General features: G+C 36.5%; 3 protein-coding genes and 1 pseudogene across 5 annotated transcripts in view; 3 read left to right on the forward strand and 1 right to left on the reverse strand.

The window, feature by feature from the left end:
- Positions 1-6,119: 6,119 nt before the first annotated feature.
- LOC137387187 (uncharacterized) lies at positions 6,120-6,709 on the forward strand (annotated as a pseudogene).
- Positions 6,710-12,570: 5,861 nt separating this feature from the next.
- Positions 12,571-31,595, forward strand: LOC137387189 (pleckstrin homology domain-containing family G member 7-like). The gene is made up of 13 exons (XM_068073515.1): positions 12,571-12,645; positions 14,205-14,444; positions 21,105-21,175; positions 21,959-22,163; positions 22,818-22,922; positions 23,296-23,436; positions 24,147-24,242; positions 24,915-25,136; positions 27,146-27,320; positions 27,981-28,099; positions 28,733-28,927; positions 29,820-30,023; positions 30,531-31,595. The coding sequence occupies exons 1-13, from the start codon at positions 12,571-12,573 to the stop codon at positions 31,101-31,103; spliced, it is 2,421 nt and encodes an 806-aa protein (XP_067929616.1). The 3' UTR covers positions 31,104-31,595.
- Positions 31,596-37,680: 6,085 nt separating this feature from the next.
- LOC137387190 (octapeptide-repeat protein T2-like) lies at positions 37,681-38,034 on the reverse strand. The gene has a single exon (XM_068073516.1). It carries the CDS (start codon positions 38,032-38,034, stop codon positions 37,681-37,683), a length of 354 nt encoding a protein of 117 aa, XP_067929617.1.
- Positions 38,035-53,870: 15,836 nt separating this feature from the next.
- Positions 53,871-72,089, forward strand: part of LOC137386813 (5-aminolevulinate synthase, erythroid-specific, mitochondrial-like) — a 26,122-nt gene continuing 7,903 nt past the window's right edge. The window contains exons 1-8 of one of the 3 annotated variants that reach the window (XM_068072966.1): positions 53,871-53,958; positions 64,640-64,807; positions 65,485-65,634; positions 66,736-66,908; positions 69,694-69,800; positions 69,939-70,123; positions 70,429-70,608; positions 72,053-72,089. The exon at positions 72,053-72,089 is cut by the window's right edge and continues 128 nt beyond it. In XM_068072966.1, the coding sequence (XP_067929067.1) occupies positions 64,648-64,807; positions 65,485-65,634; positions 66,736-66,908; positions 69,694-69,800; positions 69,939-70,123; positions 70,429-70,608; positions 72,053-72,089 (992 nt within the window). In that variant the 5' untranslated portion in view covers positions 53,871-53,958; positions 64,640-64,647. Of the gene's footprint in view, positions 53,959-54,125; positions 54,144-61,854; positions 61,929-64,639; positions 64,808-65,484; positions 65,635-66,735; positions 66,909-69,693; positions 69,801-69,938; positions 70,124-70,428; positions 70,609-72,052 lie in introns of those variants that run through there. The other 2 variants (XM_068072967.1, XM_068072965.1) reach the window with 2 other exon arrangements.

Consider the following 72,089-nt stretch of genomic DNA (forward strand, 5'->3'; position numbering starts at 1 on the left):
TAGGGCTAAAAGAATCAACATAGCCTGAGTGTTTTATTTAGTCTATAGGTGCCAAATGCTTCCAAAAATTTTGAGAAAGCTCAGGGTACAACCCTCACCCTTGGTCCTTTCTGAAAAAAATATTTTGCAACATAATCTGACCTTGACTACAGTCCGCACCATAGGCATACTCATGGCATATGCATGTTCCGTCGCTGCAGTACTTCGTAAATAGAGGGTGACAGTCAGATGTATGAGTCGAAGGAGCGCAGTCTATTCCCATTGTTTCCTGTGAATTGTAAATAAAATGGAAAAAAGTACAAAGAAAAACTATATAGACTTAGATAAAATTCAGTGTTTCATATGTTATCTAAACCTGAATGTCTATGTATGGTGACATAGTTACTACTAGCATATTTTTACACTTTTTGTAGCCATCAAGAGTAAGACTTGCCCTGCCTGTCTGCCTATACTCTAGTTCATAGCTTATTTTGGTTCATGGTAGGCAAGACACTACCTTCATACTAATAATAAAATATTTTACCTGCAGACTATATCAATACTCTATACATAATGTGTAGCATATTACTCTACCTGTACGCTGTAGTGTGCACTCGTGCTGTCAGATTGCAGAACAGGATATGCAAAATCCGATGATACCAAGCATGAGTTTATTTCACAGATATTTGTATTACTGTAGTAGTTGAAAGACTGGCAAGCCCAGCGTGCTGAGGAACAATGCTGAAACACATTAGAATGTCTACACACACATTTGGATTTATCTGCTCTTGTAAGTAATGGGTTTAGGTTACTGCTGGGTGTTACAACGCAATATATTTTGCTTTTGGAAGGCAAACAAATGAAAATGTAATAAAACAGTATATTTAAGTTTCTGGGAAGGCTAAAGACAAACCAGTTAGACTGACAAGTGATTGATGAACAAATGTATCGGTAACTGTCTGAGGTTTATCACCTGCGAGCAAAGTCCTGGTGTTGGCACATTTGCAAATACTTCCACATCAGTACATCCTTGGAGTTTCTTCCCCTGCTGGATATGGAACTTCTTTTGATAGCCCTCTATGAGGTGAAGCCCAATCACCAGCACCACTAAATATAGAACAGTTTGAAGCAGAAGAGTCGATCACATTCCATGTCAATCGTAAGTTGTATAAATTTAGACAACCACAAAATGTTTGGCTATAGAATTATTGACTGGTCTGTAATTGAACAGGAAGTTACAGCTGTACTGATCTGCCTCATAGCACCTACTTTAGATCTATATATATAAATATCAATGTTTGTCTGTCATTCATCTGTCCAGTTGTAGCGATAAAGTAAAATTTGAAAAAATCAATGAAAAAATCAACGTCATACTGAATTTGAACTTGCGATAATCAAATCACAATTCTACTAACAAGCGTACATAATCACAAGGCTAAACCATTCCTATCACACCCATCGCTCTTACCATAAACATGTACTGTATATCCTTTTCGCAATTGCGCACACTAAATTATTCATTAATACAGTGTGCCCACGGGTTGCGACGCCCTGTTGTAAGATTTTTTCGCCCTACTCTATGGAACACAGTGCTTTATTGTCCTCGCCATCCTAGTGTGAATTTTTCCCCTTCACAGTTTACGCCATATCAAAAATATTTTCTCTCGAAATTAAAACTTGGCAGTCGCTGCGGGTGCAGCCTACTGATTACGACGAAATAAAGAAGATGACGATATGCTAATCGCTGAAATTCTTTCCACAACGCTTAAAAGAGATATTCGATATATCTCAGTTCAGCGTTATTCATTATAAGTTATAGCAAAAACAAATTCAAAATCCGATAAGTGATAAAATTTTAGCCAATGTTAAAGCCAAAGTTGAAGTTTAGTATAATAAATACTAAAAATTAGCTTCAAGTATGTGTTTAGTAAACTAAATTCAGTTAAGTTAAAGTCAAAGTTCATGTTATGCATGTACGTCTGTCTGTACGTCTGTTTCGAAGGTGAGAACTCCCCATAGTCCGTACTGCTTGTAGTACATTGTAATGCTACATTTTCTTGTAGTTCATAACCACTAGGTACCCCAAAGTTACTGTAGGTAACTATATTTACTAAGGTTAACATTTTGTTTTGTTACAATTTTTAATATGCACAGTACGTAAATCAAATTTTAATGGTTTTTACCCAGGGGTGTCTGCATTAGATAATTTCTATAGGTTTTTATACCACTCTATACAATATTTTTGTTTCACGATGCCAACACTGAAATAAATTAAAATCATATAATTGTACACAAAATAATTTTTCATTGTAATTGAAACAAAACAGACTTTATTTAGCCATTACTTGCCAATTATTTCACATTTACATTTAGATACCTTTACAGGTGTTTTACTTTGTTTTCTTAATTTATTTGAACTATACAATACACTGTTCTCATGATATGAAATTTGAAAGTTGGAATGATAACTGTTGTTATATGTTACATGAAAATAAATATTCTCTGCAAAGATTTTTTATTACCCTGACAACACGGGAAGTTCAGCTAGATGATGTATAAAGCAAGAACTGTTTTACAAAGAATATTATTTCTTATGCGCATGACTTAACCACACTTACATGTAATTCTGTCTCAGAAACAATCTTTGTTAATATGTAGCAAATTGCAAGATAACATCACAAAACTCATTTCTACTTCAGAACCTAGTACTACCTAGCTGAATCGAATGCTGCCTAGCTGAACCTACTGCTGCCTCACTGAACCTACTGCTGCCTCACTGAACCCACTGCTGCCTCACTGAACCTACTGCTGCCTAGATGAACCTACTGCTGCCTCACTGAACCTACTGCTGTCTCACTGAACCTACTGCTGCCTAGCTGAACCTACTGCTGCCTAGTTGAACCTACTGCTGTCTAGCTGAACCTACTGCTGCCTCACTGAACCTACTGCTGCCTCACTGAACCTACTGCTACCTAGCTGAACCTACTGCTGCCTAGCTGAACCTACTGCTGCCTCACTGAACCTACTGCTGCCTCACTGAACCCACTGCTGCCTAACTGAACCTACTGCTGCCTAGATGAACCTACTGCTGTCTAGCTGAACCTACTGCTGTCCCACTGAATCTACTGCTGTCTCACTGAACCTACTGCTGCTTAGCTGAACCTACTGCTGCCTAGATGAACCTACTGCTGTCTCACTGAACCTACTGCTGTCTAGCTAAACCTACTGCTGTCTCACTGAACCTACTGCCGTCTTACTGAGCCTACTGCTGCCTAGCTGAACCTACTGCTGCCTAGTTGAACCTACTGCTGCCTAGCTGAACCTACTGCTGCCTCACTGAACCAACTGTTGCCTAGCTGAACCTAATGCTGCCTAGTTGAACCTATGTTGTCTTTGCCTCATCATCCCAGTTGCACAAAAACTTTCATGTGATTAACAACTTTCAAACACCAGTTCTAACATCTTTCTAACAATGTTTTCTATATCTTCACACTTTCTAACATTTGATGAAGCATTAGTAATGTACTACTTGTGTGTAGGAACCTTTTTGTTTCAAAGGCGGTCCCTAACACTCATAATAAACCCTACTGGAACAAAGAGGCTGTTCCAGTAGTTCCTCTGAGTTGTCAGCTCATAGAAGCAAGAGAACAGTTCAAATATTGATCTTCATACAAAAATGGAGATAGTCTGAATCAAGTCAAAACACAATTCAAAGAAAGGCTACCTGTAGCCAAACAAAGATATATAGAGTTAAAATCGAAGAAACTCGATGACCGCAAAAAAGCCTTCTAGAAAACTTCAAATCTGTATTCTACAAAAAAGGAGATAACCTAATAGGATAACTCTTCAACACCAATGAGGATATTATTGAAGATGATAGTGTCATGTATGGTTGTGGGGAAATTATGTTATGCATAACTAATCCAAATCCACACATAGCATCAGTGTTGAATTTGCTTGTCATATTATTCTATTTTGACTATGTTTAGTTTGTGCACTTTTACTTAGCATGTGGGTGCTATTTTAATTGTTAATGGTTCAGGTATAGTGAAGGTGTTAAGCTATTGTAAGTAATGCTGGTATTTACCAGTACAAGTTTCTTCTTTATTCTATAAGTCAAACACTTAAAATACACAACTAACAAAATTCTAAAACAATAATGTTAATGACAAAACAATTAGAAGAGCTAATAAAAATTACATCCTTACTCGAACGGTCGTCTGTGTTTGCTTGGCTCGGTCCATGCGGCTGCGAGTTTTGATAGTCAAACTAGAGTTTTGAGAGGTCATGGGTAGAGAGTGTCGGCAGTTGAGTTAGTGGCGTAGAGGAGGCTCAGCTGGTGGAGGAGAAGGAGGCTCCATTGGTAGAGAAGAGAAAGAGACTCATCAGCAGGCAGATGGGAAAAGCGTTCAAGGATGCCCTCGGGAAGAGAGAGAGAGAGAGAGAGAAAGAGAGAGAGAGAGAGAGCTAGAGCTCAGGCTAGAGCCATAGATAGAGAGGGAGATGGAGGGAGAATGCTGAGTCATTGGAGCTGTTCTCTTTTATAGATGTCTGGCATGTGGGATGGTTAACCTGTGGGTGTAGGTTGAGTGTTAAGGTTCGATGCTTTCTGTCAGGCGTGTGAAAATATCTTGTTTGCGTAAGTCTTCAGCTGGTGCACGTGATGTTGACATGTAGGGTGGAGCTCGTGACTTACTCCTGGTGTCTAGGTCATGTTTGACAGGAGTGGCAGATCTGTAGGTGACTCATTTGACTTGTCTCTAATGTTTCTCTGGTGGCTTTTTGATGATGGTGGTGGTTGGTAGGTTTAATTGCTTTGACTTCCCTTTGGCATATTCTCCATCTGGTGTTGACGCAATTTCTATGATTGATTTTTTCCAAATTTGAAGTTTCTAATTTGCTTTTGACATTTTCTAATTATTGAATCTTTTAATGTCTTTGGGCGTCTTGCTGCTTGTACGAATTATATGCTTATCCTGCGGTCTGGCTACATTCCCTGTTGGTATCTTGTTTTTGCAGTATTTCCATACAACAATAGAAGCAAAGCAGAATACATGTTCCACGAAATATTTGGGCATCAAATAACTCTCGTCATCCAACGTACTAACAACGACCCAAAAGTTTACATTTGGACAACAACTAGCTCCAACAGCCTAACTGACCTATTTCAATGCAAGAGTTAACTCAAGCAATTACCCAACTGAAAATTTTACAAAATAGTTGTGACTCTGGCTGCTTTTATTCAAAAATGCTGATAAGAAAAGTATCTTCTTCCTGATTGCTTCGCACTGCTTATTCAACAATATTCTTACAACCCCACAACAGTCATGGAGTTTTTCAAATCTAGTTATTTTTCTGAAAAAACCTGGGAAGACAGACTACAGAAAAGCCAGCTCATACAGACCCATCGCAATAAACTCTCGCAACTCATCAGATCAATAGTTGAAACATGGTCAGTGATATCAATCTCGCCATATGGATTTATGCAGAGAAGAAGTACATTGATGTATTTACTCAACCTTCTGTCCAAACCCACTCACTACTCTGAAAACTAATTATGTACTGCTGCACTGTTCTTAGACCTTCAAAAAAACCTTTGATACAGTCAATAACCAACACATGTTATATCTTCTTCAGGAATTAGAACTGAAAGGACCTCCATGTCATTGACTCAATTCTCACCAAGGGAGAAATCAGCCTCAAGATCAACAACCACATCCAGCCAACCTCAAAGTGCCAGACGGGCCTCCCGCAAAGCAGTGTACTATCTCCACTTCTTTTTATCATTTATATGAGAGACATGCTGTCAGACATAAATGACACAGGATTACAGGTGATTGCACTGTTTTGATGACTGGAAGAAACTCGAAAGAACTTCAGACAAAACTTGAGAAAAGTCACCAGCGAATGCAAACTTGGATGGATCAGTATAAGCTACTCATCAACTACCAGAAAACAGAAATTGTGGTATTCAAACGAAATATCACACCCCCAGTTATAATCACTAACTCTATTATAAATTTTTAACTTCTCAAAGGTCCTTAGTATAGCTATTGATGATCAACTAACCTTTGAAAAGCAGTACAGCATAAGCACTAAATGTTTCACTCAACGTACCAATTTGCTGAAGCTTTTCATTTATGCAGAGCTTAACCCAGAAACTTAAAAAAAATACACAAGTGATCACGTTTAAAGCATTCTATGGTGCCTCTTTATGGGATGTCAAGTCAAGGAATTCCCTCCACCCATATATCAAACTGCTCCTAGGAGCTCAATACAACCCTTCCAGTGAATCTCTACACTTACTGGTGAACATCCCACCTGTTAACCTTATATACACCAAAGAGAGGTCAGAGGTCGGTATGCAACTGGTCAGAGGATTGGTTAAAACTCAGCATGTCTATGCCATCAGACGCACCTAGAAATACACTTACCATAAAGTTCATGTCAGACATCATGAAAATGGTCCATTGGACAACTAAAATATCTGATCCACAACCACTAGATCTTACAAGACAAAAGATTAACAATTGTATTCAGGATAAATGGATACACCGGAGGAATGCCCAGCTGCCGAATGAGATGCGGCCATATGGCCGACTCCCTGATCTAGAACTGGAGTACTTGTTCCACCATCCACTACCGCTAAACAGCAGAAGAAAGCAAGGGGGAGCATTATGTGACCTCTTCGCAGGTCATATTAGGCTCTTTTTTTCACAATACAGAATAAATCATTCACACAGCCTGCTGTGTACCTGTCTACTGGAAGAGGAAACAGCAACTCGCTACATGCACTTGTGGGCAGACTATAAAGCCGATAGAGCCAGTACAAACCCCTCTACAGACTTCATTTCTAAGCCTCACTAGAAGACTGATGCTCTAGTATCCCAGATCAGATCATATCAGATGACAGCCAAAGTCAGGCTATAGCAAGACTACTAGGGTTACTGGGGCAAGTTACTGGGTATAACTGGCAAAGCTATAGCCTGTAGTTTTTCCAACTGGTGCTTGAGGTTTGGTATTGCGTTTTTTATGAATAGAGACCAGCGCAGCAGACACCAATTGTTAATGACATTGACATACTGCACTTAAAAAAATCTTATATAATTGCAATTTAATACTCAATCTTTATTCTCAAATGCTATACTTTATTCTACATACATGTATAATATTCTATAATATTATACAATATTATACAATAATGTGCATTTTATTATATATAAACTTTACAAAAAACGCAATTACATTGCAGATTGCATTTTTATACATTAATGAACATTAATCTTTCATCTTTGCCTGCAAAAATACCCCTTATCTTTTCGTATATTATTATAAATATAGAGTTTATCATCAACCACCTGCGAGCTACCTCTGCAACTCTCTTCTGGCCAATTTCACGCTATGAGTATATTTTAAGCTTTTATTTTATATAAATACTGAGCGTGAAGGTGATATGAAGACTTGTTGTGAAGATAGAAACAAACTTACCTGCTGATACAATCAGCATGTTTGTACATTGTAGCATCTTCCAGCTCCCACAAAAAGTACTCAGGACAGTCAGAGCTTCTGATGCAGAAGTGAAAATAATTACATGAAATAGTGCACTGTTGATATAATCTGTTAATCAATTACTTGCGTATGGATTAACTTGAACACACATTCGGTAAATAAACAGCCCAGATGCAAACAATGTTCTGCGCTTCAACGTAATATTCATTCACTGACAGGAAATATGGTTTCAAATACTTTAATTACTTTGTGTAGCTCGATACAGCAATGTGTTGGTGCAGCCACGAAACATCAGAAGAAATATTGATCAAATGTTGGCAGATGAAAGAGATAACATGTCGGACATATCACTTCTAAGCGCTGACATCTAATTTTAATCATTTAACTTATGTCAGCCATTATCAATCCATTTTAACTTTTGAAAAGGTTTCTAAAGCCTTAAAACTATTGCTTAAAGTTCATAAACCTGAATCCAGACTATCTGTACATGTACACAAGCCTATCTGTACATGAGCTTGTCTGTACATGAGCTTATCTGTACATAAGTCTATCTGTACATAAGTCTATCTGTACATAAGCCTATCTGTGCATAAGCCTATCTGTACATAAGACCATCTGTACATGTACACAAGCCTATCTGTACATGAGCTTAGCTGTAAATAAGTCTATCTGTAAATAAGCCTTCACATATTTCCAGTTGAATCACCAGTACATTACAATTTGTACACCTGTATTCAAACTGTCACAACTTCAATGTTAACAAAGAATTGATTTATCTTTTTTGTTTATGTTACTTACTTTGTTATTTACAGTGTATTAATTTTGCTAGACTATGAAATGCTCCTATTAGAATAAATTAGTCATACTAGATTTGCTTCATATTTATTTTGATAAAGTAGCTCACAGTTTTACACTCTCTTTTTCAGTTTCATACTTTTTACATCAATTTTTTATATTTTTACATGTTTGTTCATATTTTTATATCTTTATATACTTTATACTTTTATGGCAGTTTTAATAGCTTCATGCTAAATTGCAGTGTAATCTGGCTACCCTAAACATATGTCCCTAATTTAAAAGACTGGTAGAAATCGCTATAACTCCCTCACTTTCTAGACTCAAGTTTAACAGAATGCACGGAGTACAAACACACTGTTTGACAGTAAGTTGGCTTTCTGTTGGATGCAAAATTGATGTAAAGTTTGACCACAGCACCTTATGACTATCTTCATGTAGTCTTTTGTGTTGTGGACAGTTCAACCCCAGTACCTATAAGTTAACTGCTTCACAAACCTTCAGGAGTTTTGGGCCAACTGGATATCTTGGCAGAAGATCTTCTATGATGAGAATGTCAGATTGTCAGGTCATAGCTTCTAATGGTTATCTAGCAATGGTGGAGCTGGAAGCCTGGCCATAGTGTCTATTGTTTATTTCTTTAGAGTCATGACGTGCTTTGGGTTATTGCAACAGAAGCTTCTTTCAATATTTGGAATATTAGTGTGTTGCCACAAAAGGAGTTGTCTTCTCACCAATAAAATGTCTACAAGACTACCCTGTAAACTATTGGTCTAATTGCTTGATATTTAAGAAAAAAAAAGGCTGTTGTGGTTTGGCCAAAAAGAATGTCATATATCTATAGAGTCAGAGAAAGAATGAGAGCTGTAAAACTCTAGAGAAGACAACCTCTAAGTAATTTGTTTAGGCAGGTTTGACTTAGTCAGTTTGAATGTTTAAAATATGCTCAAACCTGATCAACTGATCATATTTGATTAAACCTGCTTAAACCAAACACTTGGAAGTTGTCTTTTCTAGAATTTTACAGCTTTCATTCTTCCTTTAACTCTAACTATTGATATGACATTCTTCTCTGCCAATTCTTTTCTTTTTTTGCTCTTTTTGAATATCAAGTGTTTAGACCAGACATGTCCAAAGTCTGGCCCGTGGGCCAAATGTGGCCGGGGTCAATTTTCATTCAGCCCGCAGCCTCTGTCATAAAATCAATAACGTCTGGCCCGCCTATAGAATTAACCCTTTGAACCTTAACGGCTGATTTTCCGGCATTGTGTAGTGTGTGTCAAAATCTCTACCGCTGAAATTCTGGCACTCACGTGGCTTTGTTTACAAAAGCAGTTTCTAAGTAACAGCGTAAACCAATCAAATTAATTCTTGCATTCGTTTGACCTAGTGTCGTATAGGAATACTGGGTCTCTATACAACACTGGTTTGACCCAGTGTCGTATAGGGATACTGGGTCTCTATACGACACTGGTTTGACCAGAAATGTCTCATCCATTTGTAGCAGTTTCCAATTATCTTTACATCTTTCGATTGAATAACAAATTTTATCGGAATGGTATCACGAAAAAATTGATACGACTCGTTTTTTGGTAGGTCATAAATGATTGCGATGCAAATAAAGATGTTTATGATACTTGTATATGATATATGTATAATTATGGTATATAATAATATAATAATGATATATGTATAATTTTTCAATATATTTTCAGTCTTTAAATGATGATGAACAAGCGATCAATGGATATGATGCTACTGTAAATGTGTTTACAAGTTTCTTTTAAATCGTATGAACTTTTATAGTTTTGGCCCGAAAAATGGTGATGCACCTTTTTACTAATGATGTTTTTCCAAATAACATTGTATCACTAGAAATTCACCCCCCCCCCTCCGTCATACAGCCCACAAGCAAAGTGATAATGGAAAAAAAAGGTACTGCCGAAATGCAATATTAGCAGTCAAATGGCACTGCGGAGCAATAGGATAACTGCAATAGTAGCTGTAATGTGCTGGGTGTGGGTGTTATTATGTACAACAAACAGCAATAATGAAAGGAAAAGATTATATGTTTATATCTCTCCCCTGCAATAGGAGAATTGCAGTATTAGAAGTAAAATGGCAAGCTGCTGTGTAATATACGGTTTGAAAGTTGGTTGTGCTGAATGCAGATTGGTTTTGACAGCGATCTGTAACCAAAGTGAAAAATTGGGTCATGATCACAGAAACCATGGTCAAGTCGGGCGTGTGAGATTTAAAGTTATCTACACTAGCAGAAGGAGAAAATTCTCAGTTATTTTACAAAAAGAATTTGACTCCAGCTTAATTACAGCAGATTTTATGGCCAATAAACTGAATGCATGTTTACCATTAGTGCAAAAACATAGTTCTGAGAAAACTGGTGTTGTTAAAGTTTGAGAAACGAAAACCAATGCACAATTTTGTTTACATTTCAAAACGTCATAGCAACCAATATCAAGAAGTTGTGATGTTTATCTAGATTTTTGTGTTTATATGCAAAACATTATGCTGAATTTAAAAATCTAAACAGATTTTAGTTGGTTGTCATAGAAATGGATGTATATCTATAAGAAATTGTAGGCCTATAACTTAATTTTGCAGATATTAAAAACGGCTTGGCAGTTCCGCGATATTGGGCACAGCCGCAGTATCATCAACAAAATCTTTAAAAAAATAATAACAGTAACATATTGCACACCATCGGTCACTATATACTTTGATCTTGTAAATTCGAATGATTATTCTTATAACTAAATCTTATAATAATCTTATAAAATTGAATAATTATTCTTATAATTAAATATTGTAATAATCTTATAAGAATCGTTAAAAAATATCATCGCCATTTTCTTTACTTTCACTGCTTTGGACATCAGTTGGAATACCAAAGTGCTCATTATAAGTGTCCAAAATGTCAGAGTTATCTTTAAAATCGGCAAAAAAGAAACGATTACTTTTCAGTACTTTTACATTTATTACAGAAACCTTCGGCAATTGGACAATGCCATAGACTGGTGAATGTGCACGTTTCTCTCGTGAAATGCAACAGCTTTATGGTTCTACCATCTGTCGCACGACTTTATGGGCGTTTTGTTGGCCGGTCTTAATTTTGATTAAAAAAGGCTTGTCAGGTTTTAATGGTGATTTTAGGCTAAATTAACCTTTCTATTTATGTATAATCCAATCAGATGGGTAAGTTTTAAGATATTGTCTACACTTTTCAAAGACTTAGTAACACATTTAAATAGGTTTATATGTGTTTTGTATCATTACTATACTTAAACGACTCCAAAGAAAAATGGTTAAATTTTTTGGATGGGATTTCGGTACAAGGGTTTGGGTACAGCCGTTGATGAATAGTTTTCGGGAGTTGTGTGCGCATATGCATTTATCATAAAGCTCCTAAACACTTGCTGCGCTCGTGCTTGGTCGTGGAATGAGCATGTTTAGTTATTATTTAACAAAGGTTTGAAAACTTCAGATTGTGGGGCAGATTGCTTAGGGTTACTGACACCATTGACAAAAACGACCAGGGTTCAAAGGGTTGATAAATTGGGCAAAAGCGCTGTTACCTGCGTGTTAAACATTTAAAAATCCAATCAACATTTATAGTTACTGTCATATTTTAAACGAGCCCTGCACTTATTGATATGCCTATTACTTGTTCATTTTTCTGTAATTGTGTTTAAAAATTCTATAAATATTAAACTGTCATGGTGAGATATTTTCTATGTTTCAAATGTAATTTGTACCCAAGAGTATAATTACTTCTGTTCAACTTTTACAAAAAAGTTAGTGTTAAAAAGTGAAGTTAAGTAATTATTAAATTTCAACTATAATGTCAATGCAGTCTTGTTATGAATGTTTCTCACGAACCAAAACACACGCTTAAGATTGCTGAAATTAACATGAAAAAGCACAGATTATGCAACACAGATTGGCTCGGTAAAATTTATTTAAATTAATTGCTGCTATATATGTAAAAAATGTCTGCCAATGTTGCCCCCTAAATTTTTAACACACCAAATCTGGCCCTTTGCAAAAGGTTTGGACACCCCTGGTTTAGACCAATAGTTTACAGGGTAGTCTTGTAGACATTTTATTGGTGGCAAGACAACTCCCTTTGTGGCAATACACAACTATTCCAAATATTGAAAGAAGCTTCTGCTGCAATGACCCAAAGCACGCCATGATTCTAGAGAAATAAACAATAGACACTATGGCCAGGCTTCCAGTACCACCATTGCTAGATAACCATTAGAAGATATGGCCTGGCTTTCTGAAATTCTCATCATAGAAGATCTTTTGCCAGAATATCCAGTTGGCTCAAAACTCCTGAAGGTTTGTTAAGCAGTTAACTTTTAGGTACTGGGGTTGAACTGTCCACAACACAAAGACTACATGAAGGTAGTCATCATTTGCTGTGGCCAGAATTTACATCAATCTTGCATGAGAGAATGGAAACAGTTTGTAAACAGTTGTATCTAAACATCACAAACCAGATCTACTAAATCTCTCTCACACCATCATAACCTCAAACCTAACTTGAATGCTGTTGACTTCGCTGTCAAAGGAAAATGGATTACTATGGAGCGTACAATAATGACGCAATAGATGAGCGACATGACCTCTATTAGCTAATAAAGTTACGTAATGTTTATTGCGAGCCGCTGTTAGGACATGAACAGAATCTGTAGCTAATGTTAAAGTAATCAAATGAAGTGCATTAATTCGCTGGATCCCATAAAGCCATTAGGGCAATCGTGCAATCTAAAAGCTAATTATGACAGCCAATCATGTTGCTATTTGAGTTATGACAGCCAATTGCATTGCCGCTTGAATCAACTCTAAAATGCTAGTACTTTGTAAAACATTGAAGATATGACTTGACTGTAACTAATGACTTAGCCTGTGATCTTTTCAAATCATCTCGTAAATGTAAATACATGCATATGTCCAAACAGAATGTGAAAGACCTAAGAAGCTAAACAGAATGAAACTTGCTAATACCTAATAAGGACTTTTAAAAACTTGAAATCAGATGGCAAAATATTTAAAAACAGGTCTCTAAGATATTAAGCTTCAAACCTCCAAACCAAATAAAAAATTGGTAAAATCTGTTCCATAACCCTTGTGCTGATGATTCCAAAAGCTAAATTTAAATGTAGCATTGATAGTGCTGCGCCACCTGAGTACAGGCAACAGTGAAACCAGTAAACAGATAGCGAGGGCACTTTAATAATGCACATATTACTAATAATAGAAGGAAACACGGATATTTTTGCATTGATGCTGTCTCTGTTGCAGCCTGAGGGAAGCTTAGTGTCACCAAATGCATCATTGATCGTATATGTATCTCTCCTTAGCATTATAATGCACTGTATAGAAACATTCCACTGCTGAAGGCCTTCAAGCTGATGCCGAGGTCAAGATCTCTAGCTCATGTTAAAGTCAGTTGCAATATTAAAACATGATAAAATGAGTAAGGGTTTCCTGCTAACATGGGGTTTAGACGGGTTCAATTAAAATTATGGCAAAGGATGTTGGGGATTTTGGTGCCATGTTAAGGCAAACAACTTTCAGCTACACTACATGTAGTTCAAAAGCTTAAATTAAATACTCATTGCACCAGTGGCTTGAATGTTATGATACCATCTTGCCTTATTGTGCTTCTCAGCTGCCACCTATACATGAAAATTTAGTTACAATGCAAAAGGGATTGGTGAACAGCTGCCAGGCGCTTCAATCGGTGAATACAACTCAATCTATCTTTTGCTTATAATTGAATGCATGAATAAAGTGATTGAGAGTGATAGACCAATCACGGTTAATCGAGCCTTTCAATTATCCACGGATCCATCTATTTATCTCTAAGCTGGCAAATGAGTTTCTTATATTAGTTGGCCATTCAGTGTGCCCACAAACCTTCAGGCGGAATGACTGCGAAACAGCTCTCCATCAGAAAGAGGCTGAAGAGACTTTTTTCCATGAGTGATGACTCACTGACAGCAGCGATGAGGATTACTCAGTCAACCAAACGTGAGAGTCAATCTGTTCCAATGCTTGATTCTGAGCTGGAAGTCCAAGCGTATCCGATTGGCCCAAGCATGACTCAAAGTCTTACAGAAACGCATCTGATGGTAAGGATATATCTGTAGCATGACTCAAAGACTTACAGAAACACATCTGACGGTAAGGATATATCTGTAGCATGACTCAAAGTCTTACAGAAACGCATCTGACGGTAAGGATATATCTGTAGCCTGACTTATGGGAGGCGCAAATGCTAATCCTTTTTACTACAGATTTCTTATCATGACTGACAGCTCCATTTTCAATTAGAAAAACGCACTTATATCATTGGCAGCTCTCAATGCGCAGAACTTAGCATTCGAGCTTAAGTGCAGTATCTACCTGGCTGACGTTTTTGGTATAATGAACTGAGGCTTTATTTAGAGAGCATAACTCAACAGCCACTTATGAGAGATAGTCATTTTTGTTCGTGATAACTCAACACAGAGTACATGCATGCCATCTCATAGAATGTAGGCCTGTTAAGATGTTTTTGACCCACTTGTATTACATCCCACCTTATTTCTGTTTCTTCCAATCTTTTTGTCTCAAGCTAACATTATAATTATATGCTTAATGTAGGTTGTCATCCGCTCTTAACTTGTTGCTATGGTGATGTTAGCAAGCACAGTTCTAGTTTAAATACATGCTTTACATTCATATTTAGGAATTCTACTCTCTATTTTGGTTCCATCATTTAACATTCTAGTAAATGTTAGAAGAACTTCAGCAGCTTTGCTTGATGGAAAGATACCATGGCTCAACATGTAGTGTACATGTAAGAGATGTTATACTGCCATATGTACATGTAAGAGATGTTATACCATCATATGTACATGTAGGATATGTTATACCATCATATGTACACGTAAGAGATGATATACCACCATATGTACATGTAAGAGATGATATACCATCATATGTACACGTAAGAGATGATATACCATCATATGTACATGTAAAAGATGTTATACCATCATATATACATGTAAGAGATGCTATACCATCATATGTACACGTAAGAGATGATATACCATCATATGTACATGTCAAAGATGTTATACCATCATATATACATGTAAGAGATGCTATACCATCATATGTACACGTAAGAGATGATATACCATCATATGTACATGTCAAAGATGTTATACCATCATATATACATGTAAGAGATGCTATACCACCATATGTACACGTAAAAGATGTTATACCATCATATGTACATGTAAGAGATGATATACTATCATATGTACACGTAAGAGATGATATACCATCATATGTACATGTCAAAGATGTTATACCATCATATATACATGTAAGAGATGCTATACCATCATATGTACACGTAAGATATGCTACACCATCATATGTACATGTAAGAGATGCTATACCACCATATGCACACGTAAGAGATGTTATACCATCATATGTACATGTAAGAGATGCTGTACCACCATATGTACATGAAAGAGATGCTATACCATCATATGTACATGTAAGATATGTTATACCATCATATGTACATGTAAGAGATGTTATGCCGTCATATGTACATGTAGGGTATGCTGACCCACTATTTCTACAGACAAGTGTAAAAAATACGTCAACAAAAGTTGTTCAACTCCAAAGTTTATTTCACTTATTTTTGCTATAAAACCAAATTGTTATGATTCATATATCAATAACACATGAACATGGTCTTTTTTAAATGACAAGATATTTTTAGACATGCAGAAAAGATTGTTGCTCATCGGAGGAGGAGCCTGACAATCCAGAGAGCTGTGAGAGTGCCCTATATACAAGAAGAGCCAATAGGAGGGCCTGTATAATTGTAAGTAAAATGTTAGATCCTAAAGCTGTTTTTTGATAGCTGTTGGCAAGTCAGCTGCCAGAGTGTACTAGACACGCTGTCAATACTCCAAAGGTACTGAGAAGCCTACAGTGTCAGCAATACTCCAAAGATGGCGGTAAAAAGCAATGATAGGAGAGCTACCCTCTGCCCTGTGCCTGATGGCATCCAGTATGGTTGATCAATATTACACTAAAGTTGGCTGACTTCTAAGCTACTGTAGCCACAACATATTATTGCTTATATCGATTGAAAGCGCGTACAATAACCTTAAATTTCTTAGCAATGCCTATCTGAAAAATTAGGTAAAATTACAACTTAGCCTTAGTTTATTAAAATCAAATTTGTTTTTTGATGAATATTAGGCTTTAAAAAGGCCTTTAAAAAAGCTTTAAACAGCAGAAAAAAATGACATAGTAAAAATTCATCGTCTAGAGGATTAAATATTTCAGCCAGCCAGATGATCAGCTGCATACTGTTACAACGAAACTGCACTTTTGTTGTTGACCTGTGTTACTGCACATTCTCAAACCTACTAAACAATCGTAAAAAGTTTTACAAGGAATTACTCAGAATTAAAATAAAATTATCTGCCCAAATTATATTCACAAAGTGTGTAGACAGCTTCGTTGTCACAGCACTTGTAAAGAAAACTGGAAAAGTGAATCTTGCGATGGGCATGAGCATCGAATACCTTTCTTCCACCCTTTACACTTTCCTCAGCTCTGAACACATCAGTTCCTACATGTCTAAAACAGAAAAATTGAATCACTGAATATTAGTTGATCAGCTGAATTGTATCGTAGCATTTGTTTAGAACTTATCTCATGATGGTCAAATACAGCTAACTAGTTATAAGTTTTGCTGAATCGTGAAGTGATTTAATATATATAAAATAGCAAGACAACCTGGCTCGCATCTTTCGGGACAGAGCAGACGTACAGACATACAGAATTGGGTATTTAACTGTATTTAACAACACGGTCAACTATCGAAAGAAAAGCACTGAGATATAAAATTAAACCTATCGTCGAAATATTATAACTACCGTATACGTTTCTTGAAATAACATGATATTGTTTATGTAGCAGTACAATTCGATTTAACTTGTTCTAAACCTTACTTCACCTGCCAAAAGCTGGCAAAAACCAAATAATAACATGGGACTTCAAAGACAATCCTATGATATAAATAATAATATATATGACTAGCAACTTGTTTGTTTGATGTGCTCAGTGGTTTTATTGTGGGGCGTAGTTATGAACTGTGTGGCTAGGTATACTGGTGAGTCTGTTAGAGAGCTTTGGACTTCAAAGGTTCTGAAATACCTAAAGTTCATCGAGTCCAAGGGCCTCGGAGATCATTGGTCATAATTCTCCTTACGCGGCATCATCACTCTAACACAAAATCTTTGTAGGCCTTCGAGCTTCTCCACATCCAGACATCGATTAAGGATGAGCTTGCACAAAATTTTAATAGATTTCATCACGGTTAAAACTTGATCACGGTTAAAACTTGATCACGGTTAAAGCTTGATCACGGTTAAAACTTGATCCCGGTTAAAACTTGATCACGGTTAAAACTTGATCACGGTTAAAACTTGATCACGGTTAAAACTTGATCACGGTTAAAACTTGATCACAGTTAAAACTTGATCCCGGTTAAAACTTGATCACGGTTAAAACTTGATCACGGTTAAAACTTGATCACGGTTAAAACTTGATCACGGTTAAAACTTGATCACGGTTAAAACTTAATCACGGTTAAAACTTGATCACGGTTAAAACTTGATCACGGTTAAAACTTGATCACGGTTAAAACTTGATCACGGTTAAAACTTGATCACGGTTAAAACGCTCAGATCAAGCGAAAGTGCAATTATGACATCTATAATAGTTGCAAGAAGACCAGCAAAAAAGAGGCGCGTAACGCTGAAATCTGAACGCAGTAGCTAATATCAACTATAGCAATGATAGCAACTAGTGACTTCATTTCACACATATTTCTTATTTAAGCGTTTTAACTGCAATCAAGTTTGGTCGATTTTATTCTCGAAACATCCTGGCAGTCAGATCTGCTCAAACATCAAAAACAACTGCAAATAATAAAAAAATACCGTTACTTTTTGATGAATTCTATCAAAACTCTGTGTAAGTTCAGAGTAAGTTCCTTTTTAAGACATGAATAGTCGTAGTCTTGAATATTATATGGACAACATGATCGGAAAGTAGAACTGTTTTACTAAACTGAACACCAAGGAGTTTCGCGTAATGACTTTCTTCTATCGGTATATGTACATCGGTTATCATGGTCGGTTCGTGGTTTATTAATCTTCTGAGTGAAAGTGATAGTCACTGGCTTTCAAACACTTTTGGAAACGCGCTGACTTGGAAACGCGCTGACTTGGATACACGCTGACTTGCACATTTATCATTCCTACATGATTAAGTTTAGACACCGCTACAGGTGCATTGTATCATCTCTACTTGAGATGGCCAAATATTTAACTAATTATTTCCCTAAAGTGAAACATAAAATTAAAACATTTCAAACCGACTCAAACATTTTAAGTTTGTATTTTTGAAGTACACATATGATTCAGTTATAAAAGTGGCAAGCAACTCAACAGCATTGCGTAGAACTTGATATCAGTCTCTAAACTGCATCTTGCATCTATGTGTGGCTCTATGGTGGCTCTACATATATTCTCCATTCATGCGGAGACAACTGATTGAGCTGAAATCAAACTAAACTCTAATAATTTTAAAAGCACGCTAAGAAGCTAAAGTGGCTACATAAGTACCTACCATCCATAATGTCTGTTGCACACTTACAAGTACTTGTGCAGTCACTTTACAAATTTTAAGTATTTCTTTACAAAGGATGGCAACTTATAGATGGGCTTATAGTCTCATGATTGGCCGCAGTTCAGAAAGTGTTGACTGGCAGACTGACAGGCATTTTGATAAACGTTTTGCCATGTGTCAGTGTGCAAGTATAAACACTTCTGCCATTTTCTGTGAGCTAAACACTAAAATAATGGTGTTTGATAAGTATAATCATAAGCCAATCAGGTTGTGCAAGAGACTCTCCTATTAGTAAAGGCTTTGCTATTACGTATACACATCTCTGTATATTAGTATATGTATATACGACTCCGTATATTGGTATATTCTAGCTAGACATATCTCCTTATAACTCTGCTCTTTAGGGTCAGAGGTTAAAGGTCATCAAGTGCTGACCGCACTCACGCTGTCCCCTAGGTTCATAGAATGACAGCAATCATAGTTTGCTACCTTCAGGATTGCAATTCTTGCCTCTTATAAACCTTAGAGTTGTGGCATTCAATTGTGTTTACGTCGAATAGAAGGATTCAATTCGCTGAATGGCTAACTGGTCTTAAGAAAGAGAGCATATCAATAGTATCAGTGACCAGCCATACTTCTGGGCCAGCACCTTTATCCATCCTACTCTTGTTCAGGCTTGTAGGGTAGTACTATGTATTGTATAAGTTATATATAGACTAGTACTAAAGTTATATATTGACTAGTACTAAAGTTATATATAGACTAGTACTGAAGTTATATTGAGGCTGATACTGAAGTTACAGGTTTTAGCATTGTTATACTTATTGGCTTTTGAAACTACTCTAGCAACAACCTGGAAATTTGATTGGTCGATAACCAGCATGCATTGCTATATATTGTTTTTTTGCAAGTGATTGCGTTTTAAATATCTAAATGCTATAATAAAGTTTTCGTATCTTTAGTTTTTAAACTAGTATTAATACACCCACTGATTGATGTAGACTTGGAACTATCTGCTTCAGTGACGTCTTACTCAGCTGATGGAATAGCCGAAATTTTTACGAGTATATTTCTGACACGAAGTTATTAGAAGGCACATTGAAAATCTGTTGACAGTTTTTTAGAATTATACAAAAGATTTGACCTCTCAAATTTGTACTCAAAACCTCTTTTCATCTGGATAGTGTGTTCGCGCTGCCGCAGAAGAAGCACTAGTTTGAGGCGTTCTAATTATCTAATTATCAGCAAATTAAGTAAACGCAGCGGCAGAAATAATAAACAGTCTGAGACAGCTCGAGGCCGACTGATGCCATCTATGTTCCTCCGAGCAATCACGAGTCAGCATATCAATAGGCAGCATTCTTTTTTGTGTAAATATTCTCGTAATGGCTCACCTGTATTTAGTTTTCTAATAAACCTCAACAAATTGCAGTTGTATAATCAGGGAGGCACCGAAGGTTATTCCTCAAATGAAGACCTTGTGGGTGCCTCAGTGCAGCTCTCCAACCTACTCCTCTTATGTAACATATACATGTACATGTACATACGTACAGTACTACTGATTATTGCTCAAGGAATGTGATGGTTGAAACTCTGTTTCCTATTGGAGAACTTTCATATTTTACATTTACATGTGTGTCATGGCTGCCGGTCAAGTTACAGAGAACTTACAAAAAGTAGTAGGCTATAAAAGTTTTTGATTTGATTACAAATAAATTTTTTCAAACTTCTATCGACCTGTGTTATAATATAATAATATGTAATTCTTTTACCTCCTGCAATGCATTGCTTTTTGTTCATCGTAATTAGTAAAGCTGCTTTCTGCACCTAACTGGTCTAGGTGAAGTCAAAATACTATCTGTATATTGCTGGTCTACCTGACGCATCAAGACTATCTGTACATTGCTGATCTACCTGATACATAAAGACGATCTGTACATTGCTAATCTACCTGATGCATAAAGATTATCTGTACATTACTGATCTACCTGATGTTTGGATACTGTCTATACCTAACTGGTCTACCTGATGTTTGGATACTGTGTATACCTAACTGGTCTGTGTTGCAGGAACTTGGAGCCATGCAGGATCAGAGTCAGCTTCATCTAAACATAGCTACCCTTAAAGCAGGAGATGAGAGGTAGCTAGTTTATTTTTACTCAAGATGAGCATTTGTTAGGGTCAAGGACAAACTTTGAACACAAAAAACAGTCTATAAAGAGTCTATTTAAGGTTTAACAGGAAGATTTCTTTGCATTGCACACTAACTATTTCAAGTGTACAAGCGCTGACGGTGTCTGTAAATTCATTTGTTTCCAAATGAGCAGGTAAAATAGCGTAGCAAGGAGAGATATTCATGGATGAATACAGTATTCAGAAATATAAAACAGAGCATTTGAGAATATACATAGAATGGATAGAAAACTAGGAAATGAAGAATACAGGGAATGAATACATAACATGTTTATGGATGAAAGGGGGTAAACAACAGGTTTTGATTTAAAAAGGGAGAAAATACCGAGTGCTGCCCGCTGCTGCCAGCCGCTGTTGTGCAGTAAAAGAATAGATAAAAGATGAGCAGTGTGGAGGTCGGAAATAAGCAATAAAGTTAAGATAAACGCTAGTAGATATATGAGAGTAATAAAACAGTAAGTGATTAGAGGATGAGACCATATATAGGTCACATATATAGGTCACATATATAGGTCTCGTCTAGAAGGAACAAAAGGAGTTTACCATACTCAGTTATGTTGAAGATCGTTTCTGTAAAAACAGAACAATCGAGACTTGATATTTATTTATGCCACCCACTACCAACTTTCAGTATGCTGGTTGCAGACTGAGGAGTCTCATCTCTCTCCCCTTTGAACTAGGAAACAATAAAGAGATAAAGCTTTATAGACAAACATTTTTAATATTTTAGAGCAAAGGTAAAATATGATAAAGGAAAGGCTGCTGAAAAACATTCGCCACGAGGAAGGGCTGAAACTTATGGTCATGTTGAAGCCAGTCATAGGTCTAAACCGATTCTAGCTCGATATCCAAGTGAGGCTAGCATATACAGTTATGGAGCGCATCGAACTGGTGCCGATAAGTCTAAATCTTTGTCTCGGTCTATTATCAAACGAGTGAGTATTTTTTTCTTATACTAACATGTTATTAATCCTTTTGTTTCTATGATGTTCTAGTTTCAACCTCTTTTGCATGGCTAAAAGATACTTCATCACTTTATTTGAGAATGGATTTATGCAGTTCAACCTAAATTAGTTTCAATGGTTTGCCAACTTACTTTGTATATATTATAGCAAATAGAAGTATTGGCAATGTATTGATAACTTATTGACAGTGTATCAACAATTTATTGGTAATATATTGATAGTGTATTGATATTGTATTGATAATGTACTGATAATGCATTGATAATTTATTGACAATGTATTGATAATGTATTGATAATGTATTGATAATTTATTGATAGTGTATTGATAATATACTGACAATGTATTGATAGTTTATTGATATTGTATTGATAATGTATTGATAATGCATTGATAGTGTATTGATAATGTATTGATAGTGAGTTGATAGTGAATTGATAGCATATTGATAATGTATTAATAGTGTATTGAAATTGTATTGATAATGTATTGATAATGCATTGATAATGTATGGATAGTGTATTGATAATGTATCGGTATTGTATTGGCAATGTTTGTATCAATTGTAATCAATTGTATTGATATGTTTGCGAGTAGAATTGCTAACTTATGCTTAATATTTAGCTTCCTTCAAAGAAAAAGAGCAGAAATAGAGGTTCGCTAGAAGAGTTCCTCCAATATGAGTTAAAAGCAACATATTTCCATGATGCCACCATACAGTTCTACAAGGTATGGGCTAAGTATTAAATCTTACCAAACACCCTATTTTACTACTGGTAAGTGTCTTCTGGTCAAACTAATCACAATAGCCTTTAAATCAATGGGGACATGTTTAGACTCTCAGAACATGTCTGCTCATATCTTTGTTGTTTTATTAACTGACTGCGCTTGTGGGTCTGAGACGCCAAAGAATTCAATAACGTCTCCACTTCAACTCAAAAGAGTTTTAGCTAAAAATCAAGAATAATTCATGTTTTATTTTGAAAAATGAAATGAATAAAATTGAGCTCCAATAACAGATCAAACATAAAAATTTACCCAAAGTATGCCTTTGAATTCTCCAAATCTACTTCATGTCCCTCATGTTTTATACAACTGACAGTGCTGCGACTGGAGAGACCTCCTTCAGCCAGAAGAGACTGAGAGCCTGAGTGAGACTGAGACGAAGAGACTCAACGCCATCTGGGAGCTCTTCCATAACGAATGTGTGTTTCTGGTAGAGCAGCTTCTCACTCTAAAACATGTAAGAATGCTGCCTTCACTTCCTTGCCAGAGCTCTTCGCTGACTTATAGCTAGCATACAACACTGACAACAATTTTATCCATCTTATCTTTAAACCCTTTGAAACATCTATGGCAAGATATCTCAGGCTATATTTAAAGCTTTATTCCAACAATCATGAACAATTTATACGAATGAAAGTATTGCAACTTGAACGTAATAGACAATGTCAGGAACGGGACAAACAAGAAGTGAGACTATTGACATCATGTTCGGCAGCATTTGGTCGGTTTTAATCTTGAAGCATCCTGGCAGTCAGATTACTTGAAACAACAAATAAAATCTCAAATGATGGAAAAATACCTTTACTTTCTGAGAAGTGACCCTTTATTTTGCCTTGTGCCAGTATGAAGGCCCAACCTTGTCAACAAGGGCTGTGTACTACCCCCACACAAATAGCATAGAACAGTCATCAACACGACTAACATTGAGCAAGGTCTACTGTTCCTGACTTACTGCAGTTTAGGTAATTTTGCGCCGGCGCATCGCGCATGGTGCAGCGCAACTCCCTGCTGACATTCAACAAACTTGAAGCCCTGTTTAGCAAACTAGTTTTTTAAAGATGCTATAAAAGAAATAACGAAAAAAAACTTTGTTGTTTACTGAACTGTAGAAAAAGTTAATCATGAAGTCATGCTGCCATTGTTGCCACTGGTCTAATTGTCTTCTAGGTTTTCCTGGAGCCCCTGAAAAGATGTCAAGTTGAAGGTTTTCTGATGTCTGTTGAGCCTTTTGTACTCTTTGGAAACCTGGATGAGTTGTGCAATGTGAGTCTATAGATGTTTGTCTCTCAAGAAATATTGGTCTGCCAATCATTATATGAGAGTTCTCATGTATAAATAATTTACATTCCTGATATTTCATTACATTTTAATTTGTTTTAATATAATGTCAGAGTTAATATAGTGTAACATATCTAATATAATAAAATCATAAGATTATATAATATATGTCATAATAAAATATAACCTAATATATTATACTGTTTAATTTGATGTTATTTAATAATTTATGTGTTGATAATATATTGTGTAATATTAATATATTCTATTATAATATATTACATTACACTATATATATTGTATTGTAATAAGATAGCAGATATAGAGAAAAATCTCGACTCAAGTTTTTTGTTTCCTCTGCCATGCATAGATGAAGTCGCATAAAAAAATATTTATCTATTCCGTGTCTGCTAGTATGGAAAAATATGTCAATATTCCAGTGTATTTGGGACCCTAGTGCTATAGTAAAACACTAATCAAGACTGTTTGAAATAATATAATGATATTGTGAGAGGTACAATATTATTTTACATGTATATGCAGCAATGTTTGTGACAAGGTCTTTGTAAAGCCACTGGTTTGCTTAAAGCTAACAAGGTAGTTAGGTAGGTAGGCTAGTCATTAGAAGAAACTGTAGCTAGACTCTTCTGCTATCAGGTCAGTTATGGTTTCTACCAAGACTTCGTTAGCTCTCTCAACCTCTCGGGTCATCAATACAAATTTGGATCCACAGAGTCACTAGTTGACTGCCTAGAGAATATGACCTTGAACTGTCAACACGGAGACATCTTTCATTCCTACCTCCTCAACTACAAGTCAGCTCTTAAGTATCTCTCTGCTCTCCGTGATGAAGTCGAAGAGTTTGGAACCTTTGAGAATGTAAGTAGCTAATGCCAAGGATTCCGAAGCAGGCCGACCTTCATGCCTCCTATTGTCTAACATAGATGACAGACTTGATAGACTAATCAATTCAATGGATTTAATGGGTTTTATTTTCTTACATTAAATATTAATTTTTCAAATTTTTATTTTAAAACTTCACTTGTCAAATTTTAATTTTAAAATGTAAAATGAAAAATGTGAAATTTTAATATTAAAATTTTAATTCTAAATTTTAATTTAAGTTGATGGATTTTAGGCTGTTGAAATATGTGGTTCCTTATGGACTCAGTTTATAATCTATAGCCTTCTCTTAAATTAATACTGTAGCAAAAACACTAATTTATAGGTAATGGTATCAACGGCTAAGGCCAAGACTTTCTCATCCGCGAATAGCTATTTAGTTGTATGTTCACTTTGAGCAGAGGACACAACTCCAGGCTGTGAACTTTTGCGATTTGGCATACAGAAATTTACCACCTGACTAGAGCTACAGTATTTGCTATTGTGAACAAATTGCTCTGTTGCCGTGGTGACAGCAGATGGTGACAGCAGATAGCTGGTAACCCTACAGCTTAAAGTAAAGCTACCGATGAAGCCACAGTGATCATTGTTTAGCCAGGCCGCATGACTACATAGTTTAAAATGGCCTTGGTTAGTGCTGCTAATAAACCAGATGGAAGGCTGATCAACTTCTGCTTATTGACAAGCTCAGCAGGTGCTAGTCGGGCAACAAACCTAACTCGCTGTAAGGTGGTTAGGTCTGTATATCCTGCATATTCCTGCATATCTCCCTTTCTTAAAAAGAGGGAGATATGCATGAAAGTCTGAATTCTATTGTATTGAGTACTCAGAATGCTCTGCTGGTTGATGAGTTAACAGATTACTTTATGTTATATTGAGACAAAAAATGTTATTCATAATTACCCATCAAAAATATATAAAAATGTATAGAAAATAGGGAGGGCGAGTGTTAACAGTTCATGGAATTTTGCTGCGCAGTAAAGGAACAGACCTTAACGCATACAAAGCGTCCAGGCTCCCTCATTACATAGAAATCATGAAGGCAAAGAGATTATCTATTATAACATATTGGAGGTTCATTGGTAAAAAGGACTGTTTGTTTGCACCTGCTGCTTACCTTTGAAATCTTTACTATAATAAGAGCTGTGTCTATCCATCTGCCCAAAAGCGAGGGTTGAAGGTCGGGGCGAACGGCTGCATTTAATGCAACTCAAACTCAATCACTTTAAGCTTGACACTCTGACACTCTGACACTCTGACACTCTGACACTCTGACACTCTGACACTCTGACACTCTGACACCTGCACCAATCAACCACTTTCCAGTATTTCAAAATAAAGGGGCACATAATTATTCTCTGTGCAATGATCTCTTACCTGATGGTCTTTCACAGCACACTATATTGTTAGGGTACTAGTGTCTCACAGCACACTATACTGCTAGGGTACTAGTGTCTCACAGCACACTATACTGTTAGGGTACTAGTGTCTCACAGCACACTATACTGTTAGGGTACTAGTGTCTCACAGCACACTATACTGCTAGGGTATTAATGTCTCACAGTACACTATACTGTTAGGGTACTAGTGTCTCACAGCACACTATACTGTTAGGGTACTAATGTCTCACAGCACACTATACTGTTAGGGTACTAGTGTCTCACAGCACGCTGTACTGCTAGGGTACTAGTGTCTCACAGCACACTATACTGTTAGGGTACTAGTGTCTCACAGCACACTATACTGCTAGGGTACTAGTGTCTCACAGCACACTATACTGCTAGGGTACTAGTGTCTCACAGCACACTGTACTGCTAGGGTACTAGGAGAGTTAAAATTAAAAGGGAGTTTTTTAATGGCGAGCATTCTTGACATTAATAATCAATAAAATCTGAAACTTTTTATTTCTATTTTGTACACTGAACTGCAGTTGATACTAACAATTAGTGTCCTTAACAATTCATGAGAGTAGTTTTGTCGGGCAGTTTTGTGAAATGGATCAGAGGTGCAATCGGAGGAAGCTGACAGACCTGCTGGTGTGCCCTATGCACCACTGGACAAGGTTGCCTCTTCTCCTCACCCGCATCAGAGACTATACGACTGACCAGGATGACAGGGAGAGCTTAGACTACTGCCTAGAGAATGTCAAGTCATCTTTGAGTACGTACACAATGGCTGTCTATGCTCTTAGGTGACTGATCAGTAGTTTACTATAGCCTGTGGTGCAAGCTGAACTGATGTCGCTGCTTACATCTCATACCTTCTACTAGGTTACTAGTAGTATGAAGAGTTTGTACAAACTAGAAACATTAATGGAGTGAGGCAGAGTGTATATGTTGAGTGAGATAGACAGCATTGGTTGAGTAAGGCTGGCAGGACTGGTTGAGGGTGTCTAGCAACTTAGTTTGGTCTAATAACTGATCCTTTTGGTTAACTTAAAAAAGAATATTAACAAACATTATCAGCGTTAGGAGTTGTCTGTCTACTGGAAGAATATACTTCTAATAATCTTGTGGTTCATATCTCCAGGTCAGCAAAGCTGTGGCTTCAGCCGAGCTCTGCCTGCTTGTTATGTTTACAGCATTTTATTACATCAGCTTCTTCATTAACCTGCTGAAAATTTATAGTCCTAAGTTAATGATAGACAATTCCTAGCCATAATTCTCAAACGTTTTAATGAGAAGGTAGGAATGTTAAACATTCTCCGGTTGAAGTTTTTAAAACAAGCTCCCAATTAAGACTCGTGTTCCAAATAGATAGAAAACTCAAGTGAGTCTCATTTCGGTACTGTCGAGATAAATTGTCCAACAACTGCTGCAGGATCGCTCGATGACAAAATGGAGTGGCAGAAAACATTTGAGAGAGTGAAAGAGATTGACAAGCAGCTGTTATGGCCGTCCCTGGTTGACATCAGCCCAGCTAAGCTTTGTCTTCCTGAGGTTTGATCTTCTTTAAATGCTCATAGTTGATGTTTCTCTTTTATAAGTCTTTAAAGTTAGAGGCGTATTACTAATCTTGCACCCTATTTTACGGCTCTGTATAGAGTGTGTTTGAGAGCGGCATAGAGAATGAGCAGCTATAAATTCAGTGATTTAGTCCTCATGTTCAAGATGAGACAGCTGCTAAGTCTGAACAAAATTAAATTAAAATAATCTAAACCTAGTCATCAGACTTACCATGAGATTTATTGTTCCATATATTGTATCTGTGGACTGCAACCAGGAACCACTAGTTGAAAAAAACTTGTTGCTTCTTTGAAAACTTGTGGCAGTTTCTCTTCAGTATGCAGAGGAGTCTGGCAGCACCTCTAAAACATAAAGTTATTCACAAAATCAGGAGCAGTACTGCAATTGGGAAACTAATAGGGAAAGAACTACACGTCGTAGTGTCGGACATATTGCTTTTCACTGACTGTCACCAGTTGCTAGAAATGTAGCTGCAAGATAAAAAATGACCATATGATCTATTTTGGTTTTGCGTGATGCTATCTTACCTATTAATATTTTAGAGGAATTTCCTATCTGCCTTTGATTGAATTCTTGTTTGCCAACATTTGATGCTGTTTTTTGTAGTCTTTAAAGGGCTTGGTGAAAAGCATGACTTATAGAAATCGCACGGTTCTTGCTGATCATGTAAGAGAGATAGTGCATGAAGGGCAACTTTTGCTTACTGAAGAAGAGAGGACAACTTCTCTACGAGCCTTTTTATTCAGTGACATGCTTCTTCTAACAAAGCTGAAACGGGAACTTGCTAAAAATAGGATAAATGTAAGAGTTCAAACTAAGTTTTTTCTTTACCTTTTTAGCTTCGGGGAAATTAAATGCTGCCAAAACATTGTCACTATCGCTATAACCGCTTTGCGGTTAAATGAACAATAGAAGCTACTATAGTGACTTCTCCTGATAAAAGAATTAAGAGTTTACATGAACTAGGCTAAAGATACCTCTACTATTGTATTACAGTATACACATTGGTATATACAGTATTACCAAACAATAATATTCATAGTACACTCTGGCATATGCTAATACCCTGAAGACACAGCATTTGCAACTTCAGTACACATAGAACTGAACCAACTAGAGCTAATTATTTCAGATTTGTTTAGCTGCATGACCAGCAATAAACAAACATAGTAATATGACAACTTATGCATTCAATAATTCATATATGAGCGTGTAAGTCACATATAGTTGAACAGTTTGCCTATGACAAAGGAGAGTGAATTAAAAAGCCTGAGGCTGTGTGTTTAATACTGCTAAAGCTGCACTAACTAATTTTAAACAAAACTAACATCAGAGAATACTTATTTTTAAATTTTCTTCTAGTGACAATAACTTCAGTTCCTATAAACATCTATTTACAAGTTTCAAAATAGTTTTCATGTATTTTCTTGCGTAAATTGTTTTCAAAGAGACTAAAGATGGAGCATGTATGTCTGTTTTACATAGAGATGTAGGGCTAGGTTCAGATGGCAAAAGACTAGCAGATCAGTCAAAGACTACTTATACAAAATGTATATAGCTGCTAAGAGCATTTATCTCTTATAGCAATGGCAAGTGTTTGAGTGTTTTGGTAGAACATTCTGAGTTCTAAATAATTTACATAACGCTAGTCTCAGTTCTAGACATTACAAATGTCTGTGTAAATATGCTACAGAGGTTGACGTCTCCTGAGCAAAAAACGGACTATTATAAGGTTATAGGACAGCCAATGCCTGTCGAGGAACTAACCGCTCATAGCTTCAGTGATGATGAGTCTGCCTCTCTTGGTCTAAAACACGCCTTCCTTCTGCTCCAAACAAACAAATTTCACCAGATGATATCAGCACGAGTTCTACAGTCCAACACATCACTAGGCAAGGTAAGAGTGTTTCATTAGACAAAGTAATCACTACCTAATAGAGTCTCTTATTAGACAAGGTAATCACTACCTTCTCGGTATGATGGACAATGTTATACAGTTACCGGCGTATCATAGGTCACTAAATAATCGTCAAACTTTACTTAAGTTAATCTAATATTAGCTAAAAACAAAATATGCAAATATATATAGTTGTAGAGGTGTTGTTATCAACTCTAATTCAAGTCTATCTAGCACAGCTGTCGGTCACTCACAGCGTGTCATATTACAATGCAACCATCAGGAAGCTTGCATTGTCAGATTTGAATACATACAGAGTATGAGAGGCAACTCTAAATGCAGTTTCTGTATAGATAAAAATATGACGTAAAGGTTCCTGGTTTATTTTCTTTTCAATCAATGCGCTAGATCTCCTTTATGACTTATGCTTTGGTATGACCTAGTTAGCTTTGGTATGACCTAATTAGTTTATTATGGTAGCAAAACCTTGTCAGCTGTATATTTCAGCAAGGGTGGATAAAGAACATAAAGGAAGCCAGTCAGAAGGTACGAGACGCAGAAAGCAATTCGCTGCCAAAACGACAAGAATCATTCAAAGAACTTTTTAATTTCACCGATTCTAATAACATTCTCAAAAACTGTAAAATTCTTGAAGTAGCTGACTCTCTACGTGTGACAGCCTCTACACCTGCCTTCAGTGAGATGACTAGCTCTCAGACTTCAACATTGCCAGATATCTGTGAAAAAACAGAGCCAGGTGTTTCACTTGCAGTTTTTGAAGAAACAGATTGTCTAAATAACAATGCAGGTCCATGCAAGGAAGAGTTTCCAGTCCGTCAGCATTCTACAAGCTCAGCGATAAACAAACACCGTGTTAGCAATGTCGGTGTAGATGAAACCACGGATGAGCTCAAGCACACTGATTTGACATCCAATGACCACACTGTTTTTTTTCCTCCTGAATGTAACACTCCTAGTGTTGAATCTCATAACTTTCTTAGTGTTACTCCTCACCAATTTTTACCTGATGATCAAAAGGCAACTACTGTAACCAGCACTGAAGTGGTATTTGAGTTGTGACACACATCTTGGGGGAATATATCCCCCAAGATTATGTAGATATATCTACATAAATATATCCTAGTATATTGATTGATATCATGATACTCATTAGGAATAATGCAATGTATTGTTAGAGCTGGTATTCAGGTATTGCTGGAAAACTATAAAAGTGAGAAATGGGGTAGATGTTGATTTAGAAATACTACCTTGACAGTTTTAGCATCATAACGTATAACCAGTTTTCTATGACACCATATCCTAAGTGTATAATAACTAACTATCGACTAAGTTCACCAACAAGCTGAGAAAATCGGTTCATAGATTGTGCTTCTCTTTCACATTATGTCACTCTAGATTTTCCATTATTTTTGCAAATGATTGTTGAATATTCATCATGTGCATGATCTTACACATCGTAATCTTTGTACAGGTCATTTTATGTATTATATTTTTGTGGAAAGGAGCTTTTATTCTGTAAATAATGTACAATTGATCTCAGGCTACATGTATTTTGTAAGCTCAATTTTACCATTGCATGCTAATTGCTTTTGAGCTCTCATTAAAACAGATAAATTATAACTAAAGCAGACATTACTTTTAACAGAAATTGAGAGATCCTTCTTGCGGCTAGAACAGCCATCTGATAGAAACAAAACTTTAGGCATACTACTTCTTCTACTACAGCTCCTAAACTGACCGACAAGTGTCTCTAGCAATTGTCAAGTGACACTAGGGAGTAACAAGTGACATTAGCTAATGATGAGTGATGCTCGTCACTGACAAGTGACACTAGCTACTGGAAAGTGACGCAAGCTACTGACAAGTAACACTAGCTACTGACACTTGGTGCTAGTCACTGACAAGTGACACTAGCTACTGACGAGTGACACAAGCTACTGACAAGTGACACTAGTTGCTGACAAGTGACACTAGCTACTGACAAGTTACACTAGCTACTGACAAGTGACAAGAGCTATACAAATTTGGGTTGCAGCTCAGGCTATTAATTTTTTTAGACGGTTTAGGTCAGTAAACAAACTTGGCTTCCTTATACGGTTCTCTTGTTATTCTTTAGCGTTTCTGATCAAATGGTAGAACTCCAATTAATGGAATGTGAGCAATGCTATTGTATGTTGTAAAGCCATACCTTGGCTGTAGACACTACTAATAATGCATGCTCACGGCTGCCTCATTATCTGTCTACTGATTATTCATTTCAGAGGTTTGTAAGTTTGTATATAAGCTGTATCTTGGCATGAGGGTGTAGGTACTGGCATTTAAATCTTGACTTAGCTCATGTTTTAATAGATTAGCTGAAAGATGTAAACAAGTGCGCGTCTCAAATGAATATTTCTGTAGCCCTACAAACTCCATCAAGATGTCTAAAAACATTATAAAACAAAACAGCTCAAAAGTGATAGGATTTTGTCAGTACATATTTGAACCACATGCTAAATGACAATAAATGGTAAATGGTTATATGTACGTTGTTTCACTATAATACAGCCAAGATATGCTTGTTGTATGGTGATGTACACAGAAGGTAACCTTTGAATATCATTGCAACATCAAACCACTTAATCTGTTGAAATTGTTTTCCATTCTGCTACAGTTTCAAGGAGTGTCTGCAAATTTAATGAAATATTTGATGCGAACTTATCAAAGTGTGTCTGCAAAGCTGGCTACGGCTACATTTCTTTGAAAAAGTCTGATAAAATTACGTTATAAACAGCTTTAAACATACTATACTATATAACCTAAAGATCATAAGCTTTTATTCAGTATTAAAAACATAACATATATAATAGCCTACAGTATAAAATATACTTGAACAGCGGTGTAAATAATATACTTAATGTTCAACTTACAACCTGTTGGTAACTTACAACCTGCTGGTAACTTACAATCTGTTGGTAACTTACAACCTGCTGGTAACTTACAACATGTTGGTAACTTACAGCCTGTTGGTAGTAAGTTGAGGATGGCCTGTACGTGTGAAAGCTCATTACTACTCGTAAAATCTCTGATGAAAGCAAGCTTGTTAGATAGTTTGACCATAGCATCTATTGATGATCCAGCAATTGTATAGTGGATAGTCTGGTCATAGTATTTGGGGGCTATCAGCTCCACAAGCCTTGAGTGCTCAGGGAAAGGGAAATATCTCAAGGGACACCCTTAACAACATCTGGAAAACTGGTACGTCACCAAACAGGTTTGTCTCAGGTGCTCAAAAATTGCGGTCGGTGCGCTACTTTTTATTTTCAATGAATTAATATGGACCTTTTACTTTTGACTACCAAATTTTAAATAGAATTGGATCTCTCGTTGATGTATTCAATTTTTTATCTGTCAAAACTGCCATTAAAAATTCTAGAGAGACTCTAGAAAGATCTCCAGAGATGAGTGAGATATACATACAGCTGCATCATGTGTAAAATTGATCTCTTGACACTCGCTTCATACTAGGAGGGTTAAAAGCAAAAACTTAAACTGGATCCAGAGACATTTTTTTTATCTTACCATCACCATAGCCAAGCGCCGCTGCCATCAACCTCCTCCTTTTTATAACTTATTAGTCTTACTCGTCTGCTAGTTACCATTGCTCTTAACTTTCTGTTCCTTCTTTTCTTCTTATCTCCTCCTTCCTCTCTTCTACTTAGCTTCTCCTTCTTCTCTTCTTCTTAGCTCCTCCTTCCTCTCTTTTTCTTAGCTTCTCCTTCCTCTCTTCTACTTAGCTTCTCCTTCCTCTTTTCTTCTTAGCTCCTCCTTCCTCTCTTTTAGTTAGCTTCTCCTTCCTCTCTTCTTCTTAGCTCCTCCTTCCTCTCTTCTACTTAGCTCCTCCTTCCTCTCTTTTTTTAGCTCCTCCTCCCTCTCTTCTTCTTAGCTCCTTCTTCCTTTTTTCTTCTTAACTCCTCCTTCTTCTCTTTTTCTTAGCTCCTCCTTTCTCTCTTCTTCTTAGCTCCTCCTTCCTCTCTTTTTCTTAGCTCCTCCTTTCTCTCTTCTTCTTAGCTCCTCCTTCCTCTCTTTTTCTTAGTTCCTCCTTCCTCTTTTATTTTTAGCTCCTCCTTAATCTCCTCTTCTTAGCTCCTCCTTCCTCTCTTTTCTTAGCTCCTCCTTCCTCTTTTCTTCTTAGCTCCTCCTTCCTCTCCTCTTCTTAGCTCCTCCTTTCTCTCTTTTCTTAGCTCCTCCTTTATCTCTTTTCTTAGCTCCTCCTTCCCCTTTTCTTCTTAGCTCCTCTTTAATCTCTTCTTCTTAGCTCCTTCCATTCTAACCTGCTTATGAGATTGAGCAACTGCCAATTAAAAGAAATGAATTATCAAAATCAACAACTCCTTAAAAAATAGATTAAAGTCATGATTTACTAAAAACATCAGCTTCTTATGACCAGTTTGTAACAAGGGAATTCAGTATAGAACTTCAATAACAAAATTGACATTAGCTTGCTGTTTTTAAAGTGAGTTTTACAAAAGCTAATGTAATCATGTAAGTGCTTTCAATCTATAAAAAATGTGTAGATATTGCAAAAAGGGATTTGAATTTTGATAACATAAAATGGTATTCAAAATAACTGAAACTGCAAAGACGTAGAGTGAAAGCAAAAAAAGCACATAAAGTTGTCAATACTTTAGAGGTTTTTTACAACTTTCAAATTTATGCTTTTTGTGTTTAATACCTCTCAAAGGTTACCTAATAATATCTGATAGATCTTAAAAATTACCTAATAATAGCTGATAGATCTTATAGGTTACCTACTAATACCTGATAGATCTTATAGGTTGCCTAATAATACCTGATAGATCTTATAGGTTACCTAATAATACTTGATAGATCTTATAGGTTACCTAATAGTACCTGATAGATCTTATAGGTTACCTAATAATACCTAATAGAGCTCATAGGTTACCTAATACTACTTTATAAGCTCAATGTAATAAATTAGAAATTCCCCTGTCATACAGCCTACGACCAAAGTGATAATGGAAAAAGAAAGGGTACTGCTGGTTGAGAAATGCAATGTTAGTAGTCAAATGGCACTGCAGTGCAATAGGAGAACTGCAATGGTAGCTGCAATAGTAGCTGTAATGTACTGGGTGTTATTATGTACAACAAACAGCAATAATGAGAGGAAAAGATTATATGTTTATTTATACCTCTCCCCTGCAATAGGAGAAATGCAATATTAGAAGTTACATGGCAAGCTGCTGTGTAATATACACAGTTTGAAAGTTGGTTGTGTTGAATGTAGAATGGTTTTGACAGTATCTATAACAGAAAGCAAGCATTAGCATTCATACGTGTCTGGAAGATTTCTGCAAACTGGAGCAAAATAAAGAAATGGGTCATGTCACAGAAACCATGGTTAAGTCGGGTGTGCAAGATTTAAAGGTATCAACACTAGCAGAAGGAAAAAATTCTCAATTATTTCGAAGAAAAAAATTTGATTCCAGCTTAATTACAGCAGATTTTAGAGTCAATAAACTGAATGCATGTTTACCAGTAGTGCAAAAACATAGTTCTGAAAAAACTGGTGTTAAAGTTTGAGAAACGAAAACCAATGCACAATTTTGTTTACATTTTAAAACGTCATAGCAACCAATATCAAGAAGTTGTGATATTGATTTAGATTTTGGTATTTATATCTAAAAAATCATGCTGAATTTCAAAATCTAAACGGATTTTAGCTGGTTGTCATAGAAATAGATGTATATCTATAAGAAAATGTAGGCCTATTACTTAATTTTGCAGATATTAAAAATGGCTTGACAGTACCGCGATATTGGGCACAGCCGTAGTATCATCAACAAAATCTTTAGAAAAATAATAACAGTAACATATTGCACACCATCGGTCACTATATATTTCGATCTTGTAAATTCAAATGATTATTCTTATAATTAAATCTTATAATAATCTTATAAAATCGAATAATTATTCTTACAACTAAATATTGTAACAATCTTATAAGAATTGTTAGAAAAATATCATCATCATTTCCTTTACTTTCATTGCTTTGGACATCAGTTGGAATACTAAAGTACTCATTTTATAAGTGTCCAAAATGTCAGAGTCCGGCAGAATCGGCAAAAAAGAAACGAGTACTTTTCAGTACTTCTACATTTATTACAGAAACCTACAGCAATTGGACAGTGCTATAGACTGGTGAAATGTGCATGTTTTTTTCGTGAAATGCACACGGCTTTATAGTTCTACCATCTGTCGCACAGCTCTATGGGCGTTTTAATGGCCGGTCTTAATTTTAATAAAAAAGCTTGTCAGGTTTTAATGGCGATTTTAGGCCAAGTTAACCTTTCTATTTATGTATAATCCAATCGGATGAGTAAGTTTTAGGATACTGTCTACAATTTTCAAAGACTTGGTAACACATTTAAATAGGTTTATATGTGTTTTGTATCATTATTATACTTGAACGACTCCAGACAAAAATGGTTAAATTCTTGGATGGGATTTGGGTAGAAGGGTTTGGGTACAGCCGATGATGAATAATTTTCGTGAGTTGTGTGCACATATGCATTTATCATAAAGCTCCCAAACAATTGCTTCGCTCGTGTTTGGTCGTGGGATAATATTGATCTTACAAGTTCTCAAGTTTTGGTAATTTTTTGAATAACAAAACTCACATAAATATTGTTGTATAAAACCAAGCGAGCATTGTATTTACCTTCTTTTGTAGGGTTGACCAATCTGCACCTGGCAATAGCAAATCTATCCCAACACAATGACTCAAGATTTGAAAGAGATGTGTTAAAACTAACAACCAATCTGAACAAATCATCAGAGATTCTATATGTTATATGTATGTGGTTTCACTATTAAAGATATGCTTTGTGTGTGGTGAGGTACACACAAGATAACCTATGAATGACGTTGCAATATAAAGCCACTTAATTTGTTGAAATTGCTTTTCATCTTCTACAGTTTCGAGGAGCGTTTGCAAGTTTAATGAAATCTTTGATGCGAGCTCATCTAAGTGTGTCTGCAAAGCTGGTTACGGCTACGAAGACTGCAGTCTTTCATCAACTGCTTGTGGAGCAGCGATATCCATTTGTGGCAATAATGCAATTTGCCTGGAAGAGAAAGGAATATGCCTATGTGAAAATGATTGGATCGGAGTTGACTGCACCACACCAGGTTGGTCAATGTATCTATGGCATGGCTCAGTTATACCATAAGCCTTTTAATATCATAAAAAAAATTTTATTCTACTATCAGTGTTGTTATAATTATTTATATTGTGCCAAATGTATCATTTTTTGGCAAAATAGAACTGAGATTATTCTATCTTTTAGTTGTCAGTATCTACCTCACACTAGTACAGAGCTCATTTGTTGTGAAACAGTTTACGTTAAACTCTCTTTTTAACAGCTAAATGTAAACCAGATGTCTGCCCCTACCAAAGGTGTTTGCTGACAGGTAAAAGAATCAGATGTGAGGGTAAGGCTTCCACTTTACTTGCTACTATTGCTTTCCGCACCATATGATGAGTTGCACACTCTTACATCATTGTTTGCAACAATAAGTGTTCTCCAAAATGTAAACCTCAGAAAACTGAGAGCTTTAAACTGCTGCAGCTTAATCAAGAGTTGTAACTTTTAAATATATTCAGAGTAAATGCTGGTGATATCTCTCCCTCTCCCTCTCTTCTTCTCCTTCTCTCTCTCCCTCCCTCTCTCTCTTCATCTTTCTCTCTCTCTCTCTCTCTCTTCATCTCTCTCCCTCCGCCTCTCCGCCTCTCCGCCTCTCCGCCTCTCCGCCTCTCCGCCTCTCCGCCTCTCCGCCTCTCCGCCTCTCCGCCTCTCCGCCTCTCCGCCTCTCCGCCTCTCCGCCTCTCCGCCTCTCCGCCTCTCCGCCTCTCCGCCTCTCCGCCTCTCCGCCTCTCCGCCTCTCCGCCTCTCCGCCTCTCCGCCTTTTTGATTTTCTGCCTCTCCATCTCTCTGCCTCTCCCTCTCTCCCTCTCTCCCTCTCTCCCTCTCTCCCTCTCTCCCTCTCTCCCTCTCTCCCTCTCTCCCTCTCTCCCTCTCTCCCTCTCTCCCTCTCTCCCTCTCTCCCTCTCTCCCTCTCTCCCTCTCTCCCTCTCTCCCTCTCTCCCTCTCTCCCTCTCTCCCTCTCTCCCTCTCTCCCTCTCTCCCTCTCTCCCTCTCTCCCTCTCTCCCTCTCTCCCTCTCTCCCTCTCTCCCTCTCTCCCTCTCTCCCTCTCTCCCTCTCTCCCTCTCTCCCTCTCTCCCTCTCTCCCTCTCTCCCTCTCTCCCTCTCTCCCTCTCTCCCTCTCTCCCTCTCTCCCTCTCTCCCTCTCTCCCTCTCTCCCTCTCTCCCTCTCTCCCTCTCTCCCTCTCTCCCTCTCTCCCTCTCTCTGTCTTTCCCTCTCTCCCTCTCTGCCTCTCTCCCTTTCTCCCTCTTTCCCTCTCTGCCTCTTTCCCTCTCTCTCTCTCTCTCTCGCTCTCTCTCTCTCTCTCTCTCCTTCTTTCTCTCCCGCCCTCTCGCTCTCTCTCTCTCTCCTTCTCTCTCTCCATCTCTCTTTCTCTCTCTCCCTCTTACTCTCTCCCTCTTTCCCTCTTTTCCTCTCTCCCTCTCTCCCTCTCTCCTTCTCTCCCTCTCTCCTTCTCTCCCTCTCTCCTTCTCTCCCTCTCTCCCTCTCTCCCTCTCTCCCTTTTTCACTGCTACTTGTCACCAGCATAATGCAAACTGTATTTCCATATCATCAGTAAACTGTAAACTGTATTCAAATACAACTAATATAATGTAACCTAGTTCAATGTATAATGTATCATTTTGCATTTAAAACAAGCATGCTTGAACTGCACGTGCAATTCAAACTGGACTCATGATAAGGCCATATTGTAAAAATGTTTGTCTCAACATACAAAGTAATATTCAACATACAACATCCAGTTTCTAGAAACATTGTGAATTCATTAAATGGCTTGTTTTTGAGATGCTCATTTAGTATTAAGCAGCACTTCAAACCTACAACTTTAGCTTCAAATTCCTGGCTTCTAAAAAAGCTAGTGTGAGTGATAGTAGTAGTCTGAGAAGGAAAAAGGTAATGCTTTTTATGAAGGTAAAGCAACAAACAAATGATACGAGTAAACACCTTTGACTAAAGTCTTCAATGACTGTCTAAAGACATCCAATAGCTATTCCAAGGATGATAGCCAAAGCTATGCCAAGAAAAGCAAGTTTAAAACTAGTAAAAGTGGAGACTCTGTGATGATTAAAAATAAAACTAACAAACTCCTTTATACCAACAAAACGCTATGCATAATCTATGCTAGTTTACACTTGAACTAACTTCCTATCATTATTGCCACCTCAACTAGTCACCTCTACCTAAGCACCAACCATTTTCTAAATCATCAAAGTTACTCCACCGTTCGTCTGTCTTAACTGTTAAGACTTAACTGTTAAGACTTAACCGTTAAGACAAGGTTACAACACAAAACTTCTTTTTAATGATTATTATTTTATTGTCTTGTTTTTTACATTTTGTTTGCTTTTTATACTTAACTTTCTACATAGTATTATATTACTGATTTGCTTTATTTCCTTTTGTAGCTGCCTGAAGTATTTATGTTTGTTTTATTTACCAACTGGTGAGCAAACTAAACAAAATGCAACACATCATTGTAAGAATATCTGTTCAGCATAAGATGGTTTTGATACGCAAATCAAATATAATAATACACTAACTCTGCGAGTTTAACTTGATTGAACTTTTGTCAAGGTAGATATTTCTATGGCCTTCTGCTTGCACCGTCTGACATGTAGCTTACTTAAAATAAACATAGAGACTCAATAGTACTGGTCTTTTAGACAGTTTGCCTTTGAGAGTCCAGCTGTTGACTGACATCAGATGTGCTAACAGCTCAAGCTGCGCTGAGAATGAACAGTGCAGAAACAGTCTGTGTACCTGCAGAAAGGGAACTGTGAGAAATGAAGGAATGTGTGAAGCTGGATTAGGTAAGTACAATAGTATAAAGGATTCAAGCTTGTCAGGGTTTAAATGTTAATTTATTGACATAAAAGAAAAAAAATTAACAAAGATCAAAAGAGTATAACAAATTTTTAGAGAATGTTTTTGTATATTGCACTACACTTATAGGTTCTATCAGTTGATTGCCATCAAGTTCAGCAGACCACGATTTCAAGTTCTGTTGTTCTATCTAGGAACATAATTTCCCCCTTCTCATAAAATACGTTTGTAGGATTTGAGTTGGTAGCTTCATGTAACTTCATGCAATATCAGATTGACGTTAGGCACAGGATCCAACCATTACTTTACACAATAAAACCATTAGCGACAATTGTACTTGCTGTAGTTTTAGCAGTATGACCCTCTTGTAAGCCTCAGACTTTAGTAGTTAAGAGACAAACCTAGTGCTTACACAGAACACAGCAAAGTATTTCTAAAGTTTATCGAGAAGATACACCTGTGTCATCTGTTATGGCATGAGAATTCTATGATAGTCTACAAAAATACTAAAACTACTAATGTAATTTAAAAACTCTGGTTGAACAACCATCAGTGTGTTGGAGTTGCTTCTTTTTGACTAAAGTTTAGTGCTGTTCAATGTTCATTTGAATACGAATTGTACATAGATGAACAAGTGTATGCTTGAAGCTTTTGCGTACCTGTTGTGTTTTGTTATGAGACAATTTAACTTTTATGTTATAGCACTTGCATTTTACAAAAGATTTATAAAAATTAAAGTTGATATGGCTATGATATGAAAGTTCACATAAATATGATAACAGAGTTGCTACGAGTAGGATATGATAGATGATATGGAGAGTATGATATGAGACTTGATATCGACAGTATGATATGAGAGTTTATATGAAGCATATGATATGGAGAGTATGATATGGAGAGTATGATATGAGAGTTGGTATGAATATGATATGAGAGTTGATAGCAGAGTGGATATGAGCTTTGGAAAATTTGTACACACACATAGGTACATAGTCACGCAGACTGAAACTTCCTACCTGTATACTAAATGATGAATATGCTTTACCATCAGCTATAGCAGATGTCCTCAACAAAGACTTATCAAAACATATTATTGTTTCATATCTAATACATTTAGAGAGAAATATTTATGCAGCTAAATATAATAGTGACAAATAATTAAAAATGAGCCTGAGTACTCTGCGTCCTGAAAGCTGATTCAGTGAACTTGAGTTCAAACTCTTTGATAATACTTGTATGTTCTTTACGTCAAACCAAACGCTGTTCATGTCTGTCTTACTCTTTTTCTATCCAATCAAACCAGTAGCTGCACTCTGTCATTCTTTGCTCAGAAAATATGTTGACCTCTTCTTCTCTAGCCAAGCTTTTTTATTTTCCTAATAAGAGTAAACACTCACAAATAGTTAAGATATATTTTGCTAACCCCAATGTTCAGTAGACCCACAGGCTATGCCCTCAATAATACTAGCATCAGTGTAGTGAACAATGTAGCCTCATAATCTACATGCTTTGATGGTGTCTTAAACAGCTGAGGAGGTGATAAATTGTTGTTCCAGAATCTGAAACTCATTAAAATCAGGCATGTTACTATGGTGATAAAGATGTCACTGTGTGAACTTTTACAGTAACTTGCTTCAACCAAGAAGACTGTGCAGCTATTTCAGAGGACTTGGTCTGCCGAGATGAGACTTACCCTCTCAGCAATAAGTTTGTCTATTCAGGAAGAGGTCCGTACTGTTTATGCTATGATGATGAAAGAATAGACCTTAGTACGGGGTTCTGTACAAGCAGCCAGCTGGTCTACTCCAAACTAATTTCTCCGTTAAAGCAGCGTGAGTAGTGGTTTGGTTTGTAGGTGGGGTTAACCATGTTTGTCACTTTGTTTGTAGGTATGTCTGTTGGCATCAGTCTGCATTTCTGTGCTCTTATGTGCATCTGTCTGCTCATCTGTCTGTTTGTTTATCTGTGTGTCTTTCAAAGCCTCTACTTGTGTGACTTCTTTGGTGTCCATCTCTCTGACTGTATGACTTGTATGACTTTTTTGGTATCTGTCTGTTTTTTTATTACATAGTATATGCAGTATAGAACCTACGGACCAATTCAAGTTCTACCAGTAGAGTAAGCAAAATTTATTGACAAACTAATGGAACTAGTGAATTATAAGCTATGTGGTAATTATTGTGTTAGAAAATCCAGTCTTATTGTCACATTAAAATGAACCTCTAGCAAAACCTAAAACAAATATTTGTGAGAAAGTTTTCTTGAGTGAAACCGATGAATGTGTTAAGTGTGGCAGTCAGGCATTGCTAGGTTCCATGAATTTGTTAAGAGAGAATTGTATGATTAGTAGGTTATATATTCTTTTACTTTTCAATCTGTTGAAACTATAACTGTGTTAATGGGGCCAATTTTTGTATGGAAAGGTAATGATGTTCATTCTTGTGCAAAATATAGCTTGAGCTATTATTGAATGAATCAGCGAATCGAACAAAACAGGCAGCAAATTTCTGGTGAAATGTAACTCTCCTGATGACACTCGTGTTTTGTTTCACACTCAGTTTTGTTGAAGATTTGTTCTCACTTGAGCTAAGTATTTCTTCTGTATACTTCAGAGTTTACGTGAATATTTCACAAGTGTAAATGACCAGCACTAATTTTGACGTACATTGGCTTTTATATATTAATTGATTACATCACAATTGCTAGTTGGAGTTGGTGACACATACTGGCCTATGTTCGGTGCGATTGGCATTGTCACCCTGCTAGTTGGAGTGGCTATCTACAAGACAAAAACAACACAGAATAACAGAAATAATGGTTCTAATGCGTAAGTAACATAAAATCATGTTGAATATATACATGCAAGTACAATTACTCTGTATCTGATATATTACAGTTCTATTGCACTATTACATAAGTACAAGTACAGTGATATCATCTCTAACACATAAGTACAGTGATATCATCTCTAACACGTAAGTACAGTGATATCATCTCTAACACATAAGTACAGTGATATCATCTCTAACACATAAGTACAGTGATATCATTTCTAACACATAAATACAGTGATATCATCTCTAACACATAAGTACAGTGATATCATCTCTAACACATAAGTACAGTAACATCATCTCTAACACATAAGTACAGGGATATCAACTCTAACACATAAGTACAGTGATATCATCTCTAACACGTAAGTACAGTGATATCATCTCTAACACATAAGTACAGTAACATCATCTCTAACACATAAGTACAGGGATATCAACTCTAACACATAAGTACAGGGATATCAACTCTAACACATAAGTACAGTGATATCATCTCTAACACGTAAGTACAGTGATATCATCTCTAACACATAAGTACAGTGATATCATCTCTAACACATAAGTACAGTGATATCATTTCTAACACATAAATACAGTGATATCATCTCTAAAACATAAGTACAGTGATATCATCTCTAACACATAAGTACAGTGATATCATTTCTAACACATAAATACAGTGATATCATCTCTAACACATAAGTACAGTGATATCATCTCTAACACATAAGTACAGTAACATCATCTCTAACACATAAGTACAGGGATATCAACTCTAACACATAAGTACAGTGATATCATCTCTAACACGTAAGTACAGTGATATCATCTCTAACACATAAGTACAGTAACATCATCTCTAACACATAAGTACAGGGATATCAACTCTAACACATAAGTACAGGGATATCAACTCTAACACATAAGTACAGTGATATCATCTCTAACACGTAAGTACAGTGATATCATCTCTAACACATAAGTACAGTGATATCATCTCTAACACATAAGTACAGTGATATCATTTCTAACACATAAATACAGTGATATCATCTCTAAAACATAAGTACAGTGGTATAATCTCTAACACATAAGTACAGTGTTATCATCTTTAACACATAAGTACAGTGATATCAGCCCTAACTTGTATGTACAATAGTGTCATGGCTTACATGTGAACGCACAATTTCATCCCTTGCACTTAGGTACACTAATATCATTTCTAACATGTAGCTACACTGATATTATCATTAACATGTAAGTACAGCTATATCATCTCTAACATGTACAAGTAAGCAGAGCTACATCATATCTAAGATTTAACAAATCGACTTCACCTCTCGTGTATAAGTACCAAATTATCATCCTTAACAGGTAAGTACACTGATATCATCCTTAACGTGTAAGTACCCTGATATCATTTATAACCAATAAATAATTATCTATTATTCCCATACATATGTACCATGTTGGTAAATTCAACATTGTGGTTTTTTGAACTAGACAAATAGAAGAGTTTTACAAGCCACACATATTTGCCATCAACCTGCAAGTTTAATTTTTTAGTATAGATTTACACTGTATAATAGAAATATCAAATCTGTTATCTAGGATTACTTAAGATTTTTCTGTTAAGCCAAAAAGGTTCAGCTGTAGGTAGAGAAGATGTAGCTGTAGGTAGAAAAGGTGCAGCTGTAGGTAGAGAAGGTGCAGCTGTAAGTAGAGAAGATGCAACTGTAGGTAGAGAGGGTGCAGCTGTGGGTAGAAAAGGTGCAACTGTAGGTAGAGAAGGTGCAAATGTAGGTAAAGAAGGTGCAGCTGTAGGTAGAAAATGTGCAGTTGTAGGTAGAGAAGATGCAACTGTAGGTAAAGAAGATGCTGCAGTAGGTAAAGAACGTGCAACTGTAAGTAAAAAATGTGCAGTTGTAGGTAGAGAAGATGCAGCTGTAGGTAAAGAACGTGCAACTGTAAGTAAAAAATGTGCAGTTGTAGGTAGAGAAGATGCAGCTGTAGGTAACAAAGGAGCTAAATACTCAACCTACACAAAGTTTTAGTGGATTGTATCAGAAAGTATCGGTATTTTTCTATCCTTTGCGCATTTGCAGTTGTTTATAATGTTTAAGGTGATCTGTCTGCCAGGATGTTTCAAGATTGCAATCAACAAAACTTTATTGCAATTAAATGACTCAGATCAAGTGAAAGTACGATTATGACGTCTACAGTTGTAAAGTGACTAGCGAAATAGAGAGATGTAATGCTCCAACTTGAACGCAATAGCAGCGATAACAACTGGTGACTTCATTTTGCACATATTTTGCTTCTGAGCATTTTAATCGCAACCAAGTTTTGTTGATGTTATTCTGGAAACATCCTCTGGAAACATCCTCATGGTCAGATCAACTCAAACATCACAACTGCAAACTATAGTAATAGACTGACACTTTTTAGTAATAGACTGACACTTTTTAGTAATATACTGACACTTTTTAGTAATAGACTGACACTTTTTAGTAATAGACTGACACTTTTTAGTAACAGACTGACACTTTTTAGCAATATACTGACATTTTTTAGTAATAGACTGGCACTTTTTAGTAATGGACTGACACTTTTTAGTAATAGACTGACACTTTTTAGTAATAGACTGACACTTTTTAGTAACAGACTGACACTTTTTAGCAATATACTGACATTTTTTAGTAATAGACTGACACTTTTTAGTAATAGACTGACACTTTTTGATAATATCTACTAAATTTTTGTCTAAGTTCATCTTCAATGTTAAAAAATCTTTAGCTAACCTAAGCGTTCGTTTTGTTTTTATCCAGGTCTTGAGGCTAAATGCAAAAAGAGTCATTACCAATCCTGAATATGTTGGTGAAGTTAGGTCTGTTGATTAGGTTTGACAGACGAGGTGTAATAGATGCCGTTGTCTATTAACTTTAAAGATTCCTTGTTTTGGTTTCTGTAAATTTTTTGATCTTAACTCCTAGTTTGTTGAAATTGGATTACAAATTATAGCTACAAGATTATGCATTGCGTTTGCTTAAAATGTGATACCTTTGTTAACCTTTGGACAATTTAAAACTGGAGCGGAGGACTGGATACCACAGATTATCTGTGATATCTCTCAGATATATCTGTGATGTATCACAGATATATCACAGATATATCTCCAATGTGCTCAGTAGTAGTTGATAATGAATTGTTTGGCTCAAACTCTGGAACAATTTAATGAAATGATGAATTCATTCATAACGCGGTTGTTTCAATAGATTTGAATAGATCTGGAGTGTTGGTTAGTATTAAGTCATTTGGAAGCAATTACTGTCAAATAGGTTTGAGGTGTCGGTAGGCTAGCGGCATATTTATAATAGTTGTTCTGTTGTGCAATCTGAACATCTGTTGGACATATTGATGACCAGTCTAGCATAAAGTCTATTGTCAGCCAGCAGTCAGTTTGTCATCTAATAGTAAGCAGCATCTTGAAGCGAGTAGCACTGCTAAACTCTAATAAGCATTTCTCTTTCTTAGACTCGTACCTTATTCACCTGACCTTTCAACCGACGGCAACAGGAAACGATTCAAATCTCTTGATGATGTTCAAGACAAATCTTTGGATGAGGCAGCGAAGCAAAAACAACCATCACTGCATCTGCGGAACCCGGAAGAAGTTGGAGAAGGAACTATGACAAAAAATATCAACAGTTTAACATCCTTTAGTGTGGGAAGCGCTACTCGGCTTGAAACACCCCACACTTCAAATTATCAACTGCTGCAGACGAACCACTCAGGCTACGTAGGAGAAACTGAATCACCTCTAGAACTGACTGATTACTCTGTGCCAAGAATGGTTGTCACATCTGACATCTCTATCGGTTAATCTGCACTTAGATAAGAGGGTTGATGATGCCCAGCCATGTCCTCTCCGTTATTGGTTAACTTAAGCACAGCAATCAGATATCTTTTACTTTGATAATGGCAGAGTATCGATTACTTTAGTTCTCTAACAATAACAAGATGTTGAACTCTTCTCACCCTGAATATTAATAGAATATAATGATATAGTGATGTAAAACACTGACTTTTTTAGCTCTTATTCTAGTAGTGTACCTACTTCACCATAATTTGCTGCAATAGTGGTACAACATTGATCTTTTAACTACGCTAACAGAAAGCATTATCTCTATCTTACTCTAATTGTGGTAAAACTACAAATATATACACTACTATTCCAATCATACAAAGATTTCTTCTTTACTTAATTGGCCTAAAAACAGACCCTTAAACCTACCCTCAGTACACACTAAACCGACCGTCAGCACACACTAAACCTACCGTCAGCACACACTAAACCCACCGCCAGCACACACTAAACCTACCCTTAGCACACACTAAACCTACCCTCGGCACACACTAAACCTACCCTCAGCACACACTAAACCCACCGTCAGCACACACTAAACCTACCCTCAGCACACACTAAACCTATCCTCAGCACACACTAAATCTACCCTCAGCACACACTAAACCTACCGTCAGCACACACTAAACCTACCCTCAGCACACACTAAACCTACCCTCAGCACACACTAAACCTACCCTCAGCACACACTAAACCTATCCTCAGCACACACTAAACCTACCCTCAGCACACACTAAACCAACCCTCAGCACACACTAAATCTACCCTCAGCACACACTAAACCCACCGTCAGCACACACTAAACCTACCCTCAGCACACACTAAACCCACCGTCAACACACACTAAACCTACCCTCAGCACACACTAAACACAAGCTTATTCCTTGCAACAAGAAGCTAAGGTGCAATACTCTGGTTAAAGTATATCAGTGTTTGATTTCACACGTGTAATGTTCACATTGGACGCCTCCCATAGACAACTGGATCTACCTATAAAACTTGCCAAGCCTAATTGCTACTCATAATCACAATAATGCAGTCAACAGACCAGCATGTGTTATCTCCCATCCCTATCTCAGGCCTCTCAGGCCACCTGCGGCTGCTGGCAAGCGCCATATTCAAGCATCGCTGACTACAAGCATGATGAGGATTAGCATGACAACTACCTTATTGCTGTCGCTCTGCGCAGTCATGACAGTCGCTATTCTCGAGCGCTGTCAAGAGAATTTTAGTTGTAGCAAACCGTGGATGAGATGCAGCAACCTAGATTTTGTAGGGCAACCTCAGCAGTTTGACTACACCTTGACAAGTAAAATGGGATTCGTGTGTCTCCCTCTTCCAGATTATTAATTGGTATGATCTTTGTTTTATCTAAACTTGTAATTGTCACAGTTGCTACAAATCATGCTCTGAGGTCATGTCAGGTAGTAGAGCTCTTATCACACTAGTAACTAGCATAATCTCACATGATATCCACCAGAGCTAAGTTATACTTGCGTGCGCCATGTGAATAACACAGAACTGTTCTTATTTTAAATACTAGATCAACAGGAAATAGTTTGTTTAGTACATTTATGTACATCAATATGTAATAGCATTTTTAGTCTACCAGAAAATTGATTCTTTGATTGTAATTGCACACAAAACTGGCCTCCAATTTTAAGAAAACTGACTTATAAACTAAAGAGAGCCGGCGTGAATGACCTTTTTGCGTTTCACTAGAATCTCACCAATAGTGGTGAGACTATTTATGTGCAAGTGCACCTTAAGAGAACTCTAAAAATGTTTTCTTCTTGCATAGCAGATTTAGGGCACCCCTCAATGCGACTCACCCTACTATCTATTATTGGTATATATTAGTTTAAAAGACTGCAATTCTGCTCACACCTTTCCATGTGACCTCCTTGTATAAATTGCAACACGGATGACTTAATGAGACTTACAAATATTATAACTTTTTATTAGTATTTTCCTATTTTACGAAAAAAGTCAAATCTGAAATATTGCATAGATTCCATAGTCACATGACCACATGAGTCACATGACTATATGAGTCCCATGACGATATGAGTCAAATTACTATATGAGTCGCATGACTATATGAGTCACATGACTATATGAGTCACATGACTATATGAGTCACATGACTATATGAGTCACATGACTATATGAGTCACATGACTATATGAGTCACATGATTATATGAATCTTCTCTCTAAAAATTGTCCTTATGTTTATCTCATGCACTTTTCCGGTTTGTTCTCTAATAGTATTTATTTATTTTTGACCGTATCAACGCCCTTGTGATCCTCTCTTCATGGGATTTCTGGCATTTTATTGCAGGGTGCGAAGCTTGTAAAGGACTTGGTACAGGAAAAGTTCAGATGCTATGAAATACACTTTAGTGTTTGTTTCACATCATACAAATACAAACATCTAGTTGCCCTGTTGCTTTCTATGACATTTCAGATTGAACATGCTCAAGTCTGTGAGTGCCTCCAGTTTGACCCTCTATGTCTACTATGTTTGTCAAGTTGTACACTAGTTTGAAAATGAAGCTTTGGGCTCCTTTAAATGTTTTTTCCTGCTTTAAGCTTGAGATTTGCTGGTAATGCTAAAAAACCTAGCTGCAATATGCTTGAATTATAAAACTAACTTATCAATTTGTAGACATTTTGTACTTATAGACAATGAGTGTACTAAATGTGTATAAATATCCACAGCATACACATAAAATTATATACCTTATAAATACTAACTTCAAAAATACAGATTTTTTACTTTAACATTCTAGATCTTGAATCTCGAGTGGACATGGAGATTAATATATAGTATGCATTATCAGTTCAGCAAAATTAATGATGCTTAGGAACTGAACAAAAAACCCTGTAGTTCGGAGGTCAAGGACTGTACATAGATGACCAGGCCACAGCTGCTCCAATATAGTCATAGTTACTATCGATTCATCATTCAATGATCACATGGATTCTTCCCTGTAGGTAGAATCCATGTGATGAATATCAGGAATGTGATACAGGCAGTATGTCTGTGTGGAAAAATTCAGACTGCACTGCTGTTTGTACAAGCAATAATTTCAATTGTTTTTCTTGAATGCCACCTGATAAGGCTCAAGGTCCTCATAATCAATAAAGACACTTGCACCTCCTTGGCAATAAGTTATCAAGCAAAGAGAAAACAAATGTACATGTATGTTCTGTCTATAGAATCTATGCTCTGCCTATAGAGTCTATGCTTTGCCTATAGAATCTATGCTCTGCCTATAGAATCTATGCTCTGTCTATTGAATCTATGCTTTGTCAATAAAATCTATGCTCTGTCTATTGAGTCTAAGCTCTGTCTACTGAATCTATGATCTGTTTATTGAATCTAAGCTTTGTCTATTGAATCTATGCTCTGTCTATTGAATCTATGCTCTGCCTATAGAATCTATGCTCTACCTATAGAATCTATGCTCTGCCTATAGAATCTATGCTCTGCCTATAGAATCTAAGCTTTGTTTATTGAATCTATGCTCTGTCTATTGAATCTATGCTCTGCCTATAGAATCTATGCTCTACCTATAGAATCTATGCTCTGCCTATAGAATCTATGCTCTGCCTATAGAATCTATGCTCTGCCTATTGAATCTATGCTCTGTCTATTAGATCTAAGCTTTGTCTAATGAATCTATGCTATGTCTATTGGATCTAAGCTTTGTCTATTGAATCTATGCTCTGTCTATTGAATCTATGCTCTGTCTATTGAATCTATGCTCTGCCTATAAAATCTTTGCTCTGTCTATTGAATCCATGCTTTGTCAATAGAATCTATGCTTTGTCTATTGAATCTAAGCTTTGTCTACTGAATCTATGCTCTGTTTATTGAATCTAAGCTTTGTCTATTGTATCTATGCTCTGTCTATTGAATATATGCTCTGCCTGCTGTCTATTACGTCTATACTCTGTCTATAGCCAAGAGATCACTTAGCTCCCTTTTGTTAACTAAACATCTTGGGTTGTGCAGCCATACATATTTACCACTAAATTTTCTAACTTACTTGCAATATCAAACAGTACTTTCTATTGATACCTTTGCTATCATTGTTACACAACCTTTAAAGCTGGTCTCTGTAGTTCATGTTTCTGTGTAAGGATCATGATGTGAACACAGAAAGTTTGAGGGATAGCCCTGTGTTACTCATTCAATCCAGAGCCTCAAGACCAGATCTTAGCAAATTCATTATAATCGTTGCCTGACCGGGTATTGGCTAAGTTCTTAATCTATATACATGTATATATAAATCTCAAAGTCTGTCATTTGGTGTGTTCAGATATAGCTATTAAAATCTAGCAATGAAAGATTCACATCATTCTGGATTTGATCTCGGAACCTCCTGTTCACCAGTTCATCTTTACCAATTAAGTTTCCTGAGATGAAATGATCATTAGGCAATATGGGTCGTTATGTTGACTTAATACTCATAGCACTCTGGATTACGCAACGCTACTAAAGCTTGCCTTCACGGCTCTTATTGGTAAGTTTAGCAATACGTTAGTAGTCTACTCAAAGTATTAATTGGCAATGTGCCAAGCTAATAGCAAGTGGCAGGCAACTACATTATCTGCCACAGTTTGTAAGCTGTTTTTTAATACCCGTGCAATGCCGGGCATTTGGCTGGCTCCACATAAGTTGAACTCACACCGGTAAAACACAACTTATATTGAAATGGAATTTGCTTGGATCAGGAACAGACAATTCCTAATTTTCTAACTGGGTCTTTTTCTCAGTAATTATAATGTAAATGTTTCATTACCACTGCTCATTTGTCTTAGTGCAGTCTTAGTCAGAAGTAAAGATAATATTTCACAGTACAGAAAAATCAAGTACATCTTGTCAGCCAGGAATCCTCAACTAGACTGAGCTTATATCTCACAAAGTATATCTCGCAATAATAATTACAACATATTGGCCTTATCTTTTGCAAAACTTCTTTAGAAAGCTAGCTTTAATGCAAAAGCAGACTACTGCGGGAAAAAGGGTAATCAATGGGTATTGGACCCATGGCAAGTAAGCTAAAAACTGTATCTCATTGAGTCGCTGCATCGAGAATTCCTATCAATGCATTCGTCTCAGCTAGTTTTGATGCTGTTTATAGATTGATTCGTGTTGTTTGCTGTAAGATAAATGTATATTTTTGAAGGTTGACTTGCAACAAAATTCACATTACAGTTATTTGGTATCAAAAGATTCACCATGTCTTACTCTGTGGTGTTGTAACTGCCAAACATGTGGAAATGTGATTACAAGCTTTTGAAAGCTCAAAAACAAAAAGCCGCTGTAGATTGGAATTTCTTTATTTCGATGATGTAACCACGAAATTTGGTTATCGTCTTGTCACGTATATTCTCACGTGAATTGAAAGGCCAATAAAAAGCTCAATATAAAACTTATCGTAGTACTAGTTTATGACAAACACTTCGGGTTTTACCGAAGACCCCGTATCAAATATAGTTGCTCGTTACTTTACAGTTATATTTCGGCATTATTCAATTGTCAAGTCATTCTTTGATCATGTGACTCACTACTTCGCAAATAATTTTTGCAGCACTTTTCGATTATCACAGGTGACCAACAGGCTCGTCATGATTATCAGGCAATGATATGTACTCTTTCGAGCTAAGGTTAAAAAGTTTAATGATTTTTTACGGTAAGTTATAAGATATCAGTGCTAAAAGTGACAGCATTACAATGACGATAAAACAGACGCGTAAGAACAATAGACATAGTTTTATTGAATGCGTGAAGTATATTTGTGGAATTACTTCGACGATTAAGGTTGCAAAAAAGTGTAAACAGAAACCATCTCTCACAACTACATCACATTTGAGCCGCTTTGAAAAGGGAATCCAAACTACGGCGGTCTCACGTGGTTGCGATTTTCTGTTCGTTTTTGAGCTTTTAAGAGCTTGTAATCACCTTTCCACATATTTTGCACCTACAACACAACAGAGTAAGACATGGTGAATTTTTTCATATCAAATAACAGTAATGTGAATTTTGTTGCAAGTCAACCTTTAAGGTATTGGTTACTATAGCAACTCAAAGTAATAAATTCTAATTGTTGGTAGGTAAAACTATTTTCTAGTGGGACTTCAAGCTCATCCAGTCTCAGGTTTTTAGACCTAGGTCCATGAGTTTGATAATAAAGTAAATTGAACTAGAGGCTAGGAGCTATTACCAGTCAAGCCAGTAATATTTCCTTCACTTTATTTTATGACCTTGACATACACTATGTCACCAGGTCAATAAGATCAAAAAGGTCGATCTATAATTAAGTTTTATTTACATATAGTGTCTTACCAAAATATTAAGCAACTTTATTAATAACTTCTGAACTAGGATTGCTTCTTACTGCAGAGCACTGCCTAAACAAAACTTCTAGAAAATTCCTGAATGGAGATGCGCATTTCACACCAATTGCTCAATCATGAGAAATGCATGAGTCATGCAGTCATGCAAAGAGCATAATCAAATAAATTATACAGCAGTCACAGGAAACCATGCTATATGTCCCCAAACAACATAACGTGTTAACAACACACAATAAAATTATCAGAAACAAAAGCAAATGTTAATAATAATAAAAAACACAAATTTATATGTATCAAACATGCACAGGTAAGCCTAGAATTTGTGTCAGACAATCATAAGTGGTGTAGATGCAGGCACGCACACACGCGCACACACACACAATTTAATTGTGCTTGGTAACTGCACTTTCACACTGGTTAGCATTACTTGCTGGTCATTTGTTAGAAGCCTAACAAAACATTTTAATGACTCAACAGCTGCTAGGTATTGAATGGGGGCTTTCAAATTATCCAACGAGCCCAAGTAGGCCTACATACACGCGTGAAAATCACAGCAAAGGAGTTGCCTACTCATAGCTTCACACGATCGCTCATTGCGATGTAGTTATCTACCGTTTTTTGTAAGATAGTTTGGCGACTCCACTTTATGTCTTTACTTCGACTAGCGAGTTTTCGGTCTCCGGTTACGTAAACGTTACCTCCTACCTGTTCCAGACCACTTCCTAGCTTCATCCACGGTAAACAAATTTTGGTGAGTGAGCTTATTTTGCCTATGAAAACTGTGCTACATTTAAACAACGCCGTTTTTGGCTTGATTGCTTAATGTTGATTGTGAATGCTTAGTTAACTAACAAACCGTCTTCAAATGCTCTTACCCTCCGCAGTGGGTATGAATTGGCCTGAGACTAGGATACATTTTAAGTGTGTTATAAACAGGTATAGTGGCATGCTTATTATATGTTTGGTTATTATAAATAATTTTTTCTCACACAACTTTCAATAAAGAATTAGTTGTGTTAGAGATTTGAATCAATGAATCTAAAGAACTCTCTACAGAAGGAGCTTTTGTATGTTTTCTTGAGTTCTGCATTATGGCAAAGGCTTTCATAAAAGTGTGATAATTACAAATACGTGTTTAATATTTTACCTGTGTTGTTTTGGTATTTTCTGTGCAGACCAGCATTATGTTATTGTCTTAAATACAAGGCCACTAGACTAAAACCTTATTTCTGGCCTGTTTAAAAACGCTACAACTGACCAAGTAAAAGCAATGATATACATGGGGGCTGTATATCATTGGTAAAAGTAAGCAATTCTCATCACAACCAAATAGAACTGCAAAAGTTCATAAAACAAGCTAAACACATATCAAATGAATAAGAAGGATACATTTGTTAATTTGTTTGGCAAACTTTGGTATGTCTGTTTTGGTGCATTGAAAAATCATGTTGTAAATAGAGCTAAGGAAATGATTTGACTAAACTTGAGACAAAGCCAAAGCATTTGCATGCAAATTTTCAAACAATATAAGTTAACATTAAAAACACAAACTATTTGTCGATTTTGTATTTAACACGAGTGTGGTGGTCCTGCTCAGCAGAACAGCAACCTGTACAACTGAGGTTGGTCAAAGACGTTGCTTCCTATTAGATAAAACTTATTTTTATTTGAGCTTTTGTGCAGAGAAAAGTTATCTTCGGTTGTTTTACAAAATTCCATGTGTATGCCATGACATCACCTAACCAGAGCCGTACAGCTTCACAGAGTCCTGCGACAAAAACCAGAAACAAAAACGCTTGATTCCAAACTAACCTGATCGACATACTGATATCTATTGGAGTATTCTTACTTCGCTCTCAATACCTCACTTTTTTGCGTTCACTTTACATTGTTACAAACAAGTTATTAGTAGTTTCTTGTAGGAAATGTTGTTTTCTTTCAAATTGTGTCTAAAACAACAATCAATTTTAGAGTGACTGCCAATGGCAATAATTTTTGTTGGTTAGTGTTGCGGCCTCTCCATTATAACTTATATAAAAAAATTGTGGGCGTCGCTTGTTTGTTTGGAACCGAGCGAGACTCTGTGAAGCTATAGGCCCTACAGCTCTGTACTGTCAGATTCGTATAGCTCCACAAAGTCTCGCAACCAAAACTGGAAACAAAACCGCTTGTTTCCAAACAAACCCGATTGACACACTGATTTCTAATAGAATATTCATACCTCGTTATCAATACCTCTCCTTTTGCGTTTATTTTACCTTTTTACAAAAAAATTATTAGTAACTTTTTGTAAAAACGTTACTAATAACTGCAAAAAGTTATTAGTAACTTTTTGTAGAAAACTTGTCCTCTTTCAAATAGTGTATGATACAACAATCAATTTTTAGAGGGACTGCCAATGGGAGTAATTTTTGTTGGTTAATGTTGCGGCCTCTCCATTATAACTTATATAGAAATAGTGGGCACAGCATGTTTATTTAGAAACGGGTGAGCTCCGATATACGCTTCTGTTGGTCGTGAGATTCTGTGAAGCTATACGGCTCTGCACCGAACTAGGGTGTATTTGCATGTAGAACCCTAGTGAGTGCCTATGCTACATGTACATGACTCTACATAGCTATGGCCATAAGAGGGTATTTCAAACATTTTGAGAAAGCTAGTAGTTTAATGTGTATCAATAACTGCTTGGAGAATCAAGTTGTGATGATTTGTGAGAAAAAAATATTATAAAAGATTTTGTTGATTCTATAATAAAAATATTTTTTGCTCAGCTCTAGGAAACATTTCAGATGTGACGAGCCTGTTCTAAACAAGGTCTTGTTTAGAACAGGCTCGTCACACCTGAAATGTTGAAGCTGCTTCCTATATGAAATATTGAAGTATTGCACAATAATTTCTTTAAACATTACATTTAATTGAGGCAAGTTTTCAAATATTTAAGTTTTTTAAATTAAAGAAAAAGGTTTTTGTTTGGATAAGTTTTATTGAGCAGTAGTATTATGATAGTAATATTTAACTTATACCTTAAGCTGTGTAACGTACTTATTGTAACGTACTATCACTTATTGTAACGTACTATCATTTATTGTTTATGGTAGCTCATAGGGCTCTCAAGACATGACTAGAAAAGATTTTGGTGAGACTTTAGACAACAACTACACGCAGTTGATATCTAATTTAATAACATAATGTGCTAACTTCAATGCATTCCATAGCAATGGTAGTCTGTTTTATGTGGACTTATTTCTTACATTGATTTGACTGGATTGTTTTGGTATAATGGAGAAGACTAATTGATATAACGCAGTTTGTTTTCTGATAAGAAACTTCAGCAATGTTGAGCATGCAATAAAATACACACTAAGCATATGCTGGGGTTGTAAGGGAAGGGAGGGAAGGCTGTTCGTCATGAATATAATGTGCTGCTGTCCCGGGTCAGATTGGTCAGATGTCTAATTTTAATGAGCCGGGTAGGTGAAGGTGTGCAGCAATTTACAATTGAATTTTTGCTGTGTCATGGTGAGGTATCATGACACGCAATTCTAATGGGTTATTGATATATAATAAGTGCTTTTGTTTTTCCTTTCTTATAGTATAGCAGTAACCGCTGCACTTTCTATAGGCAGAGACTGCTAATCGTGAACATATTAAAGCCAATATAGGAATTCACCCTATGCTACATGTATATATACATGTAGAATAAACTCAATCACTTGGTTCTAGGCTTAACCACTGGCATCTTATGACAGCTATAACTACATGTTGCGCCATTTGTACGTACCTAGAAGCAGCACTAGTATATCACCTGTATGCCCTTGATAGATGTAATATATATAGGGAAACAGTGTCTGGTAGGGGGCTCAATCCAAAATGTTTCCTTAGAATAACACGTACAGTAAAAAAACTAGCGCGAATAAGTAAATATTTGCCTTATTCAAATAAAAAGTCGATTTCATGCCTTGCATACAACCGTGCTATTCTTAAAGCAAACTTAGCAAATATCACGTTGACATTTCACTCGGCTCTTCAGGCCAATGTCCAGCAATCACTTTAATGTTATAACCACAGGAGGTTTTGTTAATCACCTTTTAGCTCTTGTTTTGTATCTTTATTCAGTGTCTGTGTTTCTGCTCTTTATACTTTATGGCTTATTTTATACTCTATGCTTTTCTTAATACTCTATGCTTTTCTTAATACTCTATGCTTTTCTTAATACTCTATGCTTTTCTTAATACTCTATGCTTTTCTTAATACTCTATGCTTTTCTTAATACTCTATGCTTTTCTTAATACTCCATGCTTTCCTTAATTAATACTCTATGCTTTCCTTTATACTCTTTGATTTCAGTTATACTCTATAGTTTTCTTTATACTCTCTTGTTTTTTGTACTAATAGCTGATCAGAATAGAACTTTTTATACCTTCCTTGAGTATGTATACATATATAGTAGAACCTATATTTGTAAAAGACTTTACATACAAAGTTTCGAAGTTACAAAACGTCTTTTCATAAAAATATTGCTGCGAATTATGAAAGATTTTTCTAGGTACCAAAGGCCCAGAGGTCTTTCGTATTTTGGCCTATTTCTTTTGTTAGTTTAAAAAGCAAAACAGAAATGAAAAAAGAAAAGAGAAAGAAATTCCAGTTTTACTGTTTGTGTTCATTTTCATACATAATATTTTTTCAGCTGTCAACCGTTTACTGCCTCCTCCCACTGTTGCATAATTTGGAGTTATCTTATCATATATTGCATAGATATTAGAACAACTTTAGTGTCTAGCAATTCAGATTCTGTGTTTTCTGTATGGTTACAAATTTTTCCAGTTCGTATTGATTTAAATAACGTAAATAAATATTTCTACTTGCGGTTGTAAGGCATTTCTGAACAAAACCAAGACAACAGTACAACAGTCACCTCCTCCGATCGCCATCCCCCTTTTCCTGCAGTTTTTACTTAGCCTTGTCTAGATTCCCATCACCAAAGGTAAACCGACAAACAGTATACTGCTCGTAGTTTTTATTCGTTATTTCTCTGTTCATTTTTCCTTGTGTACTGTTTCATTTATTACTCAGTAATATAATTCCTTGTGTACTGTTTCATTTATTACCCAGTAATATTGTAATCCAGCTTGTATTTGTTTTAAGTTTTAAACAATATTTATAATTTATACAAATATTGTCTGAGTTTTGTTGAGGCCTGGGAGGGATTAGGAGGGATTAGGAGAGATTAGGGTGTTAATATGGTCAAATGGGTTCCTACTTACAAAATTTGTCTACTTACGAAATGGCTTGAAAAATGATTTAATTTTGTAATTGTGGATTACACTATATTCCCTTTGGTATTTCATCATGCCATAATTGCAGCATCTCCATTTTGGGCATTTGTTTTTGCATGCTGTTCATTTTTTCATTGTTCACACTTGAATAGCCCTATATTATTTCCTGTACTTATCGATCTTGCATCTTTTTATATCATCTCATTCTTATTTATCTCTGATTTCAAGATACTAATAGGTTTCAGCTCTAATCTTAATACACATGAAATGTAGGGTTTTATTTGAACACCCATTCATTCAACTGTGATATCTTCCTAAACTCAAAGTTCTTTAATAAGACGCTCTCATTAGGAAACAGGAAATTATTCTTTCAATGCATGGCAGCGGTTCAGTAGAATACACAGTGTTTATCCTTATTAGTGATAATCACCTTATAGCATAGCTCTTTTGACTAGCGACAGCTGCCTGCTAATTTGATTACTCAGCAGCATTATATTTCATTAAGCTCTTTCTCAAATAGGTGAGGAAGAATTATATTATTTACTATCCAAGCATTTTAGCCTAATGTTATGATACGGCTCAGAAACTGAAGGCTGGTCAATTACCTGATTGCAAAATGAGAACAGAGCAGTTATGAATATTTGTACGTCTTTGGATGACATTCCCTTTTTTACATGCCTACTAAGCTTTACCACAAGTACCCACGGTATAGTGCATTAGTTATTTAGTTATATTTTTAATATTTAATACATATGTTATTAATGATAAAATGGCCTAAAAGATTGTGCTAACATAAAGTTTACATTTTAGGTTATACTGTTCAATATCCATCACCCTCCCTACTGTAAATACCCTACTACAATATACACACACACACACATGTCTTACTACTGTAAATACCCTACTACAATATACACACAGCTCTCACTACTGTAAATACCCTACTACAGTATACACACAGCTCTCACTTCTGTAAATACCCTACTACAGTATACACACAACTCTCACTACTGTAAATACCCTACTACAGTATACACACAACTCTCACTACTGTAAATACCCTACTACAGTACACACAGCTCTCACTACTGTAAATGCCTTACTACAATATACACACTGCTCTCACTACTGTAAATACCCTACTACAGTATACACACAACTCTCACTACTGTAAATACCCTACTACAGTATACACACTAGTGTTGGGCCGGTATCTAATTTAGTGCCGGATCGGATATCCTTGCACATTTTTATCGGTTTTCCCGGTATCGGTATCCTCGGTATTTACCATCTTCGGTATCCTTTGCCAACTAAGAAAGTTCGGTATTGTCGGTACTATTGTTTGGTATGTGGTTATTAGTGTGTCTTTAAATGGTTTAGAGTTTAAATCATAACTGTCTCGAACAATTTTTATCGTTGTGAAAAAAGTAGCCTGTGCAAAAAAACATTCTTTAGTCAGCAGTATATTGTTACGGCAAAGAGACTCATTGTTTTAGAAAGCCAAAAAAGAAAAGAAAGATGGAAATATAATTTTCATGATAGATGTTTTTATTGTTTATTCTATTAAAAAATATAGTTATTGATACAAACGTTATGTATAATAAAGAACAGATAGATAATGGCAAGGGGCTCTCTCTGTTAAATATACTGAAACAGTTTAAAAAAATCTTACTATCACATATTGTAATTAGGTAATGTAATCACATAATTATACGCAGTCCAATTAGAGTCCAGTCCCGTTAGAGTCTTTATACATCCTCCCATCTGTGTAGAACTCCCAAACCTTCGAGGCTGGTGGCATTATCAATGTAACGTAATATAATAGTAGATACAGTAAGCGTGGAAATTTTCGTTGAATTTGTTCGCAAATGCTTGCTGAGATTAGCATGTTCATCACGAAGCGTTTTAAAAATCTTTCCGGATATCCGTATAACCATTTACCGGTAGGCTTTTACGGATAAATACCGATCATATCAAACCGGCCGCGGATACCTAGCTGTCACCGAAAATGATTGGTTTCCTCGGATACCGAAAATCTCTCTGTATCGGTAAGAGCGGATAACCCAATACTGGCCCAACACTAATACAAACAACTCTCACTACTGTAAATACTCTACTACATTATACATACACCTCTCACTACTGTAAATACCCTACTACAGTATACACACAACTCTCACTACTGTAAATACCCTACTACAGTATACACACAACTCTCACTACTGTAAATACCCTACTACTGTATACACACAGCTCTCACTACTGTAAATACCCTACTACAATATACACACAGCTCTCGCTACTGTAAATACCCTACTACATTAAACGTGTCCACATTTGTCTCATAAGCTTATGTGAAGCATCTGCCGCTGTAAAAAGCAGACCAGCTTGTTACCAATTTTCAAATTGTATCTGCTGCAAGTATCACCATACATAATTAGTTGTCATCTTAAAACACTTTTATTTGCCAATCCGATAGCAGGCAAGCTTCAAGACCAGCACATCAAATCGCTTATATAAGCAGTACACGCATGGCTGCGTCTCATTCACACATGCTATGTCGAGCTATGATAGCATTTATTAGAGATTGGAGAAGAGCATATCCTCTAACTGGAGAGAGCTATGCTGAAATATGTCAACTTTATGGAAATCTTAGTTAATATGTCTATTGTTTGCTGAGTTGTGGTACTAGATGCACTACATCTCCCCTTAGACCTCTACCAAACTGTTTCTCTCAATATTCCTTCTGTTGTCTCAGTACCGTTTCAGGGTGACTATCTTACTCTATGACTGGGGAATGGATATGCTAAACACTTTTGCTATAATACAAGGATTCAATCGTCTCAGTTTTAGAACCACTCTCAACTATAAATGGTTTAGTGTTTGTAAAGTGAAAGCTTTATAAGTTGATAAAGCTTTCGGTCTTTGGCTTATATTGGGACGCTTTCTCACTGATGGTGAACCCAATCTGATTCTTCGGTCACGAACCCTTGTGTATCCCGATGAAGGCGAAGGGTTACCGTAATTCTTCTATAAATTTGAGTACTGCGCTATTTTCCACGAAACGCCACATACGTACCTCATCGTGTCCCCCTCCCCCTTTAGGCATAATGAATCCAAAATTCACCCTGAAAGACTACAAAGTCAAGTGTATGCTGTCTCTGGACCAAATGTAACGTGAATTAGTGAAATGATCTGAGGAGGTGACTCGTTGTACTGGAATAACATGTACTACATCCGGTTATCTCTAGCATTGGTCATGCAGATGTACATTCTCACCTCAAAGCTTTCCCAATAAGGTGAATAAATCATTGATGTGATGCTCTTCACGGTTGAAGGACTAGAGTAACATAGTGTATGTCATTTCTCATAGAGCCTGTCTTCAATCTTATCCTATTTGAGAACAGCTCCGAGGAAGCTTAACTTGTTCATACAGTCAGCATGAGTAAGTGCATTCTATATTTAGATTTAGTGAGCAACGTTGTTGAAGTCTCGAAAATAGGAAGTATTCAAACTAAGTGAATAGCTCAACTGCGGTGAAATGGGTAGCTCTTTGGAGTTGAGTGGGTAACTCTATGGAAAATATAGCAGACAGCTCTAGTAAGGTATAGCAAGAAGTTTTTGTTCTATTTAAGTTAGTAGGTGACACCTCTACTTATGCCCATCTCAACTACCATGTAAAATGGAGTGAGCACATGTAGTTGACTTCATACCTAATGCAATTTCCTGCTTATGACGTTACAAGTTTACTGAAACATTTCAGCTTTTCAAGTAAAAGAGTAACTGGTAAAATCTAAAATAAAAGCATAAAACAGACAAGCTTAGACTTGATCTTGTATAAGTTACAGTAAGTTAACTTCGTATACAACTCAAGGTCGGCCTGTATTTGAGTAATGTAAATGATTCCTGCCATGTTATATGACTCTACCAGAGTCTAGCAGGTAATTATTATGACTCTACCAGAGTCTAGCAGGTAATTATTATGACTCTACCAGAGTCTAGCAGGTAACTATTATGACTCTACCAGAGTCTAGCAGGTAACTATTATGACTCTACTAGAGTCTAGCAGGTAACTATTAGGACTCTACCAGAGTCTAGCAGGTAACTATTATGACTCTACCAGAGTCTAGCAGATAATTATTATGACTCTACCAGAGTCTAGCAGGTAACTATTATGATAACACAAATCAGAAAATTTATGGCTTTTCTTAGACAGAATCTTGTTAGGATATAGCTCAAATCATATAATATAGTATATTTTATAGTGTTTTATGATTGTTTTAACAAACATACATGTATATAAGTCTTTCTCTCACAAGGTTCTACCTGTTGAAATCTCTTGCAAGTTGCAATACATTTTCTACATTCTGAGTGGCTAGTCTTTGGAGCTTGTGAATAGGATTCTCTATCAATGCTCCAATCTTATAGCCTGACAATCAATGTCGATTTCCTCTTTTATGCATCAGACACCAAACTTTTCTTGTATCTGTCAAACTATTGATAAATCATTTTTATTTCATGATCCATGTTTTTATTTTTCGTCGCTTTGGAAGCCATTTGGCTGTCTTTTGCACTGAGCCAATTTGGCTGTCTTTTGCACTCAGCCAATTTGTCATTTATAGGCTACTACTCTCTTAAATTGGTAGCGTTGAATGTGTAAACAGGGTATACGGACATGTGGTCAACATCCGAAATGCTAAACCTGTTAATCCTATCAGCTTAGCTTGATCCTGATCTGGCTGTTCGGTGTCCAAAAAGATCAAAGATTGGCCAATGAAAATTTGACCCTGAGTAGACAAATAAGAGGGATGGCAAAATTGTCTGTCTGTCTGAACAGGGCGAGTGAGAGTGATGACATTAATGTCTCAGTAATTCCCACAGTTACAGACTTCGATGGCAGTTAGATGTCTAACAAGTATGAATAACAAGTTATACATGCGTGTATCTAGTTTCAGTATTTGCTCCCTGAGGGTCAAACCATTTGTAGGCAGTTGGCTGCTTCTGTTTTATCCCACTCAACTTTACCATAAAATATATAATTTGCAGTCGAAGATGTTTTTCTTCAGACCATCATAAGAGTTGTGTCTCTAGAAAATCTCATCGGTAGAGGCGGCTTCCTCCCAGATGGCTTCTTTTTGTAAAGAATTATTGGCGCGAAACTTCTCCCTTTGTTTGAAAACCTTCCGAAAGTGGCTCATAACAACGTCGTTAAACGTATAAACATGCTGCTTCCGGAGCTGTTCTGAACGTTTAATTCAAATGCGCATGTTCTGGTTTGGTCGAGAACTGAATTTATGGTCGATATCCGAGACAAACAAATCTCAAATTTTTTGGTCGAAAACCGAGTTGGTCAAGAACCGAAGCGTTCGAGAATCGAGGTTCCACTGTATGTATACACATGTAATGGGTGCAGGTATTTCAGTGTTCAAAGTCTAAATATATCTGTCTATGAAAACCCACACCTGCACTTAGAACCTTTTGCTCATATGAAAGACCCTTCTAGGGTCCATTAGCTAGGATGCCTGTGTGTACCGTACAAACAATATTATTATTAAACTTCATCAGTGCTGAAATATTTCAGAAATGGCATAAGGTGAAAAAGTTGTGTATTCTGTAAATATTTAGCCATGGTTCTTAAAAGACAAATTTGTCTAACAAAATATTCTGATGTCGCCCCATATTTGACTCTTTTGTTAACTTCAACTGGAATGTAGTGATTCAGGTTAAATGACCCAAATAAAAGCCACATTGTAATTAGTTCTTAGCAGATAAAACTAGCGTTTCCATTATTGTTTTTATTCACATTTATATCCTTCAATGTCCGTAACCGTAACAGCTTAGAAAGATGCTACGTTGGTAGAATCAACAACTTCTATGATGAGTTGGTTTTGCTGCAAGTAACATGCATCTAGCTGTGTTGTAGCCTTTGGTACAAGTTATGATCAAACCCTTAGTGAGCTACATAACCTCTAACCATAGCTATGATACTTCACAGACTAGCATCTCACAGCCTGGGTGGTTTATAAGTTGTCTTCTCATAAACCTGCCAATCAATTGCATACTAATTTGTTATACAATATGTCTATGTTTGTAAAGACAAACAATCCATTTTTAATGCCATTTCTTATTTTCTTTGTTATATTGTTATATCTGCAGATCGCGTCATGAAGGCCTTGCAATGTCCATTCCTATCTCGTCTACCCATGTCAAGCATTACTCAGAATGCGCCAGCCATTCTCGGCATCGCAGATCAGTGCCCTGTCATGAAGCATGCTGTGCACTATACAAAAATGGCAGCAACAATGTCTGATACCAAAATGGCAGGTAAAGCTGCTCCCTCATGTCATGTCATCGGCAAGTCTTTCTTGACAAAAGCTTGCTCGTGTCTCCTTTCTTTCCATTTGTGTTAGTTACGCCCCATGTCTATATAGAGGGCAGTCGATAAACCCTCCCTGCCAGATATACAGCTGATCTTCACAGTAGTGAGCTGTACTTGGAAACTTATAAGAATATGTGGAAATGCATTGGCGGCGGTGTTGACATCTTGTAACATCTCCTAACAACCTAGTTTCTCCTGTTGCAACACATTTACTAGTAATGGACAATCCGGTTTGGTTTCCCCATGTTTATGGCTTGCATTATTTTCAGGAAATCAAGTGAGTTCCTCATCCTTATGCATGGGTAGCATTCTGCCTAATGCTCTGCTCTTGCGCTAGATCTATTTATAGCTGATGGCACAGAATTAAGTTACCAAGTGTGTGATTATATAGCAGAATAACAATCACAAGATTGAGTTCTAGCAGGTGTACGCTACTGGATAATCTGGCATTAGCTGTTAACCAACTCTTGTGGTGATGAATGTGTGTCACAAATTAGCACTTTGATCAATGTACACGATAGATAGAGACTACGCTTGCTAATACATTAGTTTTTCCTGTTAGCTATGGGAGCATTAAAAATGATATCTAGAATTTATATTTTCACATGTTTGTTTTTTTCAGATCTTAAAAAGAAGTGTCCTTACTCGAGAGGCATGATGGAGGCCTCCACCTCAGCGACTGTCAATGTTTTAGCGCATGTACAGAGCTCTGTACAATCTACTGTAGCCCAGCAATCCGCTGTATCAGCTGCTGTTGGAGGGAGGTGTCCAGGTACTCCTTACAATTCACTTCACTCTTCCAATATCCTAGGTTTTATTGAATCCTTATCTCAACATTCACTGCAGCTCCATACTTGGAAGATAGGCGTTTCCACTATGCAGTCCGATAAAGAACATACCTAATCCAAATTTCTTAATTTGAAGAGATGATGGCCATACCGCAAACATACTGCAAACATGTTATCACAGGCTAAGTGACTGCCAAGTATTTAATCACCTGATTATTGACTAATTTGGTGATTTATGGCTATAAATTACAGCGACAGTGATTCAACTTTCAGGGTTAGTTTTGTCTTTAGTAATGATCAGCTTCTAGTTATATAAAATTACATTTCATGATATAAATAACTGAATATTACTGATATGAATTACAGTGTCTTGTATTATGTATTCTCTAGTGAATGTAGAGTTACAGTGTCTTGTATTATGTACTCTCTAGTGAATGTAGAGTTACAGTGTCTTGTATTATGTACTCTCTAGTGAATGTAGAGTTACAGTGTCTTGCATTATGTACTCTCTAGTGAATGTTGAGTTACAGTGTCTTGTATTATGTACTCTCTAGTGAATGTAGAGTTACAGAGTCTTGTATTATGTACTCTTTAGTGAATGTCGAGTTACAGTGTCTTGTATTATGTACTCTCTAGTGAATGTAGAGGTACAGTGTCTTGTATTATGTACTCTCTAGTGAATGTTGAGTTACAGTGTCTTGTATTATGTACTCTCTAGTGAATGAAGAGTTACAGAGTCTTGTATTATGTACTCTCTAGTGAATGTCGAGTTACAGTGTCTTGTATTATGTACTCTCTAGTGAATGTTGAGTTACAGTGTCTTGTATTATGTACTCTCTAGTGAATGTTGAGTTACAGTGTCTTGTATTATGTACTCTCTAGTGAATGTAGAGTTACAGTGTCTTGTATTATGTACTCTCGTGACTGTCGAGTTACAGTGTCTTGTATTATGTACTCTTTAGTGAATGTCGAGTTACACTGTCTTGTATTATGTACTCTCTAGTGAATGTAGAGTTACAGAGTCTTGTATTATGTACTCTCTAGTGAATGTCGAGTTACAGTGTCTTGTATTATGTACACCCTAGTGAAGCACAAGACTGGAGAGAAGACAGAAGTCTCTGGTAAGACCGAAGGAGTGAGTAAAGCGTTCCCATATGACAAGTTCTGGGGAGCTAAGATAGATGAGAAGAAGACTGATCATTCTTATCGGGTATTTCGAGAGGTCGAGCGCAATACCAAACGATTTCCGTATGCCAAGGTGAGTACTAGGACAACCTTGACCTCTATTTCACTTAGTTCTTCAATTAAACTGCCTTGTAAATGCTTTTTATTTTATGTGATTGACTCTGGTTGCCGCCATCCAGCACGTAATGCTGCTGGCTGCTTAATGGTTGGCTTATATCTGGCTACTAACTGCCTGTTATTTTTCGGTCCATGCACACTATCAATCAAATAAACGTTTTGCTGTGCGATGGACTGCAGCGATTAGCTGCTATGACGTCATTTTGCAATGAACACCTAAAATAATTGTTGCTAGTGACGATGTGATGGACTTTCAATGTGTTGAACTTTAACACCAATGACACAACTGGTGGCATCTTGATTGGCTGTTTGTTGATAGCAACGGATTTAATTTCAACAGTTGTGAAGATCAATGTCAATGTCTGTCGGCAAGCATGGTGAAAACTACACCCGATAAATAACAAAAGGACTCGCGATTTCAGGAATGCAACTTTTTAATTGCTATTGGCCGTTGGTTACCGGTCATCGACAGTTAAATGCTTGTAATGTGTACCCCTTATCGTTGGTGACGACCTCAAAACAGCTAATCGTTGCGGTACATCGCACAGCTAAACATTGATTTGATCGATAGTGTGCACGGGCCTTTACTTTGTCCAAGTTTATATAATAAGTAACTAAATAATAATACAAATTAATAAATACATGTAAGAGTAATAACTTTATGAGTCTGGTAATATCAAATAGTATTTACAAAGTTCTGATATTTCTAATAAGAAAACAGCTATTACACTATAATGGATAACTTCGTGGTTTTTGACCTCAACAATATTGCTGAGTGTGGTTTAGCTGATCTTTTAAAGGTTGGCTGACCTGGTAGCTATCATTGAGTTGTTTTACCTTTTTTACCGCTCATTAACTGCCGATTAGTTACTTGTGTCAATGCTAGTTCACTTTTGCTACATCAAGGTCCTGGCATATCAATACTATAGTCAGATTAGTGAACACGATATTGCCCGCGCTTGGTAATGGCTTTGAAATAAATTATGTGGTAGATTGTTAAACCTGTCTTTTTCAATTTTCAAGTACATCTATATGTTTCTCAAAGTATGTCTGTCGTTCGTCTGCATTCCAGCTATTCTAGCTATAGATCTTAAAATCGCGATATTAATAATTTCGCTTAGGGAAGGATTTGAACTCTCTACAAATGCATTGACAGGGTTCATATGCATTTGTAGAGAGTTCAGTGTTCCGACTTAGTGATCAGTTGCGCTATCATATACCAGATAATCGATGCGCGTGCTAATTATTTTAGCCTTGGGTTTTTCACCAATGATTTTGAGATTTGGTTGTCTTAGAGCTCGAATATAAATTCGGCCCTTGATCAAACCGGAGCATGCGCATTGCAATTAACGAGCTTGGAAACGCATGGAAACATTCGCTAACAAACGGAGAAAGGTTTTACGATGCATAAATTCTTTACAAAAAGGGAGGAACCATCTGGGACAACATCTCCTCGACCAAAGAAATTTGCTAGGGAGATAACCCCTCCAGTCGAGTTATTATAAATTGTTTTGGAGGAGGATTCTCCTTCCAAGATGTGAAGTAAACGTGCCATTGCTGTTTATATTTTCTTTTTCCTACGATTTTTTATGTAATTGATCTGTTGCATCTTTTGCTGTTTCATTATCAATTTTTGCCTTTAATGTATCTTAACCTTTAATGTTTTTGATGTTTTAAGAGCCAAACGTATGAAATGTTTACTTTTGTTTTCTATTTTCATCATCATAAATAGAAAACCTTTTATTAAAATTTAACACGATCTATGTTTACCCGTTTCTATTTATAGTATGCAGTATACAGTACAGCTTATGGTGTAAAATGTTGAAACAATATTTTACCAAAGTTGTTTTCTTGCCTTGGAATGGATTACATAATTTACATAGTTTTGTTTTAATGGGAAAATTGTTTCAGATTTAAAACAACTCGGTTTTCTAACAACCTTCTTACACGTCGCTGAAAGTTATGAAATTTTAAGTTTACAGTTGTTTGAAAAACTTCAAAGTTGTTTTATTTATCTTTAATTTATTTGACCTGCACAAAACTTTTTCCTCATGATATGAAGTTTTAAAGTTACAATTGTTTGAAAAAGTTTAAAAATCTTTACAGTTGTTTTTACTTTCTCTCTTTATTTATTTCAATTACACAAAACACTTTTCTCATGATATGTAGTTTGAAAGCTAGAGTAGCAAATGTTGTTATATGTTAAATAAAAGTAAATTATACTTAATTATACTAAATTATAACTATATAAAATAAAATTGACTTTTTTATTACCTTATTTATTAAAAAAAATTTCATTGTAATCATAGCTAAACAGATTATATTTAGCCATTACTTGCTAATTGTTTTACATTTAAACATATTTACAGTTTTATTTTTTTTCCTAATTTATTTCAACAAAGTACTTCTTTCGTGATATAAAATTTAAAAGTTGTAGTTCTTTGAAAAAGCTTGAAAACCTTTACAGTTGTTTTCTTTGTTTTCTTTTTCCTCTTAATTCATTTGAACTGCTTAACAATGCTTTCTCATGGTATGAAGTTTAAAAGTTAGAATGGTCAATGTTGTATACGGTATAATATATAAAAACAAATTTTCTACTAGGAGGAATATCGGAAGTCGAGGAGTCTTTGACTTTGTTACCCTCAGAGAAGAGTGACTAGTGGCATTAACAGCATTGTTAACTCTGTCAGCTCTGTTAACCCGCATTCTATGTTTATTATGGTGTAAGACAACTCTTGTAGGTGCTCGAGGGAGAGGGGGAGGAGCGGGTGCAGCGAGACATACAGGTGTGGTGCAGTAATGACTATATGGGCATGAGCTGGCATCCCAAAGTCAGAGCTGCTGTCAAGTAAGCACAACTACTCGAGTGTTGGTTGTTTGATAATAAAGGACAGGCAACTCTTCCATAGCACTCTCAACTGACTTTTTGTCTAATCCAAAATTTGCTCTGAGGAATTCCTTTTATTATCAACTTTGGTTTGTACAGGGCTTCAGTTGACAGTCATGGCGTGAGTGCTGGAGGCACACGTAACATCTCTGGTACATCCCCATTACATGTGGAACTAGAGAAGGACCTGGCTAGGTTGCACCAGAAGGAAGCAGCCTTGCTCTTCACTTCATGTTATGTTGCTAATGACACCTCCCTCTACACTCTTGCAAAAATGTTGCCTGGTATGCTATGGCCATAACTCATCTCTAGGCATAATTCCTCTATGCATCCTAAGCTTATATATATTCTGATGTCATCTACTTCAATGTCAGTTCTACTAATCCCAACTCTGCTGTTCTATTGGCGTCAGCATTATAGCATTACTGTCATTAGTGTCAATCGTGTCAGTCGTGTCAACAGTGTCAGTAGAGTCAATAGTGTCAGTAGTGTCAATAGTGTCAGTAGAGTCAGTAGTGTCAGTAGTGTCAATAGTGTCAATAGTGTCAGTAGTGTCAATAGTGTCAGTAGTCCGTATTTTATCATGCAGGGTGCCATATTTTTTCTGATGCTGGGAATCACGCCTCTATGATCCAGGGAATCAGAACTAGTGGTGTTCCGAAGCATGTATTCAGACATAATGACCCAGAGCACCTGAGGGAACTTCTCAGTCGTCTTCCTGTTACCACGCCTAAGATTGTTGCTTTTGAGACTGTCTATTCTATGTCAGGTAAGGTTTTTAATCATCTGTACTGCACCCACATTAAGTTTACATCATGTAAGGTATGTAGTTTACCTGCACTGTACTTCCAGGGACTGTATGTCAGGTAAAGTCTGTAGTTAACCTGCACTGTACTTACAGTGACTCTATGTCAGGTAAAATCTGTAGTTTGCCTGCACTGTACTTACAGTGAGTGTATGTCAGGTAAAGTCTGTAGTTTACCTGCACTGTACTTACAGTAACTCTATGTCAGGTAAGGTCTGTAGTTTACCTGCATTGTATCTACAGTAACCCATGTCAGGTAAGGTCTGGATTAAGGCTAGCTATAACCATATGAACATGCTATATGAAATGCTGAATGTTTCTGAGTGCCTCTCACAAATGTTCGTTTCTATCAAAATCACTTAGCATGTTGTTTGCGTTTGTTACTGTAACATATTTATATTGCTTATGGTCACTTTCTTCTTATCAAGCTACAGAAACATTGGCAAGAAATTAGAAGTACAGTCAAACATGGATAACTCGAATTTCACGGGACCGAGCGAAAGTGTTCGAATTATCAGAGCGTTCAAGTTATCAGAGCACTGTCACAAGTCCATGTATTTACTTATTTATTAGTAGATACATGTACATATACAAACTATAATATAAATCAAAAGCACAAATGGCTTGTTTCAAATTAAATGCTTCTAATGTAAAGTTTAAAACGTTTTTATCAAAAAGTATAGAGATTTTTCTATCACTTGAGATTGGTTTGTTGTTTGAGGTGATGTTATTGCCAGGACGTTTTTTAGATTGACATTGGCAAAACTTGATCGTTGTTGAAATGCTCAAAAGAAAAGACATCTTTTTCTTTTGAGCGTTTTACCCACGATCAATTTTGCCGATTTTTCTTGAAGTTCATGCAAAGATTACCTCACATTACCTTGCTTCCGAAGGGCAATCGCTAAGCGGATGTTTGGTATAAATCAAATTTCACCAAACCTTTAGAAAAGTCGTTGACAAAAATATTTTGCCGATGGTGGTAATAACGACGCTTATGAATTACAAAAAGTTGAGGTTTACCTCTATGGCTTGGAATAAGGTGATTTTCTAAAGCGATAACAACCGTTTCGGTAGCCGTTGGGCAAAAAACAGCTCGAGTTAACAGTGTTGAGTTCGAGTTATCTATAGCAATTTATCATTACGTGGGAACGGACCAAAGAAACCGTTCGAGTTAACCATGTGTTCGAGCTATCCGTGGTCGAGTTATCCATGTTTGACTGTATGTACATTTTTCCATCAGACCCACTTTCAGCATTATCCTCTCTGCGCTGTATACTCAGACTGTACATGCGCATACGGTTTACTGTGTGACTAGTGGCCACATGCAGGTGTCATTTAGAAATAATTGGAATGTACACGCAACATATACTGTAAGTTGAAGGTATGTCACAAGTCACTTTGTTTGTAGGCAATATATGTCCTCTGGAAGACTTGTTATCTGTGTG

Source organism: Watersipora subatra, chromosome 2 (assembly GCF_963576615.1).
Source record: "Watersipora subatra chromosome 2, tzWatSuba1.1, whole genome shotgun sequence".
In the NCBI taxonomy this organism is placed as follows: Eukaryota; Metazoa; Bryozoa; class Gymnolaemata; order Cheilostomatida; family Watersiporidae; genus Watersipora; species Watersipora subatra.

Coding starts and splice junctions, on each gene's coding strand:
- LOC137387190 (XM_068073516.1), bottom strand. CDS start 38,034: ATGGAGAGGCAGAAAATCAAAAAGGCGGAGAGGCGGAGAGGCGGAGAG.
- LOC137387189 (XM_068073515.1), top strand. CDS start 12,571: ATGGCCTGGCTTTCTGAAATTCTCATCATAGAAGATCTTTTGCCAGAA. Junction 25,137..27,145: donor AGTTTGGAACCTTTGAGAAT/GTAAGTAGCTAA, acceptor TTTGTCGGGCAG/TTTTGTGAAATGGATCAGAG. Junction 27,321..27,980: donor GAATGTCAAGTCATCTTTGA/GTACGTACACAA, acceptor CAACTGCTGCAG/GATCGCTCGATGACAAAATG.